Source organism: Prunus dulcis, chromosome 4, assembly GCF_902201215.1.
Source record: "Prunus dulcis chromosome 4, ALMONDv2, whole genome shotgun sequence".
Classification (NCBI taxonomy): domain Eukaryota; kingdom Viridiplantae; phylum Streptophyta; class Magnoliopsida; order Rosales; family Rosaceae; genus Prunus; species Prunus dulcis.
Window position 1 is genome coordinate 12,252,483 of NC_047653.1, and position 63,728 is coordinate 12,316,210.

The following is a 63,728-nucleotide window of genomic DNA, read 5'->3' on the forward strand; positions in this document are numbered from 1 at the left end:
TATAGGTTTTAAAAGACAAAAAAGTGGATAATGTTTATTTAACGGAAAATTTAACAGATCGGACTATTTTGGTTAACGGTTTTAAACATGGGGAGTAAATTGGTCAAATTGAAAATACATAGACTAAATTGGCCAATAGATAAAACACATGGCCATTTTGACATTTAAGCCTTAGTTTTAATTTTATTAAAATCTATTACTGTTATGTTATGGTTAATTGAAAGGGCATGTGTCAAAAATTTAGATAAAGAACAGAGAAGGGACAAACAAAATGGGGACAAAAGATCTGGACTTGGGGTTAAAAGTATGAATAATGCTACTCTTACCTCATTTGTATACCACATTCTCATACCACCTTATGTGGCAGATGAGGTGGACAGCTACATTAATTAAAATTATTTAATATTTTCTTTTCTTTTATGATTTATTAACACTTTTAAAAAAACTATTAATTAAACTTTCTTTATTAAAATACACTTCATTGATTTAATTGATGTTGCATATTATATGCACATGTCACATCATGTGGTATAGAAATGTGGGATCAAAATGTGGTAAGTATAGCATTACTCTAAAAGTATTTATCAAGAAAAATGCTAAGTTTACCACATTTTTTATACCACATTGTGTACCACCTCTGTGTATCACCTTTCTAATATATTAGCCTAACATTATTTATTTATCAATGCATTCGAGATCATATGTTTGACTCCCCCTCCCTCAACTATCGTTGAAGAAAATCACGGCCAACTGTGTTGTATTGTAAACTATAAACGAGTCTTCAAGATGCTTGAGCCCAACTTCAGTAAGGCTCTGCTCTCATATATTTGCTTACGAGCCCAAGGCATAAGTGGGTCTCCCTTGAAACAGTGAACAATCTTAACAAACACCTCAAAAGACCAATTGATTGAGCTGGTAAGAGTGGCCGCAGCTTCCACCTCGATGGCAGAGGATAAAAGGCAATGAGAATTTGAGAAGCAGCAAAGCTCCTGGATTTGAGACTTGAGACATGGATCTTCTCTGCAACGCATACTCAAACGCCTCAGACAACGAAGAAGAAGAAGAAGAATCAGCTAAACAACCCAGACCCGAAAACTTCACCCCCCCGAATTCGAAGCGGCTCAAACCCGTTAACCCATTTACACATACTAAAACTCAGAATCCTCTGTCGGGCTCAACCCAGTTCCCGGCCCGCCATATAGAAGCTCCGGTTCCTGGTAGATACGTATCCAAGAGAGAGCGCGCTCTCTTGGGTTCCCAACCGACCGCCCCCGACCCGAACCCGGATGCTTTGCTGCTGACGACCTCTCCTGGTACTTTGTTCTTTCCATTTGGAAATATTCATAAATTCACGTTTTTTTATTTATTTGTAGAAACTTAAGAACGTAAATTACTAAATTTGGAAGAAAAAGAAATGCTCATGACGGGTTCACTGAAGCTTTCAATGTCACATTCATTTGCATATTTGCATAGCATATGTGTATGGTATACTGTTGTAGTCAGTCATGTTGTTGTTGCTGGCAGTTTTTGGGAGTATTTCGGATTCTGATGTTCCTCGTGATATTAAGTCATTGTTCAGAAACAAAGCAAAAAAGGGTCGTGCACAGCTTGGCCAGATGCCTCAAAGAATGTCTGTGCCTCTAAGCAGACATACCAAAGCTGTTAATGCTGTACATTGGTCACCAACTCATGGTAAGCTCTGCTTGTTCACCAACTCTTGTATTGACACTTACCCTTTTGGATTAGTGGTCTTGTGGCACTGAATTTTGCTATAAAAATTGGTTCTTGGATGCCCTTATAATACTTCTGACGATTAAATTTATTGGTTTATTAATTTGAGTAGAAGGTTGTTTTGTCTATTGTTTAGATTAAATCCTTAAACAAGCAATATTCTATTTTGTATATGCCAGTTGCATTTCAAGCTCACTTGCCTTATTGATCTGTTCATTGGAGTTAGTCTACAGCTCATCTTCTTGCATCTGCTTCGATGGATCAAACAATCTGCATATGGAATGTGTGGAGCAGTGATCAGAAGGTAGCCCGTGTTTTGAATTTTCACAATGCTGCTATCAAAGATGTGAAATGGTCGGGGCAAGGGTTGTTTGTGCTTTCTTGTGGATATGACTCCTCATCAAAGCTAGTGGATGTTGAAAGGGGGATAGAGACTCAGGTTTATAAGGAGGATCAAGTTGTTAGTGTTGTTAAATTCCATCCTGATAATTTCAACCTCTTCGTTTCTGGGGGGTCCAAAGGCGGTCTGAGGTTGTGGGATGTTAGAAATGGCAAGGTGGTCCATGAATACATTCGAGGTCACGATCCCATCCTTGATGTTGAATTCACCATGAATGGCAAGCAGATTATATCGTCTAGTGATGTATCTGGACGCAACCTTAGTGAAAATTCTATTGTTGTTTGGGATGTTTCACGACAAGTGCCACTCTCTAATCAGGTAAGAGACTTCTTCCAGTTCTTGCTTCAATATGTGTTGCAAATGCAGTGTGTTTCATGTATTTATAAAAATTACATCCTTATGCAATTGATTACAGATATGGTTGCCCCTGCATATCCTGTTTATATATTGAGCAGAACTTGTATGTACATTAATTCTGCATTATCCTGTAAGAATTTGCATTCATCCTTGTAACGTTGTTTTATGGTCTTTTTGGAAATCCCTTCTATTTGACCTTTCTAGATTTCATTATATGTTATCATCTAGTCTTCTGTTCAACGCTTGTGAGACTTGGACCTGCCTATAATGAGTTAATTTGGTTAGCATGCATTGTATACTTAAAATGTAGATATAATACAAGGCCTTTTGTAATTATCTTCTTAATGATGAAAGAGATACTAAAGATGTTGGCTGCATCAGCTCATCTACGTGACACGATTCATGTTGAATATGTTGCACATAATCTGTTCAAGGGTCGTGTCGTAACTATAGAAATTTCCTATGTTAGGATCTCTCTCTTCTTTGGAGTCATAACACGTGCTTTTTGACATTTGAAATATTTATTAGTCAGTAGTTAAAATATTTTATTTTGTACTAGATTAGTGATCAGACTCATTTTGATTTTGATTCTGATTCCTGAAAGTTAATAAACATTTAAATTGGAATCATCATGATTCTGCTTCCAATTCCTGGTAGTTAGAAAAACTGACAATGCATCATTATGATTCCTATTCTGATTCCTTCTCCATTTGATTTCAAGTAAGTAAAGTAAATAAACATCATGATATGTGCTTGTTTAATGCTCAGAAGATGATAATTCTCTTTTGGCAGCAAAAAAACCATGGTTGTTGGCAAACGTATATTTCAGTATCTTTTAAATACATCAAGCTCATTGGATCAGAAAGAAGATGTAGTCTTATGAAATATTCAGACATGAAAATGAAGTTAGTTTTAAGTGATTCACACTAAATGTTAATTACTCATTTCTTTCTTTTTTCAAAGAAAGATTCTGTAGGATAGGTTTAATAATTTTGTTATGCAGGATTTGGTAGTACTATACATATCATAGGACCCATATTTTTTATTCTGATACTGAAGCATTAATGAGATCTTAATTTATTTTCTAATACTTTTCACTACGTAATGATTAGGTTTGTTTGATAAAATGCTTAAGGTTCAACTCGGATATTTCTTGTTGCTCAGTTGCTCTGCTTTCATCACTTGATAATGGTTCTTGCATGGACAGTTTTAATCTGATGTACTCATGTTGGACTCGGGCACTCATCAATTTTCCTTTTGGCACATTACCAAACAATTGAATAAGAATATTCTTGGACACATGTCTGATATAAACGATTCACAATTTGAAAAACAAACTTTTCAGTTTTAAGCATCCAGTGGATTTTCATTCTCATGGCAATACCTATGGAGTACAGAAGTGAAGGGTTTTGAAGCCTTTTTAGTCTATAAAATATAATATAATTATTATAATGTAAATTTTGTGTGTCATCATTTATAATTTGAATAGTGTATCGAATATCAATTGACTTCATTCAAATAGGTAATATTCAAACGACTTAGTTTTAATTCATTATGTCATAGAAAACATGTTTTGGCAACTTTTAGTCAGCTCTCATTTTTATAAGTCTTCTTAAATGTGGGTTCCATCACGTCAGGGATATTGATGATAAACTGTTGAAAGTAAGAAACAGTAAATGTTCAATACTTCAGAGTAAGCTCAAACTAGAATTGTTGTACATTGGCTTTTGAATTTTCTCTCAAAAGAGCAATGGTTGAGGGTAGTATATTGTCCTTCAGATAATAATCTTTCTAGAGTAGGATTAAAAAGCTTTTGTTAGCCAATATTGTAAATCATGCAGGTCCATGTACCATTTCCATTTACCTTTGAGAGAAATTGGTTTCAACAGTGGGGTGCTAACATTGCTACTAGTGAAAGAAACGTATGATCAAAATTTGAAAGCAATATTTGTAATCGAAACCATAGAACCTAATCGTAGGCAATTGCATAGTAGCTATTATGAGATTAAATTTGCTATGCAATATCAATTGAAACATTGCTCCATGCTGCTCCCTTTTTTGTTGATGTATCGTTTTTATGGTGTGTTTACTGTATCCACATTTGTGATCATTAATCCGTTTTTCTGCTATCTGTTCGACCATTTTTCTGCGACATGTTCGATCATTAATCACGTAGCTTCATGCATGTTCCATTCCCTTAGGTTGAGGTCCTATAAAACTGATATTCCCTCTGTATCAGGTTTATGTGGAAGCCTACACATGTCCCTGTGTGAGATGCCACACATTTGAACCATTTTTCGTTGCCCAGTCAAATGGTAATTATATTGCAATCTTCTCTTCAATCCCCCCCTTCAAGCTGAACAAGTACAAGAGGTATGAAAGCCATGGGGTATCAGGATTTCCCATTAAATGCGTGTTTAGCGTGGATGGGGAAAAGCTAATCTCGGGCTCCTCTGATGGTTCTATATACTTCTACGACTATAGGTCTTCTGAGCTTGTCAGAAAAATCAAGGCATATGAGCAGGCTTGCATTGACATTGCTATCCACCCCAGCATACCTAATGTGATTGCTTCATGCAGTTGGAATGGAGAGGTTTCAGTGTTTGAGTAAGATGGTCCGTATAAACTTTCTTCCTTACAAGGCAGTCTTTGATTGTCTAAGAAAGAGATCAGTGATGTTGCAAGCAATTTCCTACATGTAATAGCCAAGAGGAATTGGCGCTGAAAATTTGAATGAAAAATTAAAAAGGAGAAAAATGTGGAATTGAATTTTTCTCCTTTTTTGCGTTTGCTTTCTTCCAGAAATTCTCCTATGCGGACGCATGTATTTTCTACTACCCCTCCCTCATTTCCTCCCCCACACGATAATAACATGCGGACGTCATGATGATATAATAACTTTGCTTTCTTCTCCTATTGATTTTATTTTGTACTTCTAAACTACTTGTCTAGGATTTGAATTATTATATTGTTCCTTCTTACCCCTAGGGATTGTGAGTTCATTTATCCTATTGTAGATCTTTTATCCTATAAATTAGGCTCCAAAAAAGGCCATGTCCCACTACACATTGCACATCAGACATTTATTAGTGTTTGATAAATGTGGATTTGGAGCTCCGCAAAGTTCTACTTTTCTTTAAAACTTTAAGGATATGATTTGTGAAAGTGCTGAAAATTTTATCATGTCTGAGTTGACACCAATGAATTAAAATCATGTATTGTTCAATCAAAGAGGCCATCATAAATCACAATTAATGTAAAAATTGCCAATTCATGACAAATATCATCCTCATTGTTGCAAGATGCCGTGTTACGCACTAGCAAGCAAACTCAGCAGCGATTTGGTCTACATATCAGTTAAACTATCACTTTCGCCTTGTGGCATGCCTGTCAATGCAAATCAATGAACCCATTTGACACCACCTTCACTTTGTGGCACAACTCATTGAGCATGCTTTTTTGAGCCTCCTTTTTTTAAGGGTTGGGATTCAATGAAATTTGCTTCTGTCATCACTGGCCCTCACCGTGAAGAAAAACTTAAATACCCTATAGTGACGAAGTGTGTGAGTTGTTTACTTGATGAATGTTGTAGACACATATGTTTCATTTCTCCGTTACGTGAAAATTTTAACTCGTATTTTTTAGGGTTGCGATTTCATGAAATTTGATTTGTCATCATTGGCCCTCAACATAAAGAAAAACTTACATACACCATAGTGACGACGAGTGTGTAGGGTTTTTACTTGATGTGTGTTGTAGAAAAATGAAACGTGTGTTGTAGAAAGATGTTTCATTCATCTGTTACATGGAAGTTTTCCTCTTGACATAACTGCCAAGGTAAATGCATAGACATTAATTAAGTCCTCAAAGACGGATCAATTGTTGAATTTGAGAGAAGAAACAAAGTCTATATATAATAAACAAGAAACTTTGCTTAATCTAGGATGAATGTTGAGGAGGATTTTGAATCAAATAAATGACGGTGTTGAAGGCGGTTCATTGCTGTTAGGTATGGAGCAATCTGGCAATGGTGCAGTTGATAGCAATGTCTAGGTGCTTCTAACTTACACCTACCATCAAAGAACAGAAATATGATTCGATTAAGAGGGGCTGTGTGGGGGCAAACTCAAAACTGTGCTTTTCCTCATCATCCACCTCCCTTTCATGAAAGGAGGGGGAGAAGAGAAGAGAAGGGGGGGCCAAAAGGAAACTAAACAAGACACAATTATGCAATTGCCTTTTTCATTCTTTATGGGGGTCAATTTGCAGGGGGACATAACACACCACTTCTCTCCCTTTTTAGATGCATTTGCAAATGGGACCAAGCCCCTATAAACCCCTATCTTTCAACACCACCTCAGAAACACAAACACACACACACACATACACAGAGACAGACAGAAGAAGCACAAACCCATAAGAAAAAACCAACCAAAAAATTCTCCCCAAATTCAATATAAAATTATTAAACAAAATCAAAAGCATGCTTATATCTCCATTTTCCATAGCACTATCCAGACACACCAGCAATTCTTCAAAACATTCATGGTCCACATGCAACCCCCTCTTAAAACTGTTTCTATTGGAAAATATGGCAGCTAACCCTAATCCCATTTAAAGCAAAGGAACACATTCATACAGCCTACTTGCCCATCTGCATTGTTTATTTTCAACCTTCATATGAATATGCTCCCCACCTTACCTGGTCTCAAGCACCCAATTTTCTCTCTCTACAATCTTATTTCTCTCTTTTTATTAATTGTCACACCATTAATCCATAAGCATATGGGAAAAGCTAAAGCTATAGCTAAAAAGTTAGAAGCTGAAAATGGGAAGCTCAAGTATTTTTTTGCCCCTACTCCTCCACAAGTCCATATGACTGCAATCATTATCTAAAAGAGATACTTCCTTTTGATAAAAAGTATATAAATAATTTTTATAAAAAATTATGTGTACTTGTGGTCAAGCGGGTCTTCGCACCATGAGGCCCCCGCCAGCCTGCCTCTATAGGGACATGAAACGATGGGCTGAAAGGTTTTACCTAAGCCAATTGATCTTTAGGATTGGACATGAACTTCATGGTCCTAATCAAATTGATGCTTTTGCTTTTGATTAGGGAACAAAAAACAAAATTATAGGGAATCTAAGTTCATGCTTAACGATGCATAATCGTTGCTTTAGAATCACAACCCCTCCCCCACCCTTTCACCCTCCTTCATTATTATTGTTTTTTTATTTTAATATAAGCAATAGTCTAAATTTTACAAAGAGATTAAGGGTAGAACTATGAATTTTTTAACAAGTAGTCTAGCTAAAATTATTAGCTTAAAATCTAGTGATTTTTTTTTTTTTTTGGGTACTTACAATTTCTATAGTCTTTCTAGAAGTAAAAATAAACATTAAATCATATAAATCACGTTAGTTCATAGCTCCATTGACTAAGTTCCAACAAGCTTTATTATATAAAAATACATATTAAATGCAATCTAAAAACACATATTATCAAAATAAAAATATGTTCAACAATAGAATTGTAAGTGTATCTATTTTAGTGTGTATTTTTATTGCTTGGCTGCAATTAAATTCATAAACAAAAATATATATTTTTGGACTTTATTAAGTTAATATATACTGGGCTAATATTTAAAACAAATTAAAAATGTAGGTTTGATGGAGAGAAACCCTAGCCCATTCTTTCCCAAAAAACACTCCTAGAGCCGTTTTCAATTTGAGGGTGGGGAAGCCACTGTTCCTCCCCTATCCCCTCTTCTCTTCTTCCATTCTCCTCTTTTCTTCATTCTTCTAACTGGGTTACATCCCACTCTAGTCCTTAACGTGATTCTACCAGTGAAGAAGATAGGATTTTCTCATGCACCTATTATCAAAGAATCATGAGAATTTAAAGCTCTACAAGTCAAAAAAAATTTTCCATTGAACTAAATCTCGTCTCGTTAATTATCTTTTTGTTGCATTTCTTTATGGATATTTGTGATCTATCTTGTCAAGTTCTTGTTTCTGTTTTCAACTTTAGATAAATGTTTATCCTCTCCTACATGCTAGACCATAATCAAAATGTTTTATTTTCGACACAAAGCGTAACATATATCGATATCACCAACCCCTCTTCCAATCCTGGCCTTGAAAAGTAGCCGACAGACTCATATTTATTGGCCATGTGATTTGTGGCCTCAACCAATTTGGTTGGTTCTTCTTTTTCTTTTCTTTTTTTTTTTCTTTTGTGCTCACAGTTGGATCAAGAATTGTAATATATTTGGAAAAAACGAACCAATCATGATTTTGTTAAATGTCGTGTTCTCCCCAATTAGGAAGTATTCCTTATTAGGCCTTGTGTTGTAGCAGCTATTTATCTAGTGATGATGGCTTTTAGTTCATTTTTATGTAATTAAAATAATTAAATCTCTTTCTTCATTTGAAAACAATAATAAAAAAATAAAAGTCCCTTTCTTCATGTCGTAGAATGCCCCAAACAGACATGACAAACATGATTAATTTTAACCTAAACCGCTCACTAATTAGACAAGAATTTCTATTTTTCTAGTGGCAATGATATCCTGAAAAGCTAAAGCCAAGATTATGTCACCGGTTGACGCCAAGGTCTACAAAAGCTGAGTCCAGCTAGAATCCAGTTTAATTGGAAATTTTCTTCATTTCAGCTTTTCCCAGACTGCTTTTTTCCCGAGCACTACACACAGGTAGCTGAATTATTGAATAGTAGCACTGTTCATGCATAGATTGCTTGAAATTCTAGTCAACTGGATATCTCTCAGCTTAGGTGATAGCTAGGTATAGGTAGGTCTACTGTTCCCAGGGCAACGATATCTTATCTTAACATAAAGATTGCTAGCTGGCCTCAAAAATTAAGCAAAATTCTAGACAATGTGACGTGATATCAATTATCAACAGAATTACGGGGTTAAAGCAAATATAATGTCCAAACGGTAATAACGTCTAAATGTTATATATATATATATATATATATATATATATAATATTTTCTCCCAACATAAAAGAACGGTTTCTAAGGCTGCATGTAATGGTAATAGTCTGCTAACAAGATCTGATTATGATTATAGGTACATTATTATGAATATATACGTAGTATAAACAATGTACCTATAAAAATATATACACTTATAATAACGTATCTAAGTGCATAAGGATAAAATTAAAATATAATATAATAGATGTGAACTTTTTACATGACATAACGATTATTAATTGAAAATAACAACATAGTGTCATCCTCATTGCAACCAAGATTTTCTCAACGTCCACTTATTTTGAATTGTTCGACCAGGTGGGATTGACTTACTCACATCAGCATCATGAACAGTGTCCCCTTATTTTTGGGGCACTTGACCGACAGGAGTGCACAAACAGCTAGCTTTAGCCCTAGTGGATAAAGACTCTTTACAAGCCTAGCCTATTGCAACAAGCCCCATAACCACCATCCATCCATCATCCGTAGACCATCAAGGTGAAGCTCCCATTTCTCTAACCAGTAAAATCACTCTCTCTATCAGATGAAAGTGAGAGATTGATAGAGATAAAGCGAAAAAGCCAACATTTCTTGTTATGTCATGCAATCGTTCCAAAATTAAGGTCATGGATAATGCGATCATATATATCTAATTCAAAATGTCAAAGGGTGTCTGGTGGCTTTGCTGAAAAAAGATAGGCTACTTAGTTAGACCAACACGAACCCTTATGTGTAGACATACTCGCCTAATCATCATTTTTTGAATAATATTTTATCGCTTTTCCTTCAAAAAAAAAATAGTCAAAGGGTGTCGATTAGTTCTTTGTGAAAGTGGACACATGGTGCACTGTTGTGCAGTGTGTTGTCAAAACTTGGTTTGGGTCATGCATGACGTGGAGGGCATTGCATCATGTGTTCTGTATAAAGGTAATTAGCTATAGGGTGTAGATTTCATTTTCTCGTTTAAATGATTTCTATTTTGCTCTGGTTTCGATGTTCTTTATTTGTTTCCTTTTTATGCATGTGATTGAATGAAATGAAGGGCATGCTGGTACAAGCCAAGTACTGGAGTTGAGCTACTCGATCGATGTCCCTTCCATTTTACCTTTCTGCATATGATCATGAATGATCTTGTTGTCGGCCAATTTTGCAAATTACTTCCTGTGTCGGCGAGAAAAGGAGATAAGATCACTACTAAAAATATATATATATAAGAACATAAAAATTACATGTTAATCTTCTTTCTATATAGTCACTAATTAATCTAATCTAATGGTTATGTAAACAGTTGTTTCCCAATTAGGATAAACCAGAAAATGCAATAAAATGCAAGTAAGAATTAGATAATATCAAAATATTTGGAGTGTCTACTATTGTGTAAGTAGACTTGTTCTTGTTAGCAAGTTTTGGTAGATCAATTAGCACCTATGTTGCATGGATATGAATACGAAATAGAAATTATAAATCTTTGTTCATGCACTATGAAAATTTGTCATCATACATCTCCCATTAACTCTACTTGTCATCACTATTTTGCTCTCATTATCTTCATGTGTAAATAATACAATCTCTGTAATTTCAAACTAACGAGATCACTCTTTCAGCATCATGCTATTTAGATTTGGTTATGTGTTAGAAATAAAGTCCTTTATTTCAAAAAACATATATACAATCTCTACAATTTCAAACTAATTTTGAGTTTTCTATAACTCGAGTAATTTTTGGTTTGCATAGTTAGAGCATCTTCAATAGCCTCTTTAACAACTTTGGGATGTTCAAATAAGTGAGACACGTCATAAAAGGCCTCCCCAAAGAACCTTGTTAAACTCAGTCATCAAAGTTACAACTTATTTTTCTCTTCAGGACTGGTAAGTTGACCTTGCCTCTTCAAACATTTAATTTTACTTTGGAAAAACAAAACATACCTTGAAAATGTTAAAAACATGCATTTTTCTTTTCTTTTCACACAATAAATTCATAGACATTTTGCACATTTATTCATATTTTTCATTCTTTTCTATGATATTGCATTAATTGAATTGAAGAGTCTGTTGGAGCAAAAATTATTCAAGTAGCAAATAAACCTTTTCAAATTACCATATAGGTCAACAAACTTTAATTTAAATAGTTTAATTTGCTGCTACTACTCTCTTAGTGTCACAATACTTTTAACCCAGTTTTGTCTAGATAAGGAAGCACAAATCTTTTAACCTAGTTTTGTCTAATCGAGATCCCCAAAAAGTCCAAAGGAAAAAAGAAGAGAAAATAAAATGTAGCCTAATATGTACAAATCAAGCTGCCACCGTGCAATTGACATTTGACAGTTAAACCTTAATTTGCCCATTGTCCTCCATAACTCGAAGATTTTATTGCAACCCTAGCCTAGGCCTACACAATTTGAACCACACAACTTGTATGCCTATGCTTTCATTATGGATGACATGGTGATATACACATGCTTTAAATATCCCTGTCATAATTAAGACAACAATACACACAAAGTCAAGCATGACATGACACAAACACGTTTGATGTAATGGCATCACCAACAAAAATAACTAATGATAATGTGGGAGAAGAAAATCATTCCCCTCTTCTTCTTCTTCTTCTTCTTCAGTTCTTCTTCAGTTCTTCTTTCCAAGTAAAAATATATGAGAGAAACTATATATATGACATCTGTTTTATCAGAAATATCTCATACCATTTCCAACAGATGCAATTAGGGTTTTCAGGCTAATAATATTGGGCCCAAGTAGGGTCAGAAAAGCTCAGGGTGCATTTCAGTTGGGGTGTATATATACATATATGTGGGTTAAAGATTGGAGACAGACAGTAGGAGTGGAGGAAATTCAGTTTGAAGACTTGTTCTACAAACTTTCGATGTGCCACATTTTTCCTGTTTCAAACATGTTTCACAAGCCTCATCATTTTGTTACTTGATTACTTTTTCACCTGAGAAGATAAAAAGATTCCAATCTCACCAATAATTCAACAAGGTAGGGCTGCTGCTCATCAAACCCACAAGCATTAGGGTCCTCACCCCATCATTACACCAATAGGAAAGTTTTGCTGAGGTTTTGATTCTTAGTTTCCTGTGGGCAGGGTTCAAAAGCCAAAAGAACTACCCAACCTATTCAGAAGAACTTCAACGTTAATTACCCGTGACCTCCGACCCATGCCACTGCCACCATGTAATGATCATTCAAAGATGGAAATGTGCTCAGAAAATATTAAAATCATGCATGCACAATCTCCAATGCAACTAGTGTAAAATGTAACATAAAAAGTTACCTCAAGTGATCTACCATGGCATGTTAATCCGAACCCAAAAGTTTTGCATGTGATTAAGTAATAGTTTACCCAGATTTTGCATCAAAATTTGAATCAGTAAAAATTAGCTTGCTGGTGTACTTTATTTGAATAATCATTGTAGATAGCTATATAGCTAGTTAATTAGTTAAACCCAAAGTATTAAGGCAGCATGATCCTGGCTTAACGATACCGTAATTATTCCTTTTGTGTATGTTTGTGCTGTCAGTGACAAATTTTTCCATGTTCCACCCAAAGGGCAGCATGATATTAGGGACCACAATATGGGTCTCTTAAAGTTAATCATTTCTTAAAAAGCTGTTAAACCAAAGATTTAGGCTTTCTATGTTATCTTTGCTGGAAATTTGGTTTTTATACTTACTTTTTTTTTTTTTTTTTTTCTGCCTTGCAAAGAAGATATCTTCATCATGTAAACATATAATATATATGTATATATATATATGTATGCCCCACAAATTGTAAATATACTACCATCATTGATCAATGTGTATGGCTGTGCATGCACATTTTTAATTTGCACTACGTTGAGGTTGTACATGTGCATGAAAGAATGAATATATATAAACCGACCAACTAATGTCTCACACAAAACTAAATTATCTTATGCTTTGTTGCCCTAAATACCAATTGCCTCAATCATCTAAATTAATTATTGAATTCCTATTATTTGTGATCATTTTGTTAGCCATGCAATTGGTGTATGTTGAGAGCAAGAGATAGGATTAGTCTTTTTTTTTGAATGCAAGTGATAGTCTAAACTACAAACGAAGGTGGATTCTCACACACACACACACACACACTACCAATCACTGGTCTTGTAAAGAAAGATCATTTTTCACTGGGTTAGACCTTGTTGGCATGGCACTAATGGCTAGTCTTTCATAGTTTTATCTAATGTATTTTATTGACGTCAAGGCAGCAATATTGAGGACTTCAACTAGATCGAGTTATTACTCCATATTACTCCTTGAATCAAGAAATGTTGCCCCTTGAATATTACCCACAATTCAGCTATGAAGCTTCTAGTTGGTGTTGCCTTTTTATCTCTTATGAGAATTGAAACTAAAGCATGTCGTGAAAAACGAAGGTGAAGTAATTGTAGATCACAACAACAAATCCCAATGATTTATGTGAGTAACGATTCAAACCAATAAACAATAAGGACATGCTAGCTATCCCGTATTCCAATTGTATCCATCTTGGTTTCACAAAGCCTATCCCAAATTCCAATTTGGCAGTGTCTTTTAAGTTGCTTCGCGACAAAAGTTTTTTTTATTTATTTATTTAATTTTATAAAGGTACCATAATAAGTTGACCAACAATTTAAAATTGATGGTCCAACAATTTTTCACGTTCAATGGTCTCATAATTACATAGCTATAAATCAAACAAGATCATGCAAGTGATAAATTTAACTTCATTGGTCACGCATTTAAACTTATAATTCCAATATTAGGATTTGGGGTTTAGGGTATTAAGGCCCTCTCTAGTAATGGAGAGCTAAATATAGCCCACTTATAAAATATATTCCATTATCTATAGTTTTTTAAGGAATAATGTTGGGTTATATTTTTATTGTCTCTAGCAGTGCAAGACTAAACCATAACTCCTTAATATTTTATTAATTTTTAGTATATTCTTTAAATATATTAGTTAATTTAATTAAACATGCATCATCATAGGTCGATACGCTCTTGTACCGGAAACAACATCCTACAACGAGATCTTGTTGCACATCTTTGGGTCAAACCAGCGCTATAAATTGAGTCATGTTCGTGGTATTTTGTGGCTTTTTTCTGAATTTTTAATAAATTGAGTCATGTTTGTGGTTTTAGAAAAATTTAGTCATCTTGTTTTCTGAATTTGCAATAAATTGTTTTAGAGTCTTTCTTTTCATGTATGGTGTTTTGTGGCTTGTTTTTAGAATTTGTAATAAAATTGACAATTAAACATCAACAAAAAAAAACAATAACTAAAACATTAATTTAAAAACAACAACTAAAATATTAATTTAAAAAAATAATAACAATGTATTAATTTAAAAACAACATAAAAACTTAAAAAAGATGACAATGAAGGATGAAAATAATGTGGGAAATTAGATAGAAGGATAAAAAAAATGTGGGAGATTATGTAGAAATGAGGTTGGTATTTATAGACAAAATTTAGATTTTTTTTTAAAATAAAGAAAAAACCAATTTTTTGGATTTTTTGAAAAAAATTAATAATGGCTAATTGACGTCAGAAGATGTTGGAGTTTTGCACGGAGCCGTTGCATGTTTTTGGAAAAATAATAATAATAATAAAAGGATACAACCCACCCAAAGAACCAAGCCTGAACCATAAATCCGAAATTTGGCCCAAAATTTGGCCTCTTCGGCTTGCTAACTAGGTTTGGTATAGTTACATGGCATATTTAGCCTATTTACGGGATATAACTTTTAGATGTGAAAAAGTTAAATTCACGAATTTAACCTACTGCTGAAGATGATTTGACATAGTCAGGATTAATTTATAAGGAGATGACACACCTCCAACAAGGTCACATCTTCTTAATATGATCAAACATAACTAGATAACGAGCCTTTTGAATTCATGTGAATCAAACATAATATCAAATTCAATTAAGTGCATATGAGCACTACTAGAGTAAAGATTAGTTGACATGGGTTTGATTATTGACCTATGTTATATAATAGAGTAGGCATATTAATATACTTTGCACAGTCACGTCTTTTGATTATGGTGATTATTATTAATAATAAAATACACCAAAACAATACTTATATATATATATATATGTGTGTGGATGTCAAAAAGGTCAACGGTCAAAGATTTGCATTACTGTCTTTGTCTCCCACACAGGCACCACTCCATAGCTTGTACGTATTTATTTTATTTACACACTCACATCCGTTGGTGTAAAACATTAACATAACATAATAACATTCCCCAAAACTCTTCACACACCAAGCACTATGCGTCCCACTTGGGCGCGGCCCTACCTGCTTCCTCGGTGCACTCGCCTCCCCCCAATTTCTCCTCTCCTCCACCAAATGCCCCCGGTGGGTCCTACCTCCTCCAATGGCTTAAAAGCTTCATCACATTTTCCCACCATTATTTTTTTCATCTTGCTTGGTTCCTGGCCGTCCGATCATATTACCGGTCGGGGGCTTGACCAGTCAATGTGTCGCTGCGTGCGACACGTTAATCTTAGATTAGGCCCAAAAGAGTGGACAAGCGACGACTCAGGTGGGGCGTTGACACGTGGTCACCTCCAGACATTCTCGCTGGACTCTATTCTGCTGACATGGCGCTCACGTCAGCTCCACAGACCTTTTTTTTTTCCTTTCCTTTTTTTTTTTTTTTTTTTTTTAAAATCTTAAAATTTCTTCTCCCAACAAGGTCTAACCTTGACTCAGAGATTAGTAATCTTAGATTCAAATCTCCATAACAACAAGATCTCTCTTTGTAGGTTAGCTATTGCTTATATTCAAAAAATCTTTAAAAATCTTTTTTTTTTTATCATAGAGTTCTTCCGATATATACATTTACAACTACTATATCCTAGTCATATACCTGCCTACTTTTAAATATTTACTGAAAACCTAAATTTAAAATAAGTTGACATGTGAGATAGATTTGTCCTAGTATTATTAACTAAATTACATTATATGCCACCTACCTTCATATTTTATTTATAATTTCTTTTCAAGCATGTCATTAATTACCCAATTATAAGAATAATACTAGTCTTACCATATTTCTATACCACAATTCTATACCAAATGATGTGGCATCTGATGTGTACATACCACATCAGCTAATTAATGTGATTATCACCTTTTTATTTTTTATTAAAATATACTTTATTGATTGAATTGATGTGACATATGATATGGACATGCCACATTATATGGTATAGAAATGTGGGATAAAATTATGGTAAGCATTACTCTAATTATAATTAATATTTCATATTAATAGCATATGAATAACCTCATTTATTTTGGTTGGCATTCCCTCAACACATCGCCAATCTCTAACAAACAAACAAAAAATCTCTAAATTACATATCCAATAAATAATGTACCTATAAAAACTATAACTATGTATATAATATAGGTACTTTATTTAAAAAAAATTTAAAAAAGATCCATTACTTTGTAATTGAAATTTCTGTAAAAAAAATTTATGAATTAAAAATAGGTACATTATTTACCACAAAAAAAAAAAGGTTTTTTTTTTCTCAGAAAATAGGTAAGTTGTGCAATTGAAATTTCTGCACATTTTTTATTTAAAAAAATAGGTATGTTATTTATAGGTACACAAAATAGGTATATTTACAAAAGATATGTAAAAAATAGGTATATTATTCATTTTAAAAAATAGGTACAAATAATAGGTACATTATTTTATGCTACAACATGATAGTTATATGAATGTTTCTTCATAAATTCAATAGGCCCTAAACGTGAATTTTTTAGATATTGAATAATTTGTTTTTAAAAGAACAAACTTACCCTAAAAATTCCTAAATTTAAGCCAACTTAAAACACCATTTTCCTATCTAAAAAAACACCATTTGAATATTAATGATATTGAATTGCAACAAATATGTTCAAAGTATATTTAGCACAATCAATGGAGAAAAAAACAATTGCAAATACGTAGGGGTATTTTGGGAATATGAAAATTAAAATAAATCAAATTTTGAGATTGTTAAGGTAATTTGATGAGGTGGATCCTAATCATGAGTTTTTACTTATAAAAAATGGGTTTTATTAATGGGTCATGCTAGGGAGACCAACTTTAGATACCAGCTTGTGTACCATCTCTCTAATAGAGGTGGAGCCCACCAATACAATGGGTCTCATACTCTATTAGAGAGATGGTACACAAGCTGGTATATAAAGTTGATCTCCCTAACATTTTCCCTTATTAATATGAACAAAAAGTGATGGATTGCGGTTAAAAAAAATTCAATTTAAAAGGGGTAAGCCAAATTTACTATTTATTGTATACAGGATTTCTTCTTCTTTATAAGAAAAGGTTTCATATTTTACCCTTTTTTCTTTATATTTCAATGAAGATAAACAAGAGTTTAACTTCTACCATAAGTATGAAAATATATGTGCTCAACTTGAGCTGTAAACAAACTTCATACTTTTGTGTAGGATGGGACTAATTAGAAAGTGCTTCACAAATGATTTGGCAGCTTGATTAGAATGCAAAAAATGACAAAACTATTTGGTTCTGCACTTTACTTGGTCGTGGTGATGCTCTTAATAGAAAAGGTTTAACTTCATTTATTTTCTTCTTATAGAAATGTTCTACAACTTCAACAATAAGCCTCCCTATTTCTTGTCGCATTAAAAAAAAAACTATATGCCCTTATATGATATAAAAAACAAAACTATAAGCCCTTACGTGGCTGTGTTTGGGACTATTTTAAGAATCACTTTTGCTGGCTTTTTTTAGAATCACATAAGAAAATTTATGTAAAGCGTAAGTGCTTTATATATATATTCATATGGAAGCACTTGGATATGTGTTTTGCCAAAAAGTACCGAGTTATACTTTAACCTTAAAGCTTGAATTATCAAATTTGTGTACAATAATATGTCAGTATACATATCAATATCTTACTTATTAAAAATAAATGAAGTTCAAAACGGATAAATATTTGAATAAATAAAACATCGTAATATCGCTAAAGGGTCCATAATTCAATAGTAAGGACATTTGCCTCGAGATCATTGGTCTCATGTTCTAACTTTAATGACGCCTCCCCCCTCCCCCTTCCAAATTTTGACAAAAAATAAATAAAAATGTTGTCGACCCTTGCTTGTTTGAAGTATAAAGGCAATGAGTTAAAGTCAAATGAAAGCAATATTGTCAAAATGGTCCCCTAGGCATGGCATTGCGTGTGGTATGAAGTATTATCTTTGACCTGGAGATTTACCTTGTAATTTTGGTTTTGTTAGGTATAGAATGTTATGGTTGATTACTACTAAACCCTAAAGTTCCATGTATTTTTTCTCAGTGTTTTTGTGCCTTCCTTATAATATCTACTTAGAAATCATTATCACTGTCATTTTAATTTGCAAGCAACAAGTGGAACCCATATATTTTCTTTTAAGAACAGTCAAAACCCCCCTCCCCCCCCAAAAAAAAAGAAAGATATTTTGTATAATGTTCCAAACAACCTTTTATTTTTTATTTTTCTTTCTTTGTTTCTTTTATTTTCAATAAATAATTATAGGCAGCTAAATTTGCTTTCGTCCTTATCTTGTTTAAACAAAAGTACATAAAAAAAACAAAAAGATTACCAAAACCTTAAAGAAAACATGTAATTAAAGTACACAAGATGAAATTATTTTCTCACTACATTTGGCATTGGAAAAAGTTAAGTCGTCCTTGATGTCTGTGGGTGCGTGCATCCTCTTCTTTTCCCCTTTATAGGAGCAAAGAAATCATGTATGCCAAAGTGCCAATGTAAACATGGCAATTGCTCTCCAAACAACTCATGTTATGATTAGAAATTCTCCCCAAATTTGCAAGGGAAGATGAGCCTTTTCTGGCTTTGCCGTCTCATGCCCACTAAGCTGTTTTGTTTTTATACTTACATATATGAACTTCCATTATATCATTCTACTTTAGTACTAATTGGTATGAATGTATCTTGAATGAGAGTCTGTTTTTTCCCACCCACTCTTCTAAGGATTAGGTTAAGTTTGCTTTTTTATACTTTTGTTTGTATTATCAAAAATTCAACATTCTTAAATTATCACTTTCAAAAGTAGTATCACGCTTTTACACATGTCGAAATACACATATCTAACGATACCGAATTGTCCTATATATTACAATGCTCCTAATCCTTGAACACGATGACAAACATTACGTCTCTGGAGATATATCTACAAATATATTTTACTAAATTAAGATTATCCAATGTAATAAGGATGGGAGTAAGGAAATTTCTTATCTTAATGTGAATTAAGATCATCCAATTGTAGCATCCAACTATCCATTGGGTTGAGCTTAATTAATACCCAAATTTCATTACCACCGCCCATAAATTTATTTTTATTTTTTGGCCCTGAAAATTAACAGAGATTAATTAACTCTAAAATAACAATCTTAATTCTTGCATGATTTTGCAACGTTGGACTAGTTTCAACCGAAGAAGTGGTGCCAAACACACTCCCACAGAGTGAGTACGTCAAGGCACAGGCACTGAACCTCCAAGCAAACACGTGTCGACAAACCAAGTTGGCAGCCAGCTGGGTGGTCCCACTTGGATACTTGAACAAGTAACCCCAAATAATTTTTACCGTACACAAGGCCACACACTATTCTTCTCCCTCCTTAATAAACTCGCGATTCATTGACTTAAAAATATCACGTTCATCTCGTGGTTACGCCGTTTTCCAACTTGGTTTACCGGGCAAGGAAGAGATATTTAATTGGCTGCCGGTATTTTGTGAAACATCGCGCGCATGAAAAGAGTGTACTCACCGCGGGTTTACCGGATATTGCCGGTTTATAAATGGTTTAGTTTTATAAACTCCAGTGGCTTTTAAACGCCTTGAGAAGGTGGCTTCTAATTCTAAATGTGTTTGTGTTGTATTGTAATTAGCTCTGGCTATTTCCGTTTTTTCCTTGTACGGCAAGCCCACCTTTGGTTGTGCTTGTGCGCTTCTCCCCACGACAAGGAAAAATAAAAGGAGGGGTTTTAAAAAAAAAAAGGGTTAAAACCTTGAGCTTGCAAAAGTCAAAATTGATATGGAAGGAGATGATTCATTTTGAGATTTAGTTAGTGGGGTTTCCATGAGACAATGGAATTGGCCAATTGGGTATGGGATATTGGTTTACAAGTCTAGACTTGGAGAGCTACTTGATAGGAAATTGCTTCACTTTTCTTTGGATTTTTTCACCTTGATATTTATGTTGATGATAATGTGAGGGTGTTTCTGTTACGTGCTAATACTGTGTGACACAACAGTTGAGTTGAAAAAAATAATTACGTGTCTTCAAATTTAGCGATAAACTTTTGTTATTTAAATAGACATTATATCTCAATACTGTCTCGTGAAAAGAGCAAAGTTTGATAAATTTTTCTGATAAATTGACATGTTATAAATTCATGCTCTTAATTGAATGTATGATGCTCATTACCAGTATAATTATGTGACATGTCAGATAAGATATCCAATACTACTAACCATAAAACTTATGACCCAAAAAAAAAAGAAAAAAAGAAAAAGAGCATAAAACTAGTATATTGGCGTTGAATGCATTGAAACTCCATGTTTTTATTTATGTGTGAAATGAGGATGTTCAGAAAAGGAAAACAAAATGATACCAAGGTTGCATCTTTACACTTATGCCCTTCATAATATTGCTCTGTTTACTTTCTAATCCCTATAGCCTATAGGTGAAGCAAAGCCACCTCCATTTCCCTGCTCTATATAAACACCGGTTCTCCCTTTCTTTTTCCCCCACACCTAAGCCATCATCTTTATTTTATAACAACAACTATCTCTATCTCCATATATCTCTCTCTCTCCTTTTCCTCTCTCTCATACACACTTTCAAACCCATCTCTTTCTCTCATTTCAACTACAAAAACCATGCCTGAAGCACCAAAAAACTCTTTGAATCCCTCAGTGGACTATTATCTCCAAGACAAAAACGAGAAGGCCCTTCAGTTCATTGAAGAAGTCACAGAAAACGCCGATGAGGTTCAGAAGCGTGTGCTTGCTGAAATCTTGGCTCGCAATGCTCATGTTGAGTACTTGCAGCGACATGGCCTTAATGGTCACACTGACCGTGACACTTTCAAAAAAATCATCCCTGTCATCAAATATGAAGATATCGAAGCTGATATCAACCGTATTGCCAATGGTGACACCTCCCCAATCCTCTGTTCTAAGCCCATTTCTGAGTTTTTGACAAGGTGGGTTTTTGTTATCTTACACATTTTGATTAATCATGATCATCCGTTAATTAATTTGGTTGGTTTAGCTAAATGGGTTTGTTTGTATTTTCATTGTAGCTCTGGGACATCTGGTGGAGAGAGAAAATTGATGCCAACAATTGAAGAGGAGCTTGAGAGAAGGTCACTGCTTTATAGCCTTTTGATGCCTGTGATGAGCCAATCTGTGCCTGAATTGGACAAAGGCAAAGGAATGTACTTTTTGTTCATAAAATCAGAGGCCAAAACACCAGGGGGGCTTGTGGCAAGACCAGTTCTCACGAGCTATTACAAAAGCTCTCATTTCAAACGAAGGCCTTATGACCCTTACACAAACTACACCAGCCCAAATGAGACCATCCTCTGCCCTGACTCTTACCAAAGCATGTACTCCCAACTGCTCTGTGGCCTTTGCCAAAACAAAGAGGTCATCAGGGTTGGTGCTGTTTTTGCCTCTGGGTTCATCAGAGCCATCAGATTCCTTGAGAAGCATTGGCCTAGTCTCTGCAAGGACATAGCCTCTGGCACTCTAAACCCCCAAATCACTGACCCTTCAGTGCGTGAGGCTGTGATGAAAACCCTCAAGCCTGATCCAAAGCTTGCAAATTACATTGAAACTGAGTGTGGGGAGAAGTCTTGGAAAGGGATCATAACAAGACTTTGGCCCAACACAAAGTATGTGGATGTGATTGTGACTGGGACTATGTCACAGTACATTCCCACACTGGATTATTACAGCAATGGGCTGCCTTTGGTTTGCACCATGTATGCTTCTTCTGAGTGCTATTTTGGTTTGAATCTCAACCCTTTGTGCAAACCCAGTGAGGTCTCTTACACCCTCGTTCCCTCCATGGGCTACTTTGAGTTCCTCCCAGTTCAGAGAAACAATGGGATCAACTCCAATTCTCTCTCTGTCCCCAAAGCACTCAATGAGAAGGAGCAACAAGAATTGGTTGATCTTGTTGATGTCAAGCTTGGCCAAGAGTATGAGCTTGTTGTCACAACCTATGCTGGTAAGTTGTATAACTTTCTTTTTCTTTTCTTCAACTCAACTTGGGATGGGACTTAATTTTTAGTCCTGACATTGATTTGGTACTATTAATTCATTGCAGGGCTATATCGTTACAGAGTTGGAGATGTGCTGAGAGTGGCTGGTTTCAAGAACAAGGCTCCACAATTCAACTTCATATGCAGGAAAAATGTGGTGCTAAGCATTGATTCAGACAAGACTGATGAGGTTGAGCTGCAAACAGCAGTGAAGAATGCTGTGAGCCATTTGGTGCCATTTGATGCAACTGTCTCTGAGTACACAAGTTTTGCAGACACATCAACAATCCCAGGCCACTATGTGTTGTTCTGGGAGCTTTGCCTCAATGGTTCAACCCCAATCCCTCCCTCAGTTTATGAGGACTGTTGCTTGGCCGTTGAAGAATCCCTCAACAGCGTTTACCGGCAAGGCCGAGCCTCAGACAAATCCATTGGGCCCCTGGAGATCAAGATTGTGGAGGCAGGGACTTTTGACAAGCTCATGGATTATGCCATTAGCTTGGGAGCTTCAATCAACCAGTACAAGACACCAAGATGTGTCAAATTTGCACCCATTGTCGAGCTCTTGAACTCGAGGGTGGTCTCAAACTACTTCAGCCCCAAGTGCCCAAAATGGGTTCCAGGCCACAAGCAATGGTGCAACCTTGATTAGAAGGAAGGAAAATAAATGAAGGGGTCTTAGCTTTATCTGCTTTTCTGGCCTCTTAATTGATTTGTTGTAGCTGCTTTCATGGAGGTTCACAAGAACTGTTTTTGTGATCATCTTTAGGGAAAAGTAACAAGTACCCATTTTAGGTTAACCTTTATGCTTTCATGTTCATCTTTTTTATTTATTTTTTATTTTACTTTTTTGAAGTTTTTAGCGGTTGTTTAATTAATATGCATAACCATGTACAAAAACAGTTCCTGTTTCAACGAAGCTCTTTTTTTCCTTTTTTCTTTTCCTTTTTGCATTAATAATTATCACGTTTCATGGGAATTTGATTCTTAATTCCAGCCAGAAATCCTGCCCACCGAAGTCTCATGTGCCTTATGTACTAAAACGGCACTCAGTGAGAGTCTCATCAGAAAGCCAACCTCTTCTCAACTCCTCTCTCTCTCTCTCTCTCTACTCTCTCTCCCAACCAAAGGTCACCAACTTTTCCCATAGTTTATGTTTTGCAATTGAGTTACTACAAGAATAATTAAACACCTTTCTAAAGATAAATTATCATATTCAGCTCAATGACTGGTTCTCGAGCTTAGTCAAAGTGACCACATAATGTGACTCCAACAAAAGGCTAAACTCACATATATTAATCATATATTTAAAAATAAACCCTTTTAAGATTTTCATAAATAAAAAAAACGCCTTTTAAGTTGTGAGATTTAATTTAAGAAATAATTTATAAAATTTGGATAAACTACATTCTTGATAGACACTCTGTGTTGAGAGATGTACATGGTGGTCACCTCCAATTTTGGATTTATATATTATAGGAACAAAGTTATGTATTCAGTAAGGATTGTGACAAAATTGCATGCAATAATTTGGCATTATTATATTTGAGTGTTTGATTTGAATTTATCCGGAAATTTGGCGCAAGCAGTCAAAGGACAAGAACTGCTTGCTGCTGCTTTGGTTTGGCATGGCAGGGAAGGGCAGATGAGGTTCAAGCAGAGATTGTTCCCTGTTTGGCCATTGTCTTTGATAGCAAACAAAAACAGTTTTGGTTTTGAATTAAAGAAAAAGATAAAAAATATATATATATATATATATACATATATTTTCTTTTTCAGAGTATCAGCCAGACCAAATCATAATAGCCCCAGCAGACAAACCCAGAAAAAGATGGAGACAAATTCAGAGACAGAATTTCAAGGTCTCAGATAAAAAGAAAAAGGCTTTTTTCAGAGGCAGGACTGGTGAAGAAGATAAGGTTATGCCTTTTTCTCTTTTTAATTTTCTTTTTTTTTCTATTTTGTGCTGTTGTTGTTGTTGCTGTAGTGGTGCAAGCAACTGTATCATATGGGGCTTTGTCTTGTTCATGAATTTCCCATTTTCCATAACAGATTGAATCAAAGCAAACAAGTGGTCGAGCACCAAAAGCAACTACACCGTGTCCACTCCAATGCCACCCAACACACTTTAGCCGAGGAATTGCTTACGGCAAAAAGCTGATTCATGTTTATGCATGTGGTTTTGTAATTAGTAACTAAACCAACTTGTAAAAAGTTGATTATAACTTTCTACAACTTTTAAAATCTGTGCAAATATTGTGTTAAACGGAAATATGTGTGGTTGAGTTTCATAATGAGTCTCATATAAATCAACGACTATTTTAACATCATACGTGTGATTGAGTTTCATAATAAGTCCCGTATAGATCAACGACTATTTTAACATGATCCGTTTTCATGTGACTGATCGTAACATAATTTTAGAATGAAATTATTAGCTAGTTCCAACTGAGGTGGGCCACTTTAATATTACAAAAGAGAGTGCAGTATTTTTCCTTTAAATATCGGAACACAAGATAGTCATTCTTTGGGCATGTAAGTCATGATCCATCCTATATTCTGAAAAAATAAAAAAAGATGTGGTCATAGATCCTTATTTAAGGACTTTGTTAGAGAATAATTCCATATCCTTGTTCTTTATCTTATGAGGATATTTTGTCTTTTACTTAAAATTCAAAAACGAAAAACCTTATCATGAACACCAACTTCGAGATATAATTAGTTCATATTTCTCACAATCATCAATGAATAAAAACAATTTCAAGAACTCAAAAACAATCTCACTCATGAGATAAATCACTGGCACAGAGAAATTACAAGCCCTGCCCCTGAGTCCTGACGATTTTCTACAATTCCTCGTGTAACAAGCTGTTGAAATTCAAAACCAAAAAATCGGCGAGGAAACTGCCAATTCGACGAACCGACTATAGACCTTTATTTCTGGGTCCCGCAGTCCATGCAGTACGACAAGCGAGAAGCATAGAATACCTGCTCTTCAAAGGGGAAGGGGGACCATGTATGAGATCTCGACACGTGGCAGTGAAAGCAGCGTTGACCTGACGTGTTGGTCTCTCTCTTTCTCCTGCTGCTCTAAAAGAGAAGGAGACTTCGGGGCCCACCTGGTTGGGCCAATGAGAGTATAGAAATCCACGTGGGACTGTCGTTTTTAGTTTTGCTTTGGTCGGCCCCAACATATAGAGGACGCAAACTATAGTAAGGCACAGGAATCGGGTGGTGGTGGTGCCATTGGAGGAAGGTGGTTTACCTGCATTTGGTGCTGCCACGTCGGCAAAACATGCAGGGGAGTTTATTGGTTGATGATGTGGCAGAAACTAATTGGGTAAGACATTTTGCTGGAATGGACTCACTCCCAACTCTCATTATCGAATTATCCAAATTAAGTGCAATAATTTGAATTTGAATTCCTTTTTTCATTTTCCAATATTTAGTTTGAAGAAAAATACAGATTTATGAAGGAAAATATATTCTCACCCTAAATGTGGAGTAAGCACTTCATTACTTGAGCTATAAAGTCCTATCTTAAAATAATTTTGGATTTAGTTCAATGAGTTGGATTATATGGCTGGATAGAATTTGTAATCATGGTCAAATATTTAGTGGTATAAAAATAATTTTGGATTGGATTATTTGTAATCTTACTAGGCCTAAATGTAGTAGGATCATGATCACATATATGTTTCAACTAATCCGCACTTAATTTCATGATTTCTCGTAGTGTGAATCTCACCAAAATGTTGGAATTAAGTTGGAATGAATTATGTCCAATCCTACTATATTTCTGCTAATCCAACTCCTTATCTTCTTAAATTCAATTCTACCTCATAATGCAATCCAATCTCAGTCACCAAATACGGCCTAAACTTGAATGAATTTTGATAATAATTTTATTGGTAGTAACTATTGTGGAGATTTTTTTAATTATTTTTGGCGAGAGGTCTCATCAAACCATTAAACACTTGAGAATTCTAGGCTCTACACGTTTCACAATCAAAGCATAATGCAAGGAACAAAAATGGAGCATACCCAAGTACATGATTAGTAGCAGAGAAGGGAAAGAAACACAACCATCATTTAGTTTTGAAGCTGAATGGGTGAGTGAGGTACCAAAGCAATTATTGAGCAAATTGCGATGTGAGATGGAGATTGAAAGACATATGAATAAGAGAGGAGAAAAGTTTTAGCACTGAAACATAAATTACACCATGCTTTTTGCGACAATTTATCAAACAATGATGGGGATAGCAACCAATTTTATAAACTAGATTTTGAGTCGATAATGAACCAAAGGTGAAAATGATAGTAACCAGAGGGTGATTGATTGACTGCAAAGACAAGATTTAAAAGAAGAAGAAAAAGTAATTGGGTTGTTAACCCTAGGATTAGGTGTAGAAAATCTCACCTTAATTACATAGAGTCAAGGATATATCCATGCATTACGTCATGCATGTAGAGTGTGTGGATGTGTAGCATACAATGACTCAATGAGTTTCACATTGATTAATGGCTAGGGTAATTAAGTCAAAGTGATGAATAAACATGACATGTTATATTAGTATCATGTAAGGCACGTTGCGACATAAGAACCTAATTTTACTGTTGATGCATTGAATATCCTGCCGACCTAATTAAGACACGGACAAAACCTATTCTACATACTTCCTTAAAAAAAAATTATTTTATTTTTTGTTCAGGTGAGAATTTTCAATCAACAAACAAATTCTTTTTTTTTTTTTTTTTTTTTTATAGCAAGGATATGTGTTACGTTTGCCCACAAAACACGCATTCAACCACGTCTACTAGCACATGGTGCATTTGTTTGCCATTTTAGTAAGAGCACTCTCTCTCTCACTCACTCTCTCTCTCTCTCTCTCTCTCTCACTAGATATTAAATTAAAACATGAGAAGTCAAAAGTGGACTTAGGACTTGGAAATTAAATTTGTTTGAAATCAAATGGACCCTTCGAAAAGAGCAGAGAAGAATGTGCCGAAAGAAAATACCACATAATATTAGAATATTATTAATGATTGGCTCAAACTCAAAGGGGCAGGGCCAAAAATGGACCCCCCGATTCGTTTAGAGATCCGAGAATGGCCCAAACTTCACGTGAAATGTCACGTCCTATCCGACTAACTAGAAGGCGACGGCCCAACTTAGGTGGTTTTGGTTGTGGTTGTGGTTGTGGAGTGGGTCCACTTCCCCTCCCCTGGTCACCTCACACGTGGGCTGTGGGGCCCTTTCAGGGGTTTAACCTCCCCACCCACACGTGAGGGCATATCAGATTTGTTTTCTTGCCGGGCTCACTTTATGGGCCCTCTTGGGTCGGGTTGGGCCCATTACTAGCTCATCAACAGTGTTGTTGTTATTATTTATTTGTTGCTGTTACTGCTACTGCTGCTGCTGCTGCTAGGGTTTTTTTTTTTTTTTTTTTTTTTTTTTCCCTCTCTCTCTCAATTACAATCAGTAGTGGGTTATAGCTGTTTCCTAATCAGGCTTATTATAATCTCGTTTCTGTGTATAATTGCTCCCTGATAGTCAGTAATCTCCAATTATATATGAGATAATTATGAGCTGCTCCTGTGATGCAACAATGCACAAAGAAAAAGAGTGCTCAAATTGGTTAGGACAAGAAAAAGGGTTGTAGAATCGTAATTCAAAGGAAGAATTTGGCTGACATCAATCGCGCCACTAAAATGTGCATGGATGAATATAAATCATTGGTAGGTGTGGAGCTCTTCATTCAATTCGTACTTTTTAATATTTATCAATCATCTACGTGCGCGTGAACGACTGACGCTAGCATTTCTCTTAACTAAGCAGAATGAATGAGAACTGAAACATTTAACAATTAACAAATGAGATAATCAATCATGCAACCACATAAACACCTAACTCCATGTTGACATAACATTAATTGGTTGGATATATAGGAACCTTTTTTTATTTATTATTATTATTTTTTCCCCATAATTTCAACTTTTTGGACTTAAGAGTTTCTCTTTTTTAAATAACATTTAGAGAAGATTAAGCATTCATTCTTATGGATTGGTGAACTGTTCAAAATTCCAAAGGTCAGCACTGCAGTCTCCATCCATCACTGAAGTCACTGGAAGAACAAATTCATTAAACATAAAGCTTTGGTTGGATTAGCTTTCATCACTAATATAACTACTATTTCAGACATTCTGCAGCACACAAATGATTACTTTTTTCATGTATTCAAATGCCTTAAAAAGCTATAATGATCTCACTTGAAGATTATCATGTTCGTCTTACAGTCCAAATATTCAAATGAATGGAGAAAAAAGAAGAAAAAAATACATGTCGTTCAAAGATTCTTCTCTTTCTTTCTTTCTTTTTTCAATTTCTGTTGTTATTTAAAACAATTTTAGGTCTCTGTTCCTTTCAAGATGGCGTCTGGAGACTGCAATGCGAAAATGAAAAGTGGAAGAGTAATGAAAATGCTGCATGCGCTTTTGAATTTAAGGGAGACATTTGCTCCAAACTTCAACCACTTCAGTCCTACATACAAGTTATTATCAGTCAGATCAGGACATGATCCATTAAAATAAATCTTGAAGACACAAGTCACTCAATATATAACAAGTGTATACGTATATGTATAAAAATGTTCTCCTATCAAACCCGACTATCTTACAACATAACATGTTAATTAATATATCGTTGACGAGGTTGATTCTTACATGAAGGCGTGATTCAGGACATACACAATTAGTGGGCTAATATATTGTTGTTTAATTGTTCTGTTGGGCTGTTGATATCATTTAACTTCACGCTATAATCGTTACGTCTTCAAAGTGTAGAAAAATTAGCAGATAATGATGCTGACAGAAGTCAAGAGAAGAAAAAATCATATCAGACAAGAGACATTGTTGAACAATTAGCTAGACATAAATGGTTGTATTAAAGTTGATGATACCAAAACCAATATATATTCAGCTGAGAATGAGACATGGTGTGAGATATTATTAATTTCTTCAATTTCATTGACCAATTAATCAGGCTACTGGCTAGGTAGCTAGGTAGCTATAGAAGGAACTTAGTGACACTGACTTGGAGGTTGCTTCCTAAAATCAAACAGTGTTATAAACAACTAGATTTGTGCTTCCTCACGCAAACAGTTACGTCTTCAAAGTTCATATATAACCATTATTCTTCTTGTGCAATTATATTTAACAACTGTGAAAAGAACGTCTTCCAAATCCTATTCCATTGAATTATTTGGGGTTTTGATATCCGAAAACGTACCTAATGTTCTCATTTGTTGATGTTAGTCTAATCTTTAACCAGCAAAATTATTGTGTAGTTTAAAATTTTTGTTCTATTTTTTAGTGACTTATGTTTCTTTTTTATGAGAAGTATCCATCATGATTCGACCCAAAAAAAAAAAAAAGGAAGAAAAGAAGAAGAAGTATCCATCATGATATCAAAAGGAGGTTCTCTAGCTATGTTGTATTGATTTCGTGAGTATGGATTAGGGTTGTCACTAAATCATTATCTTGAACATATAACACAATCGAATTGGAACATATTCATAGAAGGTTGCACATGCACTAATACATTCTTATATTTAGCTGGTATACCATCGAATACACCACATACCTGGTGTACTATCCAATACACATAGGCCATGTGAAATTATTCTCCAACTTACTCCATTGCTTTTTATGAAATGTGGCTGGCTACATTAGAAATATTCCACATGTCCTACGTCTGTTGGATAGTACACCAACCACGTGGTGTACCCGAAACACCCAAAATTTACTCAAATTGAGATGGGCTATATTTAGAGGCTCTCATAATTTATTTTCTAAGGGAGAGAATAAGAAGCTTTTTAAATGTCCAAAATCAAATAGCTCACAAGACTTTTTAGAGCCCTTAGTATGTGATTTAGTGTCTTGACAGCAAATTCGGCCCAAGAGAAGTTATGCAAATAAATTTAGCCCAAACTATTAACAAGAATAAAACCCATGGAATAGCTCGTCAAACCTACTCTCTGTTTCGATGAAGGAAAATAATTCAGGATTTAGCTAAAAATTAGGAATTGAATAGGAGAAATTGTTATTTTCATTGTTCGGCGACTTAAGCAGAGAAATTATTAAATGATGCACGGAAAAAATCGTGGATATTAGGGATCGAGATTTCCGAGTTTAATTTCCCCCAAAAGAGGCGTCATCTGGAAATTTCTATTGAGTGTCGTTTTCCCTATCATTTATATTATTTACAAAATTTGACATACATAAATCTAAATAATGAAATTATTAATTACCATAAATTTAAATGATGGAGATCTAAATTGCATCATTTTAGAACTTTATGCAATTTTCAATTCCTTCGTCCAAACATATTGTTTCATTCTATGACCTTTGATAACCTTTTAGACCTCATTTAGTTCGCAAAAAAGATTTGATTGGAAATAATTTCCCATGTCTTTCCCTAGGGATTAGGGATGGCAATTTTCCCCGCGGGTAAGGGTCTTCACGGGGCTTGGACCCTAATGGGTCGGGTATGAAGGACAAAAAATGGATATGGGGAAATTATCAGGTATGGTGATCGGGGAGGGGCGAGGATGATATTTTAATCCCCAACCCAAACCCGACCCATTATATATATATATATATATATATATAAAGTTTTGCTCACATCAGGATGACCGTCAGATCAATCCAATGATATTGAAGCTTTGATATGTATTAATTGACAAAACTTAAAACCACTTGAAACCCCTACCTTGACACCAAATCTTTTACTAGAAATGTAACATGTTTCCCAATTTTCCACCACCTTCACAAACTCAATCTTCCACTCTATCTTCTTTTCTCTCTCACTTTCTCCTCTTTCGATTTCTTTTTCTCTTCTCATGCACAACTATGCATGACAACAAGTAATGAAGGTCATAATTATACTAAGAAGAGGCGGCAACTATCCTATGCTTTCATTGGCTGCATGTTGATTTGCTTCAAGTATGGATAACTATTTCTACAATTATAACAGCTCATGGTAATGCTGCTTAGTCACAATGACACATGTGAGCCTTAGTGTGCTGCAAGTAAGTGTAAATATCTTCCACGTTGTTTATCTAGTATGCAAGGAAATGTAAAGTTGCCAACTATAATAAGTAAAGTCAAGAGGTGTTGCATGCAAGAGATGAAGTGATTAAGTTTCCTAGTGCCCAACTCTAACAAGACCATGAATTAGAACTAATAGTGAAAATTGCACACACACACATATATATATATAATTTATAAATTAAATGGCAAAATATTAAATCTTCAAATTTTATAATTTTATAAATACGGTGTTTCACAAGTGGGCAGCTTAGGGCAGCCTAAGAGATTTACTTTAATTAATTGTTCAACGTCTCCATCTTCTCAACACAACATCTTTCTGACATTGATAGCCCCATCACATCAGACTATAACCTTACAACTCAACTGATCCTTCCAACTTCGAAGTTCAAGTAAGTGTTTTTTTAATTTTTTTTAATTTTTTTTACTCGGATTATAATATTTAATATCTTGACCATCATGATTTCTATGTTTTTTTTTACTCGTATACCAATTTGCATGTCATGAGTGAAGTGCTAATCATATTGATAAGAATGAGAAACCTATGTTGAAATTTCCATTAGAGATGGAAAAGCAAATGGCTGAGACTTACACACGTAAAATTTTCTATGAATTTCAAGATGAATTATGGTGTAGTTTGTTATATATGGTTGAGTTGACAAGTGAGACTGCCAATTATTGTGTGTACAAATTTAAGAGGAGAAACAATGACCATGGTTCCAGAGTGCGAGAAATTGTTCATGAAAAAGAATTGGATTTTGCTTCGTGTAGTTGCAAAAAATTTGAGAGTCAAGGAATCACATGTAGACACATCTTGGCATTTTTGAATACTATGTGGTTCACGTATTTGTCACATCAATACATCTTGAAGAGATGGACTAAAACTGAAAATTTAGAGAGAGTTTTTTATGATGACGGTCTAGAATTAAATGATTTTTCTGAAAAAATCATTTCTTGTGAGACGAACTAGATTGTTTCAACTTACTTCATATGTAATTGATAAAGCTATGACAAACGAAGAAGCAAGTGACATCGTAGCAAATAAATTACAAAATGCGCTTGAGGAGATAAAACCTATAGTTGATGCTACAAGTGGAGTTCCTGAAAAATGTAGTACTACTCGAGCACACAAGTTTAATACCACTTCTGATTAGAGCAAAAGGTTGTGGAAAAAGGCTAAAAAGAGGAAAAGAGAAAGGAAAGAGTAAGAGTAGGCGTTGTCATGGATGCGGAAAAATTGGACAATCACATGATAAAAGAAATTGTCCAATGCCAAAAAATGGGTGAGTGTAATTATTATTCAAATTATATATATATGAATATTGCATCAATCGTCTTAATTATTGTTTTCCTTTGATGTAGATGTGATGATGCAAATTCAAATTTATCTGATATAGATGAGAGTTCTTTCTCCACAGGTAATATTGATGTATAGATGTGTGTTAATTTATTGACAGAAAAATTGAAGTAACACATTCTGATATTCATTTTTCCTTTAGCAGGCTAAAAATTACCTGGAAGTACAAATGTGGGCTTCATACTACAGTCATGAATATGGGACATCTTGCACATGAGTCTAGACTATGCGAATAAACACGAGGACATGTGAATCTTTTAGTTTTTATATATATATAATTTTTCTTACAAAGATGAATTTGAACCAAAGAGATGCTGCAAGGACAAGTAATTTGTAGAACTTTTATATTTCAAGAGTTCTTTTAACTTTTTCTTAATAATAAGGTATTATTTGCTTAAAGTATTTTTTCTTACTGGAGCATGTCAATTATAAAGAAAACATAGGTATCAAACAAACAGTGACAATTGATTTCAAAGAGAGAAAAATGACGGAAAAAAGAGCAGAAAGAAAAATTGAAAAAAAGCGAGAGAAGGAAAAAAGAAAAAAGAAAAGAGAATGAAACAATTGTCAGAGAAGTATGAGAGTGAGAATGAAAAAATGAAACAGGGGAGAGAATGAAACAAGTGCGTCCATATTTGGTTTCAAAGTGAGAAAGAACGGACAAAAAAACAAAAAGAACGAATGGAAAGGCAAAAACGAGAGGAGGAATGTATCCACCCTTTTATTTTTTTATTCTTCTCTCTGTCTCTCTACCTCTCTTTCTTTTCTTTTTTTTTAAATTTTCTTTCTCTTTTTTCTTCTACTTCTCTCTCTTTTCTTCTTCTTCTTCTTCTTTTTCTCAGTCGCCATATCTCTGTCTCTATAAATTTTGTTAAATGCCAGATGCCATATACTGGAGAGATAAACAAAGAAACACCCATTGCAGAAAGTTTCATAACCCCCAATTAAATTTGTCAATTAATTTCTAGGTTATGATTGCATATGTACCGCTATTAAGGGGTGTGTTTTTTAGAAGATTGTTGACTTGTAGAGAAAAACAAAGAAACACCCATTGCAATCCACAAATTATCAAAATCCATTGTCCGTTTGATTTAGATAAATTTTTACAAGTCATTGTTCTCATAGATTTTTAACTCAAGTAAAAGTAACATATCTAAATTATTACAAGTCATTGTTCTCATAGCTTTTTGACTCAAGGAAAAGTAACAGGCTTAATGAAATGTCTGTGGAAATCTAGAAATTAAAGAGGCATGTGATGCATTTTCCACAAGCTTTTTGACTCAAGGAAAAAACAACAGGCTTAATGAAACCATTGTTCTCCTGGCTTAAGCCCCCTTTATTAAGAAGGAGAAGAAGCAGAGAAGAGGGGGAGAGAGACATACAGAGAGAAGAGAGAGAGAGAGAGAAATAGAAGAAGAAAGAGAAAGAAAATTAAAAAAAGAAAGAGAGGGTGAGAGACACAGAGAAGAAGAAGAGGGAGAAGGAAAAGCGTGAGATAATCGAGAGAAAGGTATGATAAGTTTGATATAATATTAAATTAGTTTAATAATCATTAAAGTGATTGCCACTTGCGGGTGAAAAAAAAAAATTCAAAAAGTTGATATGCGCACGGTTTTAAGTTTTGTCAATTAATATATATCAAAGCTGTAGTACCATTGGATTGATATGATGTTTCACATTTAGTGTCCGCATTTTAATTAAAATCCAGTCATCCTGATGTGAGCAAAACTATATATATATATATATATATATATATATATATTATTAAAGAGATTTCCTATTATTATAATATAATAATAGGAAATCTCTTCAACTATGCGAATTATAATAATAGGACATCAGCCGACATCTAGGGCTCTCTATAATAACAGGAAATCTCTATTTATTTATTATATATAAATATATTATTAAAGAGATTTCATTATATTGCCCTTGCCCTGGGTTAATGACTTAAATGGTCCCCCAACTATTACTCCAGTATCATTTTGGTCAATCAACTAAAATTTTCAATTCAAACGTCCTTAAACTTTTTATTTTGTACCAAAATCATCCTTCTGTCAAAGTCTGTGTATTATTCCGTTAAATCGAGGGACAAACCGTATTTTTAGATGAGTATCCTCTTCTAAAACGACCAAGCCACTGTAGTATCACATTCCCTCCCATTTCTATGAGAAGCTCCACCAAAACCCCAAAATTAGAACCCTAGGTTTGCAATGTCGGAGATTTCAACGACATCAAGTGGGACGAGTCGGTACTGCGCCTGTGGGACGAAGATAATTCGTCGGACTTCGTGAGATTTGAACCCAGGAAGAAGGTTCGATGCTTGTGATAAAAATTGGGTAAGTTATTATTTGGGTTGCAAAAGTTGTTCTTTTCTATTTGTAATTGCTTGATGAGGTCTGAAATTAGATAAGATTTGATTTGCCAGAATAGCAAAAGCGGTGTGCATTATTTCGAGTGGGTGGATAATGAAACTTGTCCAAGAGGAAAACAAGTGGTCCCTGATTTGCTTAGAAGACTTAAAGCAATGGAGGAGGAAGGTAGAGCAAAGGAAGAACAATTGAGAGCTGTGGAAGCAAAAAAGAAAGAACTATAGCAGAAATTGAAAGAAATGGTTCAGAAAAAAAGGTTTTGGAATGGGGTCATGGGCAAAGACAATTGATAATGTGGGTTTCCTTGATTTTTTCTTGGAGTTTGTTTATAACATTTCTGATAAGTGGGAAGTTGTAATTGTTATGGGGTGTAATATCCCACATCGACCAACGGAGAGGGGGTGATGTGCCTTATATGTACATGCCCAGCTCCATCTAGCACGAGGCCTTTTGGGGGCTCACTGACTTCGGAGTCGTAGGAACTCCGAAGTTAAGCGAGTTGGGGGCCAGAGCAATCCCAGGATGGGTGATCCATTGGGAAGTTGCTCGTGAGCTCCCAGAAACAAAACCGTGAGGGCAGAGAGGGGGGCCCAAAGCGGATAATATCGTGCTACAGCGGAGCCGATCCCGGGATGTGACAATTTGGTATCCCGAGATGTGACAATTTGATATTAGAGCCACTTTGCCGTGTGGTGCGAGTGTGCCGACGAGGACATCGGGCCCTTAAGGGGGTGGATTGTAAGATCCCACATCAACCAACGGAGAGGGGGTGATGTGCCTTATATGTGCACACCCGCATCCATCTAGCACGAGGCCTTTTGGGAGCTCACTGGCTTCGGAGTCGTAGGAACTCCGAAGTTAAGCGAGTTGGGGGCTAGAGCAATCCCAAGATGGGTGACCCACTGGGAAGTTGCTCGTGAGCTCCCAGAAACAAAATCGTGCAGGCAGAGAGGGGGGCCCAAAGCGGACAATATCGTGCTACGGCGGAGCTGATGTGGATTATAAGATCCCACATCAACCAACGGAGAGAGGTTGATGTGCCTTATATGTGCATACCCTCATCCATCTAGTACGAGGCCTTTTAGGAGCTCACTGGCTTCGGAGTCGTAGGAACTCCGAAGTTAAGCGAGTTGGGGGCTAGAGCAATCCCAGGATGGGTGACCCACTGGGACGTTGCTCGTGAAATCCCAGAAACAAAACCGTGATGGCAGAGATGGGGGCCCAAAGCGGACAATATCATGCTACGGCCGAGCCGATCCCGGGGTGTGACAATTTGGTATCAGAGCCACTCTGCCGTGTGGTGCGGTGTGCCGACAAGGACGTCAGGCCCTTAAGGGGGGTGGATTGTAAGATCCCACATCAACCAACAGAGAGGGGGTGATGTGCTTTATATGTGCACACCCGCATCCATCTAGCACGAGGCCTTTTAGGAGCTCACTGGCTTCGGAGTTGTAGGAACTTCGAAGTTAAGCGAGTTGGGGGCCAGAGCAATCCCAGGATGGGTGACCCACTGGGAAGTTGCTCGTGAGTACCCAGAAACAAAACCGTGAGGGCAGAGAGGGAGGCCAAAAGCGGACAATATCGGGCTACGGCGGAGCTGATCCCGGGGTGTGACAATTTGGTATCAGAGCCACTCTGCCGTGTGGTACGAGTGTGCCAACGAGGACGTCGGGCCCTTAAGGGGGTGGATTGTAAGATCCCACATCGACCAACGGAGAGGGGGTGATGTGCCTTATATGTACATACATGCCCACCTCCATCTAGCACGAGGCCTTTTGGGAGCTCACTGGCTTCGGAGTCGTAGGAACTCCGAAGTTAAGCGAGTTGGGGGCCAGAGCAATCCCAGGATGGGTGACCCACTGGGAAGTTGCTCTTGAGCTCCCAGAAACAAAACCGTGAGGGCAGAGAGGGGGGCCCAAAGCGGAGAATATCGTACTACGGCAGAGCCGATCCGAGGATGTGACATGGGGTTTGTTCCTTTTGAATGTAATGGTTCTGAAATGTGCATTAGTGTTCTGAAATGTTCTTGAATTGAGGTTATTTGAATATATGGGAGATGTCATTCCATTGAGTACAACAAAGTAAAAGCCATTCCATTGTTGACCACACAGGCAATTTACAAAATGAACATCCATATAAACATTCAAATTCCAATTACAGAGTTTGAGCCCATGAAACTAAAGACCAGCTAGACCAATTACAGAATTCCAATTACAAAATGCACTTGCCTAGCAAGTACATAAGCCAAAACAGACAATCAATTACATAGTTTGAGCTGTTCTAGCTCAAAACCAATTACACAAAGTACACAAAATCCTCCTGCCTAAAAAAGTACCTAACCTAAAATAGCCAAGCAATTACAAAGTTTTAGCCCTTCAAACTCAAAACCAATTACACAGTCAAAAGTCAGAATCAGTCCCTTTTGCCACAAAATCCCTATGGCCAGAAAATTACATATCCTAAAATACATAAAATAGGACAACCTTAGCAATAATTTCCCCTATATTGAGGCCATGTTATTATCATGGGAAATATTGTCCAAAGCTGGTCCTCCTTGTCCCCTTCCTCTTGCCACCTAAACAATGTAGTAATGTCAGGTGTATAAGAGTTGAAAAATTGGCAATTAATGAAATGAGTAAGAAATGAACCAAATGACAAAAACCTACAGTTGATCGTGAAGATGGTAAACCTCTTCCTCCACTTATGCCTCTTCCTAAGCCTCTTCCTCTAATTGCACTTAGCTTTGAAGATGATAAACCTCTTCCTAAGCCAATATGTGAAGATGGTAAGACTCCTTGTCCATTACCTCTTGTCACCTGGAAAAGTTACTGATCTTTATTGTTTTTCAATGACATAAACAATAAAAAATTGAAAAAAATGAGAAAATAAAGCTTGCACTTTCTTGTGAATTTGGGTAAACAGGGGCTTGAGCAATATTGCCTCTTCCTCTACTTATGCCTCTGCCTCCTTCTCCATTACCTCTTGCCATCTAAAAAAAATTAAAGATTTCAGCTTCTTAATGACTTTTGCAATTTAAAATCACAAGAACAACCAAAGCTTACACTTTGTAGAGAATTAGGGTCAGCAGTAGCTTGAGCAACATTTCCTCTTCCTCTACTTATGCATCTCCCTCTGCTTATGCCTCTCCCTCTTACTGTGTTAGAAGAAGAACCTTGCTCCATTTGTATTGAAGATGCATGAACCTGCAAATGTATAACAAAATTATTAATGTAAGTACGCCATAACATAGAACTAAACAAGGTGTTTAACAGTCATACCTATTGGGTTTCATTGTTTTGTCTGTCACATGTTGCTCTATTATGGCCTTTTTGACCGCATCCACCACATCTTATTTGAATGAAAACCCTTCTAAGCTTGGCTGGTGGGGCAATATAATTTGGAGGCATAGGGTTTGGTGGGATGGGGGCTGGTATTTCAACCTCACCAGGCTCCTTCGTCCTAACTCTTTTAGGCCTACCCGGTTGTTGCTTATAAAGTGGAGGTTTAATTGGAGGAAGACCACATTTACTCCATTGGTCCATTGAAGGGATTGGGTGAATCACAGGTTCATAAGCCTTCATATAAGTCTTTAGTTTATAACAATCATCCACATAAGCAATTGGGTTTTCACATCTTTGAAATATTGCTGAGATTGCATGGGGACATGGTATTCCACATAAATTCCACCTCCTACAAGAGCATGTCTTTGCTCTAAGGTCTACAACAAATTCTCCACCATAAATGTGGCTCACTTGATACAATTTCTCACCAGCCAATCTAGGAATGCATTGTGATGAACCTAGCTTGTTCTTCTCAATTATCTTGAAGATCCTAGGCCCAACAGAGTATCTCCAATTCTGACATGCAGACCTCCTACTAGCCATCCTAAGCATCACATACAATCCTCACCAAGCAACTCAAAATTGTCTTATCCCTTGCATCTAGTATGGCTGCATTGAAACTTTCACATAGATTATTCAACAAAAGATCACATTTAAAATGTGATTCGAAGTGAGATCTGCTCCAATTTTTTGCAGGTCTCTTCTTCAACCACTTCCATGCTTCCTCATCCTCATTTTTCATCTTCTCTATTTCTGCCTCCCACCAAGGCACAGTTGTAGCTCTTGCTGCAGCCCATAATATATGTTTCAGAGCAAGACCAATATATGATGCCCTAAAGTTACTGTACAGGTGTCTCACACACATCATGTGCTCTGCAGTTGGAAGTACTCTCTCAATGGCAGGTACAAGTCCCTTTTGTTTGTCACTAATCACTACCCAAGCTTTTTCATTTGTAATCCCTAAATCTTCAATAAGAAGATTGAAAAACCAAATCCAAGAGTCTTTACTCTCAATATCAACCACTGCATAAGCTACTGGGAAATAACCGTTGTTCCCATCCACCCCAACAGTCGTCAAGATCTGTCCAGGATAAGGCCCTTTCAAATGGCAGCCATCAACACCAATAACAGGTCTGCAACCTTCTAAAAATCCCTTCTTACAAGCAGCCAAGCACACATATATCCTTTGAAACACTGTCTCACCCTTCACAATCTGAGTTTTAATCTTCACTGTACTACCCTTGTTTGCAGTTTTCAATTCTTCTACATAATCCCACAATCTAGCATATTGTTCTTTGAAAGTACCTTCATTTAAATCTCTGGCTAGCCTGTTCGCCCTATAAACTTGAAGTTTGGTGACATTTATTTTGTAATCTTCCAACACATCTTGTTGAAATGATTTCAGATCAAAGTCTGAGTTGAGCTTCAACTTGTTTGCATATCTGTCACAAAGCCATTTTGATGTAGTCTGCCTAAGCTTGTCCACTCTTCCAGACTGATGTTCTAGGCTCAAAGTTTTTATAGCAAATGTCCCTTCCTCTCTACTAATCTTTGATCCATATACCTGGAAAGAACACCATTTCACACATTTAGCCTGAACTCGTATGTTGTCGTTTTTTTTTCAATTTCACTTCCCTACCCTCTATAATTGCAAGCTCCTTGATAGCCTTTATCAGTAGTTTTTTGTTTGCAAACTTCATTCCCAATCTAAACTCAGGATTTTTCAAATCCACATCTCTTCTATACTGTTTAAACTTTGGCAGTTTTATCTTTTTTCTACCATTACCCTCAAAATCAATCTCACTTCCACTGTCAAATTCTGACGTGTCAGCACCATCTGATGACACCTCTCCTGGAGCACCATGACTAGTCCTATCATCTGCTATATTCTCTCCCACAGTTGGCCTATCCTCTGCCTCATTTTCACTGAACTCATAATTACTGTCTTTAATTTCTGAATCTGCATCTTCATCTTCATTTGGCAATTCTGCCCCTTCATTATCAATTGTCACATGTGCCCCTATATCTTCATTTGGCAATTCTACCCCTTCATTATCAATAGTCAAATGTGCCCCTATATCTTCATTTGATAATTCTGCCCTTGCATCTTCATTTGGTACCTCTTTGACAGCATCTTCATTTGCCACTTTTGTCCCAACATTCTCAAAAGCCTCCTAATCTTCAACTTCAATATAATCCACCTCGTTCACTTGGTAATTCTGAGTCAAATCCCCATCACAATTCTATGCATTTGCATCATACTCATAGTCTTCAATCTCACTATAGTATAACACAATAACCTTATTGGATGGTATGTGACCAACCATTTCAACCACTGTAGCATCTGATGTAACAAGTTCCAGTCCACCCTCAAGATTTTTACACCTAATTTCTAAACGTTGCTCAACTTGAGAAATGTCAACCTCATACCCAAGACCTCTCCCAATTTTTAGTAAATCTAACAAGGACAGAAAATCCTCTATAATATTGTCTAAATAACAGACCTTACCCTTCTTATAAACCCCATTTTCAAACCAGCCCCCGTGATGTAATTCTAGAGTGCACATTCCATTGTTAGCTGCAAAATTGAAACAACAATATGTTATTCTAAAGTCATAGTTTTGTTGTTAATGCTAATGACAACAAGGGCAACAATGACTGAGTTGGGTGTGAATCAGACAACTAAGGGACCACAGCCATTTAAAAAACACATCATATTCAACATACATACACCACAACCAAGGGACCACAGACATAAAGCTTACACTCTACAGTCAATGTAGCAAAAGCCAAATCCACATCCATATACAAGAAACGATTCCTTTTTCCTTACTTTAAACATAAAACAACCAAAAAGCCGACACAAACACAGAAAAAGGAATCTTTATAAAGAAACCACAGTTCCAGACAAGGACAACTCATCCATTTCCAAGGTACTAAATGAACAACATTATCAAAATTGCAAATTATAGAAAAAATTTAAGGACGTTTGAATTGAAAATTTTAATTGATGAACTAAAATGATACTGGAGCGATAATTAAAGGACCATTTAGTTCATTAACCCTATTGCCCTAGTGTTGTTGTTTATAAATCTTACAGCCGATATCTAGGGGCTCTCTCCCACATTGGCCTGGACCACTTGCACCCTTCCTTATTTCAAAGTCAAAGGAGTAGATATCAACATACTGCAAGCACCACTATCCTAGGTACTTGATTCCAACTTTTAACCATTGATAATAATTTTTTGTTCTATTTTTAGTTTTTATATCATCTAACATGATCACTGTAGGTAAAAACATATATTAATATATTACTAAATTTTTTAGTTGAAATTAGAATTACCAATACTATATCTTAGTTTATGCTTAGACATTATTCACTATATTTACCTATTAATAGATTTCTTGATCATCCTATTCATAGATGGACATTGATATTGAGAACGTATTGGACTTTGACGGTGGTACTCAACAACCAATTGAATGCTCAATAAGAGCTGAGAACCAAGAACACATTGCACAACCAACTGATGAAGACCCAAACTAAGATTCTGGTGGGTGTGATGATAACAGTCAAAATAAGAGAAAGTTAAGATCTGTTGTTTGGAATCATTTTAAAAAACAAAAGATTGGAGATGTGTGGAAAGCAATGTGTAATAACTGTGGGAAAAAAACTATCGGCTGGAAGCAAAAATGGAACTACACATTTGCATGATCATTTCAAAATATGTCCTTTGAGGAAGCAAAGAGATATAAAGCAGTCTTTGTTGTATCCTACTAAATCAAATGATGGAGGTGTCAAGCTTGGTACGTATAATTTTGATCAACAAAATGCAAGGAAGGAGCTTGCTTGTATGATTATTTTGCATGAGTACCCGATGTCCATGGTTGAACAAGTCGGTTTTAGAAGATATTCAATGGCTTTGCAACCCTTGTTTAAGATGGTTTCTCGAAACACAATTAAGAGTGACATCTTTAAAATATTTGAGTATGAGAGGGAAAGAACAATGAAGTTTTTGGAGACAAATCAAAGTAGAATTGCAATTACAACAGATATGTGGGCCTCAAATAATCAAAAAGAGAGGATTTATGGCCGTCACGTCTCATTTCATTGATGAATCTTGGAACTAAGTCGACTTGTGAGGTAATTTATTTCGTTTTGACCAAGATGAAGTGAAATTGATGGCCTAAACAATGGTAACAAAGTTTGAAAAATATTGGGATACAATGCATGACATGATGAGATTGGCAAGTATTTTGGACCCAAGGTTTAAGATGAAATTGATTTAGTTTTATTTTCCTCATATATAAAGAGAAGTTTTCCTTGGAAATTGAGAGGATATGCAAATTGGCTTATAATATTGTCAAGGAGTATCAGTCCAAGTCTAATTCAAGTGTTACTCATGAATTTTGTCAATCGTCAATTTCTACCTCTTCATCGCTGGCATATCAAGTTGGAGTTGGGAACTATATGCACAAGTTTGAATCTTTGCTTTCTAATTCAACTAATGTTGAGCTCATTAAATCAGAGCTGGACCATTATTTGGAAGTCTCTTTTACCTAGAACTCTTGATTTTTATATATTATCATGGTGGAGAACAAATGGCATCAAATATCCTACTTTGCATGATATTGCTACAGATATTTTGGTCATTCCTGTGTCTACAATTGCTTCAGAGTCGGCATTTAGAACTAGTGGAAGAATTGTAAGCCCCAATATCGTAATCGACTTCATTCAAAAATTGCGGAGGCCTTAATGTGTGCTCGAGATTAGCTATGGAATGAGATAAAAGGTATTGAAAATATGTTATATAAATTTACTATTAAATGTAATTGTTACTTAGTATTTTCTAATTATTCATGTTTATTGTGAATAGGTTCAAACTCTATAGCATTGTCCCAGGGCTGCACATCTGATAATGATGTTGAGAATGAGGTAAATTAGGAAGAAGTTGAAAACATCACTTTGTGCGATTGAGATGTGTGATGACTACCTCTATAATGATGAACATGCCTTGGACATGTAATTTTAATATGTATTAATTTTTTTTATATAGTCTAGATTTTTAGTTAATAACAATTGAATTGATACATATATTTGTGCTTATATATATAGTGTTTTTTTTTTCATTCAACAAAGTAATTTTTTTTATTGATTTTTCTTCAGTAATGGGGTGAGTAGGGGAACCCATTCCCCAATTAAGGCGGAGATGGGGATTCCCCACTTAGAATATTGCGGGTATGTATGCGAGGATGGGGGGAAATGCTTAATGGGGATAGGGATGGAATGACATACCCACCCTCAATTCGACCCAGTGCCATCCCTACTAGGGATGGGAAATGGAAGATTCCTTTCCTTATTTGGTAATTTGGGGAAAGTAACCAGGAAATACCATTTTATTTCCTTTCACATGTTTGGTTTGTGTAGGAATGTAAAACAAAGTTTGTTTAAATTTTCAATTATACCCATGTGAAATCAAATATTAAAAAAAAATGCATTTAATGCTATATTGTAATTCTAAATTGTTAATGGAGACAAAATGGTCATGAAAATGTGTATTTAGTGTTGGCTCATTTTCTTAAACTTTCCCATGAGGAGGAAAACAAAACCGAAGGGGGAGGATGGCTTCACTTTCCCCTTACTATTCCATGTGCCAGACAACCATTTCTCATGCTTAGACTTACCAAACATGGGAAAACAATTGATTTCTCATCCCCAAGCCTCCTTTCCCATTAACCAAATGAGTAGCTAACTTTTTTTTCCTTTTCAACAAGGCTAACTACTCTAATATATAGGGATGACGATTGAATTCAACTGCAAAAGAGAAAACCATGACAAACTGGTCTAATCCACATATGTATATGAGAATGGACAATAAATACCGACCACCATGACGATCACCGTTACCACCACATAGTTCATACTCTTCTATGCATGCAAACAATTGGGGCCATAAATTTCCCAACTGTTGTGTATTTGGGAAGCTTCTGTAATGAGAGATAAAAATGAGGGGTTATAATGAGGGGGTTCAATTTAGCAGTCCAATAATAACTATGCACTAAATCGAACGGCTATTAAGGAACCCTTCATTATGGCCTCCCTGTGTGTGTTTGACTCTTTCCATTAGGGCTGGGCATCTAAAGCCGAAATACCTAAACTGTACACTAACCATACCCTACCAAATCGATTTCATACCGTTTCGTTTGGGATAAGGCAATATTCGGTACGATATCGTACCGTATCAATGGAATATGGCACAGTAGCAGTACTAGGTATTTGGTACCGGTCAGTACCATACCAAATACCTTAAGTTTTATAAAAAAAATTTCATTCTCTTGCCTCAAACGTCAAACCTCGATCTCTCAGTCAGACACACTCTCTCACTCACTCTTAGATTCACAGCCCATTCGAACTCTCCTCCATACCTAGCTTTCTGTCTCTCTCTCTCAATCTCACTCGATTCAAGCTCTCTCCGAGCCAAATCCTTCTAAAAGCTCTCTCGAACTCGATCTCTGTCTCACTCTCTTAATCTATCGACCTCTTGCTCTCTCTCTCTCCATCTTTCTCACTCTCTCTGATCTGTTCCAGGCTCCCAACCCTAGTTCCAGCCCAGCCCTCTCTCGGCTCTCTGGAATAACGATCAGCCCCAAATCGACAAAGGGACAAATGATAAGTTTTGCCGTGATTTTTGTTAATTTGTTTAGGGTTAATTAAAAATGAATGAAGTTGAGGGAGTGCCTTGTCCAGAATGTTGATAGTATGCTAGGAATGTTGATATAGTAAAAGGGCCGTTCAATTTCTCTTCTAGAGGAATGTTGTCCATAATGTTGATATAGTATGCTAGTCATCAATGCTAAAACTCTTTTGTTATCTTAATATGAAACAGTTTTATTAGCTAAACTGGTTTGTAAGTCATAAGGCATGAGTTTTAACCATTTTGATTTGATGAATCTATTCAATCTGTTGATGATATTGATTTGGTTGATTTGGATATTGATATGGTTGATTTGGATATTGAATCTGTTGAATCTATTAGAAGGCGTCACTTATTTGATGAATGAATCTGTTGAATATTGAATTGATTGATTTTTGAGTTGTGTCATTTTGGTACCGAAATGGTACCTTTTCACACCGATACCGATTTAGTATGTTATGGTACTCTACCAATTTTGATAAACGATAATCTTATACCATACCATACCGATTCTAATTTCCGGTATCAATAGCGATATGAGCTCAATACTGTACCCAACCCTAGTTTCCATAGTATAGGTTTATAAAGATTTAATAAAATTTTGATGGGCCATTGGACCACAAAAAACCCAATTCATAAGCCCAAGCCCAACTCAAAACTATCCAACATAAAACCGGAAAATATCGTCCTTCTCTCTCCTTATCTGCGTTTACTCTCTGTCTCACTCACTCTGAACTCTCAAAATGGCAATGGCACCGAGCCTCTATCTTACTTCCAAAGCCCTAATACCAACCCCAAGACCCTCTCTTTTTCCTCCTTCTTTCCAACCCTCTTTCTCTTCCCTCCGATTCAATGCGGAGACTCGGCCTTTAACTCGCTCGGTTCCTTCAAAGCTGCGCGTTCGAGCTGTGAACGACAGCGACTACTCGTCCAGGAGGAGCAGCAGCAATGAGCAGAGAGAGACGATAATGTTACCTGGCTGTGACTATAACCACTGGCTTATAGTCATGGAGTTCCCTAAAGACCCTGCTCCCACTAGAGAGCAAATGATTGAGACCTACCTCAACACTCTCGCTACTGTTCTTGGAAGGTGCTTCTTTACTAATTTATGCTTTAAATTTATATTCTTTAACGGTTTTTGTTTGTTTTAATAGAAAATGTTTCTGGGTTCTATTTGTTTTGGGCCAAATTTTATTGCTGTGGAGAAATTTTTGGTGAAAACTTCAAGGATTTCTGGGTTGTGTTTGTTTCGACTGGAAATAGATCCTAGAATATGTTAAGGGGAGATATAAGTTCAAGTTTTGCGTAAATAGAATAATTTGTTCACGAATTCCAATTTGAGTGAAGTGTGTTTATATATTTCTTTGATAGTATATCAAGGAAAGGAAATGTTTATGCGGGTAATTGGGAGTAATCTGTTTGTGTTTATATAGTGCAGAAAATAATTAATATTAGATAAATAGATAATTACTTTCCTTCTATGAAAGGTCCAAGAAAATGAAAAGAAAAATAATGCAGTGAAGCTTGGAAAGTGTAGTATGTTTGATCACTTATCATTAAGCAGAAGATTCTCTTATATTCTGGAAGTAGTGTTTGTAATTTTCAGAGACTGGATAATAAACTATCTTCTAATTTTGAGTGAACTTCAAATACGTTTTTATGTGGGAAATCAAGTTCGTTATAGTATAACAATTATCATAACTAGCTAGCAAAACAACTTGATAGTTTGAATCTGACCAATGGCATCTGAATTGATGTTAGCTGTTGCGTTTATCGAATGGAATCATTTTGAACTAGTTTTGATTGATGATGTGGAAGGCTCTTCTTAGATCAGTTAACTTAAGATTGTTTAACTCAGTCTGAGCCTATGTGGGTTTTGATACTCTCCTAGGTTACACACACTTAGTGGGAAGCACTTAGTTATCAATCTCACAACTTGGTTTTTTATGTTGCAGCATGGAAGAAGCAAAGAAAAATATGTATGCTTTTAGCACCACCACATACACTGGATTCCAGTGTACTGTATCTGAAGAAACATCTGAAAAATTCAAAGGTTATGTATTGCATTCAGGTGCATCTTTCTGCGGGTTTCTCATATAACAGTGACTTTGTAGAGCTAACTTGGTTCTTCCTGATGCAGGATTGCCTGGTGTTCTCTGGGTATTGCCAGATTCGTATATAGATGTTAAAAACAAGGATTATGGAGGTATGTTAAGTCACAAACAAATGGTGTGTTTTACCACTTGAGTGTCATTCTAATGATTTCATCTTGGGGGTTTGCATGTAGGTGATAAGTATGTTAATGGAGAGATAATTCCTGGCAACTACCCTGTTTATCAACCAAAGAAACGAAGAGAATCAAAATTTGAGAGCAGAAGATATGAAAGGCGAAGGGATGGACCTCCTCCTGAACGAACACGGCCAAAGCAAGAAACAACTCCATCAGAATCAGCCTCTTGATGAGGTAATTAGAATGCCATTGTATGCAACCAATTCTATTTAAATTTAAAGTTATTTTTAACTCTATTTTCCTTTACTTCTACAGTTAATTAACGTGGGAATGCAAAAACAAATAGTACTTTATGAAACTGGTAGTGAAGGTCATCTAATGGAGGAACTCATCCAGGGGTTCACATATCTGTGCTTAGATTTTTGTGGTGAAGTCTTTGTGTTTTGCCTGGATTATGAGCTTGTTATCGAGGCATCACTATTGGTGAATTACCCGATTGACCTAAGATTACCTTTGTGATAGTGTTTTTGCTTCAACACTAAGAATTAAAGTTCAGCTATATAGTTGATTTTAGTTGTACGGATGTTTGATTTATGACTGTCTTCTTTTTCTCTTTCCCCCACTTCATGCTTGATTGCCATCATATGCAATTCTGCCCGCAAATTTTGCGATATATTTTCTGATTTCTTTGCACTGATAGGCTAGCATATTATAAAACACACAACATAAATCTGAGTGACCTAAATTCACAGCACAAAATGATCAAACCTGTGATGGTGATTCCTTCCCTGGACAAAGCTGAGATGAGAAAGCAACATCTTACAACTGCAGAGAGTCTATGCAAATCATGAAAATTAAGACTATAAATCGTCAGAAATGAGTTATGTTGATTTTTGTTTCACTTTTTCTTGTGATATCCTGCTTCATAACCATTGCTCTTTTTCTTTTATTTGTATTTTCTTTAAGCCAGACATTAGCTTTGCTCTTTCTCTTGTGTAAATTAAAGGCAAAATGTGTCGGTCCTACCAGCAAAAGCTCATTCTCTTGTACACTCCAGGGTATCTGTGTACAGAAGATTTTTACTGGGTACTTGTGGTGCATAAATTGGCCTTACTAGAGTTTATTGTTGTGTTCTTGCATAAATTAGCTATGTTTGTCAAATGGTTGATGATGTGAAAGCCTTGTTAGTGCATATCCGGTCCCGACCCGTCCCGTCGCAATTCTATTTGTATTTATCTTCTTAGAAGATGCAATAAGAGCTCATGGTTTTGCAAGATAACTTTGTCCTTTCAATGGAAGATCCCCTTTTCCTTTGTAAGGATAACAACTCTCTTCATTTTAATATAATGCTCTGGGTTCTCCCATCTAGCAAAACCCAATTCAATCATTCATTCATAGTCTCATTTTCTTCAAATTTGATTATGAAAATTATAATACACATGCGATATTACAATTTACAAGGAAAAAAAAAAATCATACAACAGAAGGACAAAAAAGAAATCAAGAGGAAGCCACACTGCATGTGGTGTTAGCATGCCACATTGATGATGGATAATTTAAAGGTGAGTGTAAAAATGATTGGACTGGTTGATACTGATTGAAATTGCTTTTTGTCGAGGAGTCCCATGATTTTGTTTTTAGCTCACCCACCATGTTCGGGCATCTTTTCGAGCCACTCGCCTAATCTAATTACAATTCTCCTAATTTACGCATACAAGACAGTGCATGCGGTTCAAGTCTAGGATTTGAGGTTCGCAATCATATGTTGGGGGTTTGGTATTTAGATTAGGATTTGAGGATCGATGCTCTCAGGTTCGAGACCTAAATGCCCGATTTAGTTCGAAGAAAGTCTCACTCTTGTTTTGGACTTGTTTTGGAGTTTCTGGTTTAGATTTAGGTTCATGATCGTATTATGAGGTTTAGGAAAATGACATGGAAGTACACATAGACGTAGGGAGTGCAGTCATATAAATCTACAATTGCACAATCATAAGCTACAAGTATTCAACAAAACCAAGAGACAATTAGGCTATATAAAAGTAGAGATTAAGTAATGAATACATTAAATCAGAAAAATAACAAGTCATCAATAAAATCCTAGCAAATTGCATAAGAAAAAAATTCCCAAAATTTAACATCCAAACTCTAAATCATAAAAAGCTAACAATAACAATTGAAATTGGAAATTAAACAAAAAGTAAGAGAGAAACTTACTAATATTAAAGAATCCGTTGGATATAGGTTGATACAATCTTAAAGAGGAGGAGACCTACTACTTCTAAGCTCTCAAGTTCAAATATAAAGTTATAACTTAAATGGATGGGTTATAGAAAAACATGATGTTTGATGTGTGTGGGTGCCTCTAGAGATGAAATCTTATAGTTGTGATAGGCTAATTTCAACAAAGAGGAGTGGACTATTTTTAATTAACTTGGTTTGACTTATAAAATTAACATTAATTTTTTTCATCTCCAAATTTAGCACTGAGCTAGAGTCCACTCTAACCCATGCCTAGATCCGTCCTTGGTTATAACCTTATTTTATTGTAATTTAGACTTTTGGGTGAAATTTGAGGATGAAATTATGAATTTGAAAAATCTTGATGATGAAATTTGTAGAAGCATTATTAGTACTAGCCTCTTCGCAGCGCTTCTGCGCCTAAAAGAAGTATTTTTTTTTTAAATATATAAATTTTAAATTATTTTAGAATTAAAAAAACAATATGTGTAGTTGTGTTCCATAAAAATAAGATCCATTATTTGATTTTTCTTTTAATTTTAATTTTTTTAATATGAAAAAGTGTGAATTTACTATATTATCCTCATTTAATTAATAATTTCAATTCTTAATGTTTGGATTAACAAGGACATTTTCTAGTATTTTGAATGTTTCACAATTCTCTGCCTTTTGCTTTATATATATATAGATAAACATAATGTGCAATAAGTGGTTAATAGTTTGACTTCTGGACATTAAAAAAAAAAATCCAAATCAATACAAAATTGAGCACTTCATAGGAATTTTTGGACAACTATTGTCACGCCCTTGCTTTACTACTAAGATATTGTTTGCTTTGGACATGGGCCCTTACGGTTTTGTTTCCTGAGCTCAAGCTTATGTTATATTGCCCAAAAAGGTCCCTTGCTAGGAAGTCAAGTGCCCACACACATATGACAGTTACTTCACCTTTCCATCCTTAAGGGATATGGGATTGCCTTCTCACTTTGCATCCTTCAGGGCTCACGTGTCTTACAATTTACCCCATTTGGGGCCTACATAATTGTCAGCACACTTCCGTTCAGGGTCTAACTCTAATACCATTTTGTCACGACCTTACTTCACTAGTAATATATTGTTCGTTTTGGACATGGACCCTCACAATTTTGTTCCTGCGCTTACGCTTATTCTATCATGTCCAAAATGTCTCTTGCTAGAAGTCTGAGTGCCCATCCCACCCAACACCACACACACCCACCCCACACCCCCCAATCAAGTAATAAATCTTGAATGATATTAATCACTTCTTGAATCCAAAGAGCAAACTGCACAATATGATGAGCAACTCTGTTAGTATGGTGCTGAGGATGGGTAAACCCTTGTTCAGTGACCAACCCCAACTTGGCCTTCGTATTTAGTAACATGACAAATGAAGAACATATATGAATTTGCATTGAAATGTAAAATAATATGGAATGAATGAATCATAAAATATATTAATGAAATTTGTTTTATCCTTCCAAAAAAAAAGAAAGAAAAAAAAAATGTAGATGATAAACAATTATTGAAAAAACGCTACGATATTTTGAGACATGATTTGCGTATTTTGAAATTTCTTATTCCCCATTATTTTGAAGGTGATTAGTTTGTGATTGAAGAATCTTATTCTCAAATTGACATGCTATATTATATTCTACTGGATCTTTTTGTAAAAACACTTTGTTTTATTTTATTTTATAGGCAAGAGTATCAAATTGGGAACTTCTTCAATATTGAGAAGAGAATTAACACTAGACTAAAAAAATATACTAATAATTATAATCAAGGGCGAAAAGTTAATGGCTACAATGGGCTGTAGCCTAGAAAGGTTTTTGGGGATAAAAAAATTCAAACCTAAAAAATATATTTGACTTGTTTTAAATATAGCCAAGTATGTATAACCTATTAAAGTCCAAAAAAGTTCAATTCTTTTTGACTATAGTTGCATGACATCAACAAAAATACACATAATAATACGTACACTTTCAACTATGTTGTTGAACATATTTTGATTTTAATAATATGTGTTTTTTGGTTGTATTGAATATGTATTCTTTTTATGCTAAAGCTTGTTAGAAATTAGTATTTAGCCATACACTCGAGATCCTAAGTTCAATTCCCCCTCCCCAATATTAATTGTATAAGAAAAACTTTTTGAAAATTATTTAATAGAATTATAAACTTACGTGGTTTATATGATTTAATACATACTTTTATTTTTAGAAACACTACAAAAATTAAAAGTACAAAAAATAATAAAATAATAAAAATTTAAAATTAATAACTTTAGTTAGCCTACACGTTAATTATGCTCTTGAATATATTCATGGCTAAAAAAATTATAAATCCATACAATTTGTTGGTACAAGAAGCAGAAGTGATGCGCATGTCACGCATGGGGACCTACATGCACAGTACACACGTGGGCCTATACTCACTAAATTTTCACTGGCAATGGACCGGCCTCTCATTGGTCCACGTGTGACAAGTCATTTCAGCGGGGGCATCTATTACCCAGGTCTCCCTCCCACAGCAAACTTTAATCATTACCTCCTTGAAAACATTTTTGTGTTGAAGCACAGCGGACTGCTGATACTGTCACTGCTGGGTCTTCTTCAATGGTAAAACAAGAAAAAATGAAAAAATTTCATGTCCTTTTTGGTCACAAAAGTTTCATCAACTTCATAATTTCCTCCCGAATCCATCCATGTTAAACCAATTCTAAGCCCATATTACCACATATGTAACATGAACTCTACAGATGTCTGAGATGTGCATATTTCAATTAGTTAAGGTAATATGTTCGTCCTTTGCACTCACGTTCGATCCTTCTTCCGTACATTAGAGGCAGTTTTGATTGGATATTGTCTTACAAAAAGAAATAAGTTTTTCGTGTCTGTAATTACTTATTTACCATCCCTTGAGTTGCAGGATTCATGTGAGGTACGTCCTGGATTCTGACTTTTCCACTGCAGCTGCAGCCGTTGCAATCTGGTTATCATTCATGTGGGATTGTAGAATGTCTAAAATACCCTTGTTACTGATAGTAATCTCTATCAGACGCCTTTGTTCAATGGGTATTTTTCCAAATTTAGGTGGGTTCACCTCCAAACGCAAAGAGAGACCAATGTGGGTGTTTGTTTTCGTTTTTTATGTTTAAATTAGTCTTTGCTGAATTGTTTAGGCAAAATTAGTTAATAGAAAAATATTAATCATAGAGTCATACTTCGTTGTCAATTTGTATGATTAAATAAATGTTGGCAGCAGGAGGTCCGTTGGCTGAGTTGTTTTGGAGTTTGGACCACCTAGAGACCCTTTTCAGTGTACATTTCTTCTGGTTCTAGGTATATGATACTTAATCAGCAAATATTATAATAAACCCATTGTTCACGCATGATTATCTCATGAAGACTGTACAGACCACACTTGTCTTTTATTTTGTCACTTTTTCATTTTTAGTTGCCTTTTGATTAGGAAATATATATATTTTAAGTAATTTGATCCCATATGATGATATCGCAAAATTGATATCATGTCGTCAAAAGCATGTGTTTTGTGAAGCTAATTATGTTCCATTCTCATCACTCTTGAAAATCACTAGCTGACTCTTTTCGTCGTGATTATTGTTAATTTGATTAACGAGACTCTAGCTGTATAAGGAATTTGTTCTCCATTCATATTTTGCTAGCGAAAGAAAATGTGAAATACTTTGATATTGTTTCATTATCTGTGGTCTTATGTTCAAATCTCCACGACACTTTTGACAATGTAAGTGAAAAATAACCCTCCTTCCTGAGTACCGCTTGTATCACAAAAGTTGTAAAAAAAAAATTTAAATCACAAAGGTTGTCATAGAAGACGACCTTTAATTAAATTGCACTTATAGAAATTTGCAATTGAACATTAATTTAACTTAAAGTAATCAGTCTCATACTTACAAATTACAATTACAACAACTAAGACTGAAATGGAATAAATGATTAGTATCTAACAAGAAAAATGGAGTAGATATGGTGTAGATACAACAAGAAGCAAGCATAGCATACCGATTCATTTTAATTTTATTATAAGGACAATAAACCCATATCTGGTTAAAGCATATACTCCATTATAATCAGGTGCTACAGAACAAAATAATTAAACTCTAGGCCCACCCATAGTCACCAACCCAAGGGCAAAATGGTAAGTTCACCATTCAATCTCCATTATTAAAACAGTCTTTCAAACTTTCCAACTCTCCAAATATCATCCCTTAAAAACAAAACCTCTACATGCTCTCTCTCTCTCTCTCTCTCTCTCTCTAAACATTTCCAGCAAGCCATCATGTCCTTGTTTAACACCAGCCACTACTTCTTCTTCATCACAGTCTTTCCATGGACCTTTCTCATCTTTCTCTCTCTACCCCTCTCCCTCTCCTCCTCCTCCATTCACGACCTTCTTATCTCCCAAGGCTTGCCAGCAGGCCTCCTACCAAAGGAGGTCAAGTCCTACACTCTCTCCGACAATGGCCAGCTCCAAGTCTTCCTTGATGGCCCTTGCCTGACCAAGTTTGAGAACAGGGTCTTCTTTGAAAGTGTTGTGAGGGCCAATCTCAGCTATGGAAGCCTCATAGGGGTGGAGGGCTTGACCCAAGAAGAGCTCTTTCTATGGCTGCCAGTCAAAGACATCATCGTGGATGATCCAAGATCAGGCCTCATACTCTTTGACATTGGGGTTGCTCACAAACAGCTTTCTTTATCACTCTTTGAAGATCCACCTGACTGTAAACCCTCATCAGGTAATTTATTTTAATTGATTATGTATCAGATTAGCTTAATTAATTCTTTTTTCCTTCATTTGATTTTATTTTGATTTGCAGTTTTTGACGTGTTGCAGTTTCTATGGACATAGATTTCTGGGTTTCTGTTTTTTTTTTTTGGTGTGCTGAGCAGTTTTTGGTTTTTAATGTATGTCATGTCTGACGATTGATGTATTGGTATTGCAGAGACAAACATGTTAGTGTTTCAGAAACTGATCCGAGAGAGAGAGAGAGAGAGAGAGACTTTGTTTTCTTACTTGTTTTATTCATAAACAGATATTTTCCTTTGTCTCTATTTCCTGTTCATACACATGATGTATAAAAATTTCTCTTATAAACAATTAATTTTAGGAAAAAGAAAAGAAAAAGAAACGCAGAGTATCCAAGAACTTTCCTATATAGAAACAAAAGAACTTCGGTTGCACCGATTTCCCTCGATCCTAGGCTAGGTAGCTTGCTTACTTAGTGCTTGCGCCAACTCTGAATTTTGATAACCAAAATTTCCATTCTTTTATGCTGTTTTTTGGTTTGGGGTACTAAAAGTTTGCATGCAAGATGGGGCTTGATTGTGGAGCCTAATATTTCATGTGACTTTGCAGGTGTGTTGAAGAATCATGTGAGGAAGGAAAAGGCAGGCTTTGAGGGTCTGAGATAGGAAGAGATGCATGCCATTGCCAACCTGTTTCAAATTTGTCTTTTTTTTTCTTTCTTTCTTTCTTTAAAATGCAATTTTAAATTTGATAGGTCTAATGATATAATTAAGTAGGTGTTGTAGGTGGCCTGAGATTAGAGAGGGGAGGGGTTTTGAGGAGAAGGAGAAGGAAAGGAAGAGGAGTTTGTAAAGATTTGAACTCCTGGAATCAGATGTCCTCATCATATTAGCGGTTCTAATCTTCTAACTTTTGTTAATTCCATTATTCTACTCTCTCTAATCTGTTTAAGCAAAGCAAAGGATCAAATTTCTTTAATCTCTCTCTCTCTCTCTCTCTTCACCTATATATTTATATTTATACATATATATTTTTCTCAAGTTCGAATTGACAAGGCAAGAATTTTCTTCTAACATGCCCTTTTTTTTTATATAATTGTTTTGAGTATGAGATCAAAACAAAATTTTTCATAACAAAAATTTGACCTTTTTATTAACTTATGATTTTGTTTTTGGCTAAAAATGTAAGTTTGCATTAAACAAATCTCTAACCCGAACCTGTCGCCTATCATTGAGCTACATCCTGATCTACACCAGGTTCACAATTTTTGAAGCTACTTATTCAACCTTTTATTTTCTTAATGATATTGGTTTTCTCTAGCCATTTACTTGATTTTTCCGACCACCGAAAGTAGTTCTAACACGGTATTTGATAGGAAAATCTAAAAAGTGTTTTCGAGTCTATTTCGCGATGGGGTAGAGGAAGGGAGTCAACACTTTTTAATAGAGTGCGCTTCTACAGAAAACACTTATTAATTTTTTTAAATAAAAATATTGATTTGCTTCTTAAAAAAGTACTTACGAACATAAGTGTGTTTTCCTCCCAAACCGCGATTTATAGAGAAGGAAGGGTGTGGAATTGTTTAGAACATAGATTCTTAATAGCCTATGATTAAGGTTAGGCTAGGAATGAGAAAAGCCTTGTTTCACGGGTGAATTGGGTGCTGTCGTACAGACAAACCTTTCTTCCTTGGTTGTATTATCAGATATTCAGATTCTGTTATTCTAATATTTTATATTAGGGACTGGACTGGTAATATCTCACAAAGTCGGGGTCCTACTTGTTGTATGGGCCCACAAGCACCTCCTTGCTGCAATTGGCACCTCTTGGCCTCCTCCTCGGCCTTACATTTGTTCTTTAGTGTTTATTTGCTTGTCAAAGGTCATGTTACCAAGTCGGTTTCAAACAATGGTGGCCAAGCAACTTAACTACACAAATTTAAGCTATAAATACTCTTAATGACTTGAGCTATAAACCTCTTATAACAAGTCGAACTTCGAGAGTTGCTCTTTTTTACTTCTTCATCATATTGTCATTGAGTTTCAATTTATATTGCTTTGCATGGAGGGGAAGACTCTAATAAATAAATGGGTTGACAATGCATGTCTGACTGCAAATTGCATGACCAATATTAATATTTGGTTGCAGCCGGCCAGTGTACTGAAAAAATCAATGATTTTCTCCCCATTAAACTCAATTTGAACAGTCACTGAACTACACAATGGGCATTGAAGCATGGCCTTTCACGTATCAAAACACGGCGAGACTACAATGCGGAGATTTTATGCGGAGTTTACTTACGGACACTACTTACTGGGCCGTTAGATTGATCAAAAAGCTAACATTAATATTCTCCTTACGCTACAACCTGGTTAAAATTACCCATCACAAAAATTACAACCCATCTCTTCTCTCTCATCTCTACCCTTTCGCAGGGTCAACACTGACTGTCGAATTAGAAATACTGGAATTATTGATGCTGGTGGTTTATTACACAGCTGGTGCTTGGCTTAAGGGATTTTCTGTGAAAACCCAACAGTCACCATCCATCTCTCTTCTTCCGGCGAAAACCCACAGTCACAACCATCGCACTCAAATCCAACCCACCACAACGTACTCCACATCCAAGTTTTGGGGGGAGAGAGAGAGAGAGAGAGAGAGAATCTGGATATTTTTTTTATTTTTTGGATCAGATCTAAGTATTGTTTAGATTTCATATTTTTCTTGGTTTAATGTCATAGTTAGCATTTTGATTTTGATTTGGGGGACTCTGTTTCTGTGTTCATCTGTGCAGTGGGGCTCTATTTGTTATAGATCTCTGGTTGCTCTGTCAAATTTTGTAGAATAACTGGGTTCTTGAGAACATTTTGCACAGAGAGAGAGAATGGTTGGGTTGGGGATGGGGTGGCTTTGCTGGTGTTTTTTTTTTCTCAGTTGGCTGGCGATGGGGCTGGAAAGAGGGAGAGAGAGCCGGGTGTGGGGCGGGATGGTCGTGGTGGAGGCGTGGCTACCAGGCTAGGGTAGTAAGAATCGAGGGGAGGTAGTGGGCTGGGCTGGGATGAATGAATTTCCTCCCTTTTTTCCTAATATTTCTTTTATTTTATTATTTACAGATTCCGATTTTCCACCAAATTTTACAAAGAAATGTTCATGTACAACTTCCCATAGATTTTAGTTTAGTAATCATACCCACTTTTTCTATTTTGATTTTTCCCTCATAATTCTTTTTTTTAATGAAATTTGAAAAACCATTCTTTCTGGGTTTGGGTTTTAGCCATATTTGTATTTTTTTTCTTTTGATGGGACAAAGATAATATTCCAAGAGATGCATATTGAGCCAATACAAGTTGATCTGGAAGATTTCTGAAGGCATAAGAAGTAAGAGCAGAAGTAATTTTGGGGGTGTACTGATAAGTGTATGGTTGTCTTGGGGGGTATGGGGTTCGGGGTTGGGAAGGGGCTGGGGTTGTGATTTAAAAGAACAAAGAAAAATAAGTGGGGCAGGTTCACTTTTTGTTTTTTTTCCTTCGGGGTGGTTGGCACTAGGGGTGGGCATAAAAACTGATAAACCGATCAAACCGATCGAACCAAACCAAACCGAACCGAAAAAGAGTGTTTTTTGACCAAATTGAAAAAGTCAAACCTGAACCTGAACCGAACCAAAAGTCAACGGTTCGGCCCTCAGGTCAATTTTTGTTAGAACCGGAGAACCTGAACCGAACCGATGAATATTTAATTATATATATATATATTACACGTGGCGTCACTTGATTGGCCAAAACCCTAACCCTCTCTCACCCTTTTTTTTTCTTCCGTAACCCTCTCTCACCTCTCACACGACTCTCGGCTCTCGCTCTATCTCACTCGGTCTTCTCCTCTTTTCGTTTCTTCTTCTTCAAAACCCTAACCCTAAGTAAGCAGCGTCGCCTCTCTCTCCCGAGTCCTCAGTCATCAATCGATTCTCTCTCCCGACCTTAGATCTTTTGGCGAGAACATCGGCGTCGCTCCTTCGTCGATCTCTCTCACTCTCCTCTGGCAGGTACCATTTCTTCTCTCGATCTCCTCTGGCAAGTACGAGTTCTAGTTGTTGTGGTAATGTTTGAAGAATTTTTTAATTGTATCACCAGTTATGCTGAAAGGAAAAATCATTGTCCATTGGAAAGGAGGTCTTGAGACTGTTGTGGTGTATATGGTTTGTTGGGGAACAATTAACCTTTGTTGTATTTTCCACATTTTTAATTGTTTGGTTTTCGTTCTGTTTGGCTTTAATATGTGTTTGAAGCTTGCTTCTATATTTTGTAAGATGAATTCTGTAGAAGAGAATCCTTGATACCTTTTTCATGCTTCTAGTTAGCTAAGACACAGATTGTGCCGTCCATGAGTCCTTGTCTTCCTTAATAGATGAAGTTTTAACTATACTCCGGAGATTATAATTACTACTAAATGGCCTAAGGCTCCGTATATTTGTCACCAAAGTGGTAGTTGTATCTCTGAGGTTTCCACAACGTTTGGGATTTATCCACAACCTGTTGGGGCAGTCAATACAAAAAATCATTTAAACCAAAACTTTTCCTTAATCCCATTTCTCTATTCACTTATCCATTCCCAAATTTATATAAGCCTGTGTCTGGGATTTTTTAATTTCTCTTATTCAAATGTTTTGAGTTGTAACTTGTCTCATTTTATAATTATTTTTGTGTTCTAAAAATATTTTTATTTCATCTTATTTATCTCTCCCTTATCTTGATTTAAGATTTCATTGGGTGCACTGAAAAAAGGTAATTGGGTTTTAAGTTTCACTTTTAAGGAAGGGGAATATGGTCATATAATTTAAAGGATGATTTAGACTCTAGTTTAGTAAGTTTGCTCTGATTTCATTTTAAAAATTTGCATGTTAATTTCGAAATTATTGCATGTGTTTTGTCCCAATTCATTTTAGGAAGTCTGTGGTGCACTGTTTAGTGCTGGTGATTTATTTTGGTATAATTTTAATGCTCATCATCATAATCTAGATTAGAACTTAGTTTCTCAAGTGTTTTATATGCATTGAATTGAATTTTTCAAAAGGTATACCACTTTGCTTCCTATAAAAAACGCCAAGTCGTCAGTCTGGTTAACTTTTTGTGGTTAACTTTTTTTGTTTGTAACCTAACCCTTTTTTTGATTTCATTCACAGTTGTTTAGCGTCGCTGCTGCTGCTGAGCTTTGAAAGTTTGGAAAATTTTGCTTAAATGGAGGTAAATAATATTCGCTGCTGCTGCTAATCTGTTTCTATAATCTGTATAAATCTGTTTCTATAATCTGTATAAATCTGTTTTTGCAATCTGTTTAAATCTGTTTCTGTAATCTGTATAAATCTGTTTTTATAATCTGTTTAAATCTGTGTTTGTAATCTGTTTTTGTAATCTGCCCACTTGGACTCTGTTTTTGTAATCTGCCCTTATAATCTGTTTTTGTAATCTGTTTTTATAATATGTTTTTGTATTCTATAATTTGTAATCTGTTTAAATCTGTTTCTTGCATCTTTGGATATGAAAAACTTGTTTGTAATGTGTTTAAATCTGTAATTTGTAATATGGATGTGATTTACATCTGTTTAAATCTGTTTTGACTCTGTTTCTTGCATCTTTGAATAGGAAAAATATGTTTTTACTGTGTTTAAATCTGATTTTTGGATAGGATATATGTTTAGGGAGTTGTATGCATAGGAAAATCTGTTTTGATAGTTTAAATGTGTTTTTTTTAATAGGATATATGTTTGAATATGTTTATGGTTTTAAATATGGTTGTGTTTAAATATGGTTTTAAACTGTTTATGAATAGGAACCTGCTTCTAATGAGACTCAAATGCATGGAAATGATGATTCTATACTTTGTAGTGATGCTGTTGTACCTCCTACAGCAGCATCACAAAATCCAACACCATCACCATCACCATTAGAACCTAGTACCGGGAAAAGAAAACCTTGTAAGAAGGAGAGTGATGTGTGGGAACATTTTGAAAAGTATGATTTGGTATTGGATTTGAAAGGGGTAGATGGGAGTAAAAGAAAAGAAGTTGAAAAAAGGGCTAAGTGCAAGTATTGTAGTGCTACTTATGCTAGTGATACCAAGAAAAATGGGACTAGCAACATGTGAAAGCATCTAAACAAACAATGCTTGCAATATCCTTATAGGCACAAGGATAAGAACACACGGACGCTCGCATTTGATGCATCCAAGGGTAATGCTCTTGTTTCTAGGAATTTAACAAAGATGATTGTTTGGATGCTTGTATTAGGATGGTGGTTCGAGATGAGCTACCTTTTAGCTTTGTGGAGGGTGAAGGGTTTAGGGAATTTTGTAGTGTTGCATGCCCACAATTTAATCCACCCTCTCGTAGAACTCTTGGAAGAAGATTTCTAGAAATGTACACAAAAATGAAGGAGAAGTTGAAAGTTGACCTTCGTTCACATAGAATATGTCTTACAACCGATACTTGGACATCGGTTCAAAATGTGAATTACATGGTGTTGACTGCCCACTTTGTGGATTCCGACTATAAAATGCACAAAAGGATCCTAAATTTTTGTGTAATTGATAGTCATAAGTGGGAGAGCATTGGGAAATTGCTTGAAAATTGTTTGATTGATTGGGGACATGAGAAGATACTCACAATTACTGCAGATAATGCAGCTGCCAATACTAAGGCAATTGAATATGTGATGAAGAAAATAAATGGGTGGAAAGATTCGAATAGTGTGTTGGGAGGAGTTCACATGCATATGAGGTGTAGTGCTCATATAATCAACTTGATAGTTAAGGAGGGCTTGAAGAGATTAGAAAGCTCAATTGTGGCAATCCGTAATGCGGTTAAGTTTGTGAGGTCCTCACCTTCTCGGTTGAGTTACTTCAAAATGTGTGTTGAGACGGAAAAAATAGAGTGCAAGGGGTTGGTGGTGATGGATGTGCCCACTAGGTGGAACTCCACTTATTTGATGCTTGATGCGGCATTGAAATTTCGAAAAGCTTTTGATAGAATGGGGGATGATCCCGATTCTTCCTACTTAATGTACTTTAAGGAAGATGAAGGAGATGACAAGAGAATTGAAGGCATTGAAGGAAGTGGGAAAGGGAAGGGAAAGTCTAAGACTAATAAGAGGGTGGGTCCACCTAGTGATGAAGATTGGGAAAAAGCCGTGACATTTGTGATGTTTTTGAAGACCTATGATGTTACTTTGAAAATTTCAGCTTCTTTGCATCCAACATCACACTCAACCTTCCATGACTTGCTTGCCATAGATGGGGAGATTCGGGAGTTGTATAGATATGATGTTACAATTCCTATTGAAGAACGGACAGCCATGGATACTCTTTTAAATGATATGGCAGCATCAATGAAGAAGAAATATGATAAATATTGGGGTGAACTTCATAAAGTGAACCCATTCTTGATGATAGGAGTTGTGATTGATCCCCGATTCAAGCTTCGCAATTTGAAGCACATCTTTGAAGAAATATTTGAAAATGATCCTACTTGTGATAGATTGGTGGCTCAAAAGACAAATGAGGTGAAACAACTTCTTATGAATATGTATGAAGTGTATAAGCCTAGTAGTAACAATATGGGTGCTACTAGTACTACCAATGAGAGTGGTGGTAGTACTAACAATGAAACCGACTCTTCTTTGGTTTTTGGAGGTCGTAAACGAAAAACCATGATGGAAAAGTGGAAAAAAAATTCAACAAGAGAGTGAGAATGTGGTTATAACACATGAAGTGGATAGGTACTTGTTGGATCCACTTGAATCCATTGATGAGGAGTTTGATATACTAGGGTGGTGGAGAATAAATGGGCTCAAGTATCCTACTTTGGCATCAATTGCAAAGGATGTGCTTGCAATCCCTACTTCCACAATAGCTTCGGAGTCTTGTTTTAGCACAAGTGGGAGAGTGATTGACTCGTTTCGAAGCTCATTGTCTCCTAGGATGGTTGAGGCTTTGATTTGCACCCAAAATTGGATAAGGTCCGAAGATATAGCTTCATTGCAATATGTGCCAAGCATTGAGGAGATGGAGTTCTATGAATCAATTGAAATGGGTAATATTTTCATTTCTATATGTATATTTGAATCCGATTATTTTCTTATTTTTATGTGTTCTAACTCAAATTGGTTTGATTTATTTTATTATATTTTGTAGAAATGGGAAGTAAAACATCCATGACAAATTTGAATAAGACTCTCCCTTCTTAGTGTGATTAAGATATGTTGGAATGTATTTTTATTGCATCTTATTTTAATTATGATTTGTTGATGGTGAAACTTTGTGTTAATTCTTTTAAGTGTTGTGTAGGTTGCTTTGTGAAGGCTTTTGGAAGAATGAATGCAGCATATTTTTTGCAAGGATATTATCTCTATGTGTATTTTTGTGATGGGTTGTAATCTTTAATGTCATAAGTTTAATTTGGTTTGTGTATTATTTTTTGTAATGGTTTGTAAGAGATTATATTTCCTTTCCTTGGTTGGTTGGTTGAATGTGTGTATGTGAGATTTATTTAGTTTAGAATCTTAGATTGGAATGATGGATTTTTATAGCTTGAATGTACATAATTTCAGGTTTTGAAAGAGAAGTAAAAAGTAACAAGTGTTTTGTGCTTGTTCATAAGAACTTAATAGGTTTTGGCAATTTGACAACAAAAAAAGGGTTTTGGCTGAAAGTAAATCTGATTTGGGCTTTGTTTTGCTAAAAAAA

At 35.7% G+C, this 63,728-nt stretch overlaps 5 protein-coding genes across 5 annotated transcripts; 4 read left to right on the forward strand and 1 right to left on the reverse strand.

The window, feature by feature from the left end:
- The first annotated feature begins 832 nt into the window (after window positions 1-832).
- On the forward strand, window positions 833-5,383 carry LOC117626664 (WD repeat-containing protein 25). Its single transcript, XM_034358456.1, has 4 exons — window positions 833-1,313; window positions 1,525-1,692; window positions 1,965-2,449; window positions 4,728-5,383. The coding sequence occupies exons 1-4, from the start codon at window positions 1,010-1,012 to the stop codon at window positions 5,097-5,099; spliced, it is 1,329 nt and encodes a 442-aa protein (XP_034214347.1). The 5' UTR covers window positions 833-1,009; the 3' UTR covers window positions 5,100-5,383.
- A 15,911-nt stretch (window positions 5,384-21,294) lies between these two features.
- On the forward strand, window positions 21,295-23,784 carry LOC117626266 (indole-3-acetic acid-amido synthetase GH3.6). The gene is made up of 3 exons (XM_034357939.1): window positions 21,295-21,783; window positions 21,883-22,814; window positions 22,914-23,784. The coding sequence occupies exons 1-3, from the start codon at window positions 21,458-21,460 to the stop codon at window positions 23,498-23,500; spliced, it is 1,845 nt and encodes a 614-aa protein (XP_034213830.1). The 5' UTR covers window positions 21,295-21,457; the 3' UTR covers window positions 23,501-23,784.
- Window positions 23,785-39,570: 15,786 nt separating this feature from the next.
- LOC117625378 lies at window positions 39,571-41,831 on the reverse strand. Its single transcript, XM_034356943.1, has 4 exons — window positions 41,792-41,831; window positions 41,327-41,604; window positions 40,658-41,200; window positions 39,571-40,590 (listed from the first exon to the last, which is right to left on the reverse strand). The coding sequence occupies exons 1-4, from the start codon at window positions 41,829-41,831 to the stop codon at window positions 39,571-39,573; spliced, it is 1,881 nt and encodes a 626-aa protein (XP_034212834.1).
- A 4,595-nt stretch (window positions 41,832-46,426) lies between these two features.
- LOC117623751 (DAG protein, chloroplastic) lies at window positions 46,427-48,564 on the forward strand. The gene is made up of 5 exons (XM_034354715.1): window positions 46,427-46,811; window positions 47,677-47,774; window positions 47,862-47,927; window positions 48,009-48,185; window positions 48,267-48,564. The coding sequence occupies exons 1-4, from the start codon at window positions 46,465-46,467 to the stop codon at window positions 48,179-48,181; spliced, it is 684 nt and encodes a 227-aa protein (XP_034210606.1). The 5' UTR covers window positions 46,427-46,464; the 3' UTR covers window positions 48,182-48,185; window positions 48,267-48,564.
- A 5,877-nt stretch (window positions 48,565-54,441) lies between these two features.
- LOC117625732 lies at window positions 54,442-55,896 on the forward strand. The gene is made up of 2 exons (XM_034357274.1): window positions 54,442-54,984; window positions 55,605-55,896. The coding sequence occupies exons 1-2, from the start codon at window positions 54,531-54,533 to the stop codon at window positions 55,658-55,660; spliced, it is 510 nt and encodes a 169-aa protein (XP_034213165.1). The 5' UTR covers window positions 54,442-54,530; the 3' UTR covers window positions 55,661-55,896.
- Window positions 55,897-63,728: the final 7,832 nt, after the last annotated feature.

Bases quoted from the DNA above. Each gene is read 5' to 3' on its own strand.
- LOC117626664 (XM_034358456.1), top strand. From the start codon at position 1,010: ATGGATCTTCTCTGCAACGCATACTCAAACGCCTCAGACAACGAAGAA. The intron at 1,314-1,524 runs GTACTTTGTTCT...TGTTGCTGGCAG, and splicing joins GCTGCTGACGACCTCTCCTG to TTTTTGGGAGTATTTCGGAT. The intron at 2,450-4,727 runs GTAAGAGACTTC...CCTCTGTATCAG, and splicing joins AAGTGCCACTCTCTAATCAG to GTTTATGTGGAAGCCTACAC.
- LOC117626266 (XM_034357939.1), top strand. From the start codon at position 21,458: ATGCCTGAAGCACCAAAAAACTCTTTGAATCCCTCAGTGGACTATTAT. The intron at 21,784-21,882 runs GTGGGTTTTTGT...TTTTCATTGTAG, and splicing joins ATTTCTGAGTTTTTGACAAG to CTCTGGGACATCTGGTGGAG. The intron at 22,815-22,913 runs GTAAGTTGTATA...AATTCATTGCAG, and splicing joins TGTTGTCACAACCTATGCTG to GGCTATATCGTTACAGAGTT.
- LOC117625378 (XM_034356943.1), bottom strand. From the start codon at position 41,831: ATGGATGTGGATTTGGCTTTTGCTACATTGACTGTAGAGT. The intron at 41,605-41,791 runs GTAAGCTTTATG...TCAATTTTGCAG, and splicing joins TGCTACATTGACTGTAGAGT to CTAACAATGGAATGTGCACT. The intron at 40,591-40,657 runs GTGAAATTGAAA...TGTTCTTTCCAG, and splicing joins CAATTATAGAGGGTAGGGAA to GTATATGGATCAAAGATTAG.
- LOC117623751 (XM_034354715.1), top strand. From the start codon at position 46,465: ATGGCAATGGCACCGAGCCTCTATCTTACTTCCAAAGCCCTAATACCA. The intron at 47,775-47,861 runs GTTATGTATTGC...TTCCTGATGCAG, and splicing joins AACATCTGAAAAATTCAAAG to GATTGCCTGGTGTTCTCTGG. The intron at 47,928-48,008 runs GTATGTTAAGTC...GTTTGCATGTAG, and splicing joins TAAAAACAAGGATTATGGAG to GTGATAAGTATGTTAATGGA.
- LOC117625732 (XM_034357274.1), top strand. From the start codon at position 54,531: ATGTCCTTGTTTAACACCAGCCACTACTTCTTCTTCATCACAGTCTTT. The intron at 54,985-55,604 runs GTAATTTATTTT...GTGACTTTGCAG, and splicing joins TGACTGTAAACCCTCATCAG to GTGTGTTGAAGAATCATGTG.